The sequence below is a fragment of the Malus domestica genome, chromosome 06 (assembly GCF_042453785.1).
Source record: "Malus domestica chromosome 06, GDT2T_hap1".
Taxonomy (NCBI): domain Eukaryota; kingdom Viridiplantae; phylum Streptophyta; class Magnoliopsida; order Rosales; family Rosaceae; genus Malus; species Malus domestica.
In genome coordinates, this window is record NC_091666.1 from 20531251 (window position 1) to 20603339 (window position 72089).

Sequence of the window (72089 nt, forward strand, 5' to 3'; positions counted from 1 at the left end):
TAGGCCCAATAAAATAATAAAATAAATATTTGACACATCCATTAGAAAAGAAGAGAATTTAGCACTTGTATTCAATTTGCCACATCAACCATCAAATAAAAATTTACATATTATATTTGACACATCTCCTTTGGAGATACTCTAAGATTTTACTAAGGTCTAAAAAGCGTTAGACATTAGTCAAATGGTAAACAGAGACCTAGCCCCTAGATAGATGCATAGACGGACGCATAGGCGGGCTAGGCCTGTCTAGGCTCCTTTTTTTTAATTTTCAAACGATTAGAGTTAATCGAGGCAGTATCCAGCCTCCTAACGCTTAAGCGGCCATAGACGCAAATTTTTAGAATAGTGGTTTTTATATATAAATATAAATATGAATTTCGGAAATTTGGTGATATCAAATGGGAATCAATTTTTCTAAAACCCTAGTCAAAACCAATTTTTAACATTTTAATTATTGTGGAATTGTGGTACCTTGAACAATTAATTAACAATCATTAACCTAAGATTCATTCGGATTGTCGACAAAACTAAAAATTAAATTGGAGTTACACTACTACAATATTAGCTTTAGGTGGCGAATATTAGAAAATCCTGTCGGATAAATTATATCTGACACATCATTTAATTACTAGCGGATATTAGAACAATCTTGTCTGTTATATCCGACATAAATTCCTGGTGGATATTTACTGGTGGTATTTTTTAATCTTTTTTTAAAATATTTTTTTACATATTCTGGCGGTTTTTAAGTTAATGGTGGCGGTTATAACCGACAGAAATTGATTATTTTATTATTTTACTTTATGGCGGTTATTATTTTAGTATTCTGACGGTTATAACCGACATAAATGAAAATTTTATTATTTTAAAATGTTATATTGATTAAAAATAAATAAATAAACACATATTTTAAAAAAAAAATTTCACTCATGACCCTAAAGTCTAATGAATGAACCCAATTCCCACAAGCCATAAATTTTCTGAGAGAATAATAACAACAGACTACAATTTAAAGCTCTATCATTTTTGTAATAAGGATTATGCTCCCTTACTGGCAAGCAACAAGATACAAAGAAATTTAAACAAATTTTCCAATGCGTCACAATGCACATTGTCTGGCACATAAACACACATGAACATCTGGTGTACTTTATCATGTTTGATTTTATTATTTTAAAATGTTATATTGATTAAAAATAAATAAACACATGTTTTAAATATTATATTTTTTGCGATTTTTTACACATGCTATCTCATAGTATATACGAACATATTTGACGGTTGGATTGTTGAAACTAGTTTCGTAGAATGCATATCCTATCAAATTGATAGATTTAACAAACACTTAAGAGTTAATGTTATACTTCCATTAAGTATAAAATAAGATTTATCCACTAGTGTAAATATTTTAAATTGAAGATCGAATTCATTCCTTGCATTCTTATAGGATCGAGGAGTGTAGCTGCAAAAAAATCATCAAAATCGGAGCTAAAATAACCGTTAAATTGTGATTTTTTGTTTATAATCGTCGAAAACTTTTGTTTTGTTACCAAATCTCTGAATGTTTGTTTTTTGTGATTTTTTACGTATGTGATCTCGAAATGTGTACAAACAAGTTTAAAGGTTAGATCATTGAAAAAGGTTTCATAGAATGTGTATCGCGTCAAAATGGTAGATTAAATAAACACTTAAGAGTTAATGTTATACTTCCATTAAGTATAAAATAAGATTTTGTGGTATGCACTAGTGTAAATATTTTAAATTGAAGATCAAATTCATTCATTACATTCTTATAGGGTCAATGTGTGACATCCCACATTGCCCAGGGGAGTGATCCTTAAATGTATATTCTCATCCTTACTTAGCACGAAGCATTTTGGGAGCTCACTAGCTTCGGGTTCCGTAGGAACTCTGAAGTTAAGCGAGAAGGGGGCTAGAGCACCCCCATGATGGGTGACCCACTGGTAACTTGCTCGTGAGTTCCTAGAAACAAAACCGTGAGGGCGTGGTCAGGGCCCAAAGCGGACAATATCGTGCTACGGTGGTGGAGCGGGCCGGGGAAGTGATTCGCCCCGGGCGGGGATGTGATAAATGGTATCAGAGCCAATCCCTGGCGGGAAGTGTGCCAACGAGGACGTCGGGCCCCTAAGGGGGGTGGATTATGACATCCCACATCACCCAGGGGAGTGATCCTCAAATGTATATTCTTATCCCTACAGCACGAGGCCTTTTGGGAGCTCACTGGCTTCGGGTTCCGTAGGAACTCCGACGTTAAGCGAGAAGGAGGCTAGAGCACCCCCATGATGGGTGACCCACTAGGAAGTTGCTCGTGAGTTCCTAGAAACAAAACCGTGAGGGCGTGGTCTGGGCCCAAAGCGGACAATATCGTGCTACGATGGTGGAGCGGGCTCGGGAAGTGATCCGCCCCGGGTCAGGATGTGACACAAGGAGTGTAGCTGTAAAAAAATCATTAAAATCGGAGCTAAAATAACCGTTAAATTGTGATTTTTCGTTTATAACTGTCGAAAACTTTTGTTCTGTTACGTAATTTGTGAATGTTTGTTTTTTACGATTTTTTACTTATGCAATCTCGGAGCGTGTACAAATAAGTTTGACGATTCGATCGTTGAAAAATGTTTCGTATAATGCGTATCGCATCAAAACAGTAGATTAAACAAACATTTAGAGTTAATGTTATACTTCCATTAAGTACAAAATAAGATTTATCCACTAGTGTAAATATTTTAAATTGAAGATCGAATTCGTTCAATGCATTCTTATAGGGTCGAGGAGTGTAGCTGTAAAAAATCATCAAAATCGGAGCTAAAGTAACCGTTAAATTGTGATTTTTCATTTATAACCTTTGAAAACTTTTGTTTTGTTACCTAATCTCTTAATGTTTGTTTGTGATTTTTCATTTATAACCGTTGAAAACTTTTGTTTTGTTACCTAATCTCTTAATGTTTTTTTTTGTGATTTTTTACGTATGCGATCTCAGAGTGTGTACAAAAAAGTTTAACGGTTGGATCATTGAAAAACGCTTCGTAGAATGCGTATCGCATCAAAACGGTAGATTAAACAAACACTTAGAGTTAATGTTATACTTCCATTAAGTATAAGTGTAAATATTTTAAATTGAATATCAAATTTATTCATTAGACAATATTTATTTATGTTTTTCAAGTATTGATTAGACAATATTTAGTTTGTGTGACGACATTTTCATTGTACAATTATCTTTTTGTTTCTTTATTGCATATTTTACATGGGTTATTATCTATTAAACCAAACAATTATTTATTTTCGACAAAAAAAAGTATTTATTTAATTTTTAAAAATGTATCCTATTTAAATACATTTATTTATTTATTAAACCAAATAATTATTATTTTATTTTTTAAAATCGTAACAAAATTTTGGGGGAAATTAAAATTTTGGGAGGGAATTTTTCCGCCATTTTTTTTTCTGTCGGTTATAACTGACAAGAATGAAAATTGTATGTCGGTTTATATTTAAAAAAAATGTTTCTGTCGATTTTAATCGACAGTAATGAAAATTTTCCAACATAATACCACTTCATCTCTTCCTTGTGCCGGTGCCTTCTTCCTTCCCCCTTTTCTCCTCTCCGCATTTCCTTTTCTTCTCTTATCTTCTCTCCTCATTTTCTTCTTCCTTCCCCCTTCCTCCTTCCTTCCCCCTTTTCTCCCATCCCTTCCTTCTGACAGGTTCAACACTTGCAACCCGACATGAGTTCAAGCACAATTGTCATACCGGCAGATTCAATTGGGAGGCTAAAGTTCTTGCGCTACCTTTGTCTGATTTTGTTTTCTCGGCAACCAAACAGGCATGTGAATGTCTGATATACCAAAGTCAGGTTTGTGTGAAATTACAAGTATGGTACTTTGTATTATAGGTATGATACTTTGAAATTTCAGGTCAAATCTAAGTGATTCATTATTTGGAAAGCAAACCTGTGGAATAAAACACTGAAATCAAATTCTAATTTATTTCCTCAGCTGCTTTCTTACTGGTCTAATTCATGCTGTTTTGAAACAATTCTGGCAATCTGAACTTCTTCATCCCCTCATTGTTTTCATCGTTAATTGAAAAAAATGATCCTATATTTGGCAGACGAAGGCCTGGTTCCATACCAAAGCGCCCTGAAGAGATTGACAATGTATTCGGTGAAATTAAGGAAGAGGTTAAAATAGGTAACGGTGAGCATAAATCGTATTCTCCACCGTCTGCTGAAGTAAAATATGCTTCATTCAACAAGGATCAAGTTCCATCTTCTCTGTGAGTGCCACCATATGGAATTATCACAATGGTGTGCTCCTTCTCCACCCCCTCTTTCACACAATTTCTATACTAAGTCTGTTTTTTTTTTTTTTTTATCACTTTGACTCCTTTCTTATGCTATCTCTCCCTCTGACAGCCTGAAAATCCCCAACACCCTCGAGAGAATGGTGCTACTTACGTCGCTAGTAAACCACCCAGTAATGGGGAAGACAAGGAAAATATTAATTATTCACCTGGAGTTTATTCAAATCATACTGTTAACAATGTAGGAGAAGGCTCTACTGGATCAGCTTTTGACTCAAGATTTAGTTTCTCAGGTACTCTCCATGCTTTTGAAGATAGTGACGATGACGATACACAATCTATTATTTCATCAACGCTGCAGTTCTTTCCCTGGCTATCTCCTGGGATAGGATCTCCATACTCATGATGGCTCAGGGAGCTAAAATCTGAGGAGAGAGGTTAATGCATCGAGAATGCAAATCTGATGAGATAGGATATCGATACACGATCCAGCTTCTTTACACTTGTGCTAGCCATGTTGCATCGGGTAGCATCGAGAATGCAAATATTGAAAATGCAAAAAGTAAAGTGGTTGTTTATATATTTTTTTTATTAATATATTTTCTGTCGGTTTTAACCGACAAGAATGCCTTTATTTATTTTTATTAATACAATTTCTGTCGGTTTTAATGTATTTTCTGTCGGAAAATTCATTTCCTGACGCTGACAATTCTGTCACTTGTTATATCCGTCATTGCATTCATTTTCTGTCGGATTTTGCTTAAAATCCGACAGTAATACAAGTTTTTTATCGGTTTTTAAACCGCCAGTTATAGATAATTTTGTAGTAGTGTTAACGTTAGTTGAGTCGAACTTGCTGCTTCGATATCATTTTCTACCCTATTTTTCTTTAATTTGTAGTAGCTGCAGATTTGTAACGTACACACAATATTGTCCCTACAACAATAATTCCACACACCATACTCACCAATCTATTGCCCCTTAAGCTCCCATACAATAACTAAAAGGTTCTTCTCTTTTTACATTTTACGAAAATTTTACCATGTTCGGTGTATATAATATATCAAAATTCTTAATCGTTAATTCTTTATTATTAAATTTGTTTTTACCAAAAATCGAACCATGAAAATCGTGAATATGTAAAATATTCCTGAACATAATAGAAAAACTCGTTATTTCAATTATTTTTGTTGAGTACTTGGATCTTGCATGGTTTGATCACACCACAAACTCTAAACTCTGTTTAAAAAGTTGCAGAACAGTGGCATCTAGTACTCTTTAACCGTAGGGGAGCTAGGAGAGTTCATCGCAGAAAAACATTGTAATATTTACCAAGTACCTTCCCTTGCAGTGCATTGCATTGCACGGACCACACCATGCCTAACTCACACCCGAGAACCCCATGTAGTCACAAGTTTCAAAAATCCAGCTCAAATAAACTGTTCACGAAAAACTTTGCATGTGTTTATAACTAGTTGAGTTATTTTTCATGTTACTAATTTGTTTTATGGTAGAACCTTAATTTTCTTTATAGTATCAGAGCAAGTTGTCCCACGTGTGAAGCAAAATGGCCACACACGCTCTACGTCATCACGTTGTGTTGTTCAAGAGCTAAGCTTAAAAATTTATCACACATGAGAGCATGTTAAGAATCTATCCTACACTAATGGAAGAAAAGACATTGTATATATTTATAAGTAGTTAAATTACTCTTTTTATTACCAATTAATTTTATAATAAAACCCTAACACTATGTTTAGATGAAGAAATTTAAGATTACTAAGGAATTTTAGAATGACGAAAATTGAAATGACAAGATTTTATTTTCTAGAATTTGTAAATTTTCTTATTTGGTTAACCTAAAAGAACAATGAAATTGAATACAAAATTTTTTATTTTTAAACTTTCAATCATAGAAATTAGAAAATGACACATATTTACATGGAATTTGAACTTAGGAATTGAAGGTCTTAAATTCCAAGTTTTTTTTTTCCACATGAAAATTTTAAATTTCTATGTTTATAAATCTAAACAAGAGAATTAATGTATGTTAATTTATAAATTCTGATTTTTACTAAAATTCTAATTTTATTTTCCTTATCCAACCAGAGGTAACTTTCTTCGCAGTACTAGCTCTCCCGACACCAGGAGTTAACACACAGCAGCAACCGTCTTTTGTATGTGTCCACACCAAAAACAATTGACCAAGAAAATAATTATACGACCCTTAAAAGGTGGGGCTTGTACACGTTGGTCTTTTGGGAAGGGAGACCAGCAGAGGACAGATTGACAAGATGTTATGCAAGCAGAACCTTTAGGATCCCATTTTTCAAAATGGAAAGATCATTATAGATTGAGCTTTATTTTTAAAGTTTTCATTGAAATTATAAAGAAAATTAAGTAAAAGTCTAAAAAAATTTCATTTTTAATGGAAATTTCTTTTTAAAGGTATAATGAATAGTATCAAGAAAATGTATAAATATGATTTTTCGTTAAAAGTGAATAGTACCGGAAGTGTTTTGTTAAAACTCTTTAAATTATATTTGTATGTTTGTTAAAAAAATGAATTCAATTCAAAATTATTTACTTATTTAATTATTACGATAAAATTTTAAATTTTTTTAGAATACATTGTTCGTCAATTTCTTTGAACTCAATTAAATGCTTCAAACATTTTCAATTTAACTAATATATACAAAGATGATCTATAAAATGCAATTTAAAAATTAAACTATTAAAATTGTTTAAGTTCGATGTGGAGCAGCCCTACAACTAGCCTCGGTTTTTACAAAAAAGAAAAGGAACCTATTGAATAAATGGCCTGGTTATGGTTATGCAAGCATTTGAAACCATTAACATATAAAATCTGGGTGAAAGTTACGTAAGCCTGACTGTTAAGCACTTAAAAGTTTAAAACTGACACTACTTCCTCGAGCAGAGGAGATACCAGAAAAGGCCAGAGATTATCAGGGAAAGCTACAATTTTTTGGGGACCGCAGGTTGCTAGGGTGCGCAATGTGCACCTGTGGGGGAATGAATAAAGGACAAGGATTGTCTGCCCTCCTAGTTGTGGTGCCCTTCCATGCCCTCTTATTTTGTGCGGCCACGGTTAAGACACGTTAATATTTTATATTTTTATTGTTTTTTATCTTATTATCTCATTAAAAAATTAATATAAAATGTTGAAGTGGCTTAACCGTGACCGTACAAAATAGGAGAGTATGGAAGGGCACCATAACTCGGAGGGCAGACAATCCTTGTCCATGAATAAAAGCCAAGAAGACGGGTGAGGTCAGCGTGGTGTAGGCGGTAGCGTGAGTGTGGAAGGAGGAGGGAGAAGGAGGAGGAAGAAGGAGGAGGAGAGAGATGGATAATATGGCAAGTGGCCGTGGCTTCCTTTAGAGGACCACCTGCTTTAAACAGACTACCCTACAAAAGTTGTTTCTCACTCTCATTTCTCTCTGCGTGTGCCTCACGTTATATGTAATACTTAATTGCATAACAAAAGCATATATATATCCAACCAATAATTATTTTTCTTTTCTAAACCTCCGTTGAAAGGAATTAAATGTGGTTTTGAATGACTAATTGGCAAGCTCTTATTCTATTCGATTTCATTTTTTTTTATCAAGCTAGCTATACATGTGGAGGTAATGTTAAAGAAACTAAATTTGTAAATAAAATTTGCAAATTAAATGATGTGTCACCAATAAGAATGAGCACGGTTATCAACGTTTAAGTAATAATCAAATCATAAATTTCCGTGTCATTTAGTTTACAAAATTCAGTCTCCCTAGCATTACTCTTATAGGTGGATTGATTAAGTCTTATCTTTGTCAGCTTGATTCTTTAAGTTGCGGCACTATGAAAAACTCTGTTGCAAATCTTTGTATCTTGCGTGCTATTGGTGTTCGTGGGCGTCCTCCTCGAGCTCCTCACGTTATTGAGATTTGTGGCATCATCCTCTAATCAATTGGGTGAAAGTTAATATTGACGGTGCTGCTCGTGGTTGTCTTGGTTTAGCAATTTTTTGGGTATTTTTTGAAATTTTGTTGGCTTCACTTTGGGTTGTTTTAGTTGGTCTTTACCATTCGCTTTTGCTTTAGAAGCTGAACTCTTTGGTATGGTTACAGCGGTAACTCATGCTTGGTCTTGAGGTTGGTCTTATTTATGGATTGAATGTGACCCGTCATTGGTTGTTCACTTCCTTTCTTCTTCAAGTTCTTTGGTGCCATGACGTCTTAGGGTTCATTGGTCAGATTGTTTAACTCTCTTAGCTAAAATGCGTTCTCGGTTTTCTCTTATTTTTTGAGAGGACAATCAGGTTGTTGATTCCTTAGCTAATTATGGGGTTGGTCATGTTGGCTCTCATTGGTGGGATCATGTCCATTTCTTTGATTCTACAGCTTATTCTAGAGATTTTTTAGGATATCCTAACTATCGTTTTTTATGACTTTGTTGGAATAGTTTCTCTCCAGGGATTGGTTTTTTGTCCCTTGTCTTTGTGTGCTACCTTTTCTTTTCTTTAATAGTTTAATAAACTTAGGGGGTTGATCCCCCTTTTATTAAAAAAATAGTTGGAATAGTCTACTTCTCGCTCAAGAAACTTGATTTTCCTTTTTGTGGGATAGGTAGGGTTAAAGGCTTAAGAAGCAAGGAATGACATATATAGTATGCTTTCATTTTTTGAGTTAAAAGAATCATACAATGTTGAAACCCATTTAAATTGTTTCTAAGGTTCACAAATACATATAGATGTGAGAAATTCTCTTATCCGAACGTTACTGTCCAGATTTAATTCAAATGTGCCTTCCGTCACCCAACTTTCTTTTGGCTGGTTGACAACCGATAAACATAAAATCTCCCTAATAAGGTTCCCCATGCATGATATAACCTTGCAATTGCAATTTCAAGTCATTAACTTGGTTGAAAATACTTGTGGCTGAGAAAATGGGGTGATAGGGTTGTGGAAGAGCAATGACATCCCATTGGTTGCGCGTGGAGAAAAAGAAAAGATGCACTGCGGTCCCATGCAATGTGTCATTTATATGCGTCCTTCCTTGTAGAAAAGATGGATGGGTGGACTTGTTCAGAACACCAGTTAATGACAATTCATTAGTAGATATTTTTCAGTGTACCGTCTCACGTGATGATACATCATATGTATTATATAAATAGTGGGATATATGTGTCAAAAATTTAATACTTAAGAATATAATTTTTCACTACTTACATAAAAACACGTAATATACAATCCGTATTTCCGTTACAATTAAAAATTTCTCGACAATTAGATGGTGAAAACATTGGGATTGGACCAACTCATCATCTCATCCCACGCACGGTCCCTAATTTTGGGAACATTTTGCACAACTCTAGGCGCATCTATTCTTCCACCCCCCCCCCCCCCCCTCTTCTCTCTCTCTCCAAACTGTGAAAAAAAAACTCCCCGAATTTTTAGGTTCATGGAAAGGCGAAAAGGGGTCCCGCCATTTTCACCGTTGTCCAAATTACAATAGCTTTTTTTTTTTTTTTTTTTTTTTGGAAACACAATAGCTTTTTTTTAGCTCACTGAAATCCATCTGAAAAAACCTGGAACACAACTCCTTCTAGGAATCATTTCTTCGGATTCGATCCCTAAAACCAACAGACATTTTTCTTCATTGGGTTTTTGGTCTTGTGAGTTTTGATGTAAAAGATGATTATATTATGCATCGGTGTATAGTATATGTTAAATTTTTTTTGTCATTGATTTCTTGATTTTTTACCGTATATGTAACAAGTCAGTCGTTTTGTTTTATATTAAACAATGAACGGTGTGAAATTTTCATATTATGATTATGCGGAAGGAAAGAAAGTTTGGTTTTGGAAAAGAAATATACTTAAAGAAGAAAAATAACAGATCATGTGCGGCTTCTAATTTGTGTAATCATAGGCAAATTAAGGACGATCATTACCCTGTTGTTCTCGGTAGGAGTTGAGTAAATCCATAGAAACAGAAGAACTGGTACTTTGCAAGGCAGGTTGGTTTAATTTTAATTAATGTTTTGATTACTTTAGTTGGCTTAACAATAATTTAATATTTGTTGGGTATGAAATAATTGAGAGAGAGAGAGGGTGAGGGGTAGGGTTATTAGATGATAATTCTCATTCTAGGAAGTCTATTTTGGAGGTATTTATACCGGTAGGGTTATTAGATAATTCTCATTCTCGGAAGTCTATTTTGGAGGTATTTATACCATAGAAGGATTCTCTTTTTTCTTTTTTTTTTTCTTTCATTTCCTTCTCTCATGTTTGAACGGTTTATATTAATTTTTTTTATAAAAAAAAAAGATAAAATAAAGAATGTGAGAGGAGAAGATGAAAGAAAATGGAAAGAGAAAAGGAGAAAATCCTAATCCATTTATATCATGCTGCATTGACCCCACTTTATGAGAGAGAGAGAGAGAGAGAGAGAGAGATAAATGATGATGGAGATGAAATGAAATGCTGAACATGGTTAGGAGGTCATCATCAAGCCTATGTGATCATATCATCTTCTTCTTCTATTTCTGATCAATCGAGGAGGTATATATTTGATCTCTCTTTCTTTCTTCTTAGGTTGTTCTTTCATGGCTTACTTTGTTGGCTTATTAGGAGAAGTCTTCTCATAGAACAGCAAAAGGACCTCCACACTTCTCCCTCCCCCTCCTCCCTCCTCCTCCCACCTCCTCCACCAACCACCAAAAACGTCCACTGCTTTTCTTCAACCACTTCACCTGTAAGCCCCTCTCTCTCTCTCTCTCTCACTATTCTCTCCAATTCTATAGCTTCCATAATATTTCTTTTTTTCATCTGATCAAAAATATTTTGGGTTATTTTTTTCTTCCATAAATTTGGATGATTGATCTTGAAAGGAGACTAATATTCTTCATCAGCTTCTGTTCTAATGGGAATCTAATATTAATTTTTTTCTTTTCTTTTTGTGGCAGTGTATCTTGATGGAATAGTAATTGCAGAAAAAAGAGAGTATCTTTCAACAAACAAAAAAAAGAGTATAAGGAGGGAAAGAGCAAGAAAGAAGAAGAAAAGTTTGAAGCTTTTGTTTTCATGGCAGGAGAACTGCTGAGTAGTAAAGCTAACAAGTCAAGGAACAACATGGCTTCTTCCTCGGTTGGTGGGTTCTGCTACTCTGATGATGTCTCATCCAGCAATCCTACAACCACCCACTTCACCACCAATCAGATCCAAGACTTCGGGTCAAACCCTGCTGAGATCTTCAACCTCACCACTGGCATGGAGATGATAGGTTTTCCCAAGCAGCAAAGTGACACTTCTAGCCCTGCAGCTTCATCCATCTGGAATAAAGCTGGCTTCTTTGGCAAACAACAACAGCAACCTGATTTCACAACTGGGATTTCAGAAACCAGCACTAATCATCATCATCAGAACAATCTAATGGTTGGAGGATCTTCACATCATCATCACCACCATCAACAATCCAATGGTTGGCTAGAGAATAATAATAATAACAGGTTTATGGTGGATGATTCTTCTCTGAGGTGTGTGTTTCCATGCGAAGGAAATGAGAGGCCAAGTCAAGGCCTTTCACTCTCTCTCAGCTCAAATAATCCTTCCTCTATTGGGTTGCAGTCCTTTGAGCTCAGACAGACCAACCATCATCAGCCACATCAACAAAACCATCAGGATGATGGTGAGGATGATCACATGAGGTTTATGCAAGATGGGTTCTTGGGAAAAGCTGCTTCTCATGCTTCTGCTTCTGGGGCAAGCAGTCTTCATCATGAAGGGCTTTTCCAGTTGAGGAACTCGAAGTACCTGGGCCCTGCCCAGCAGCTTCTCAATGAGTTCTGCAGCCTTGGAACAAAGCTAACAACTGCTGATACACAAAAGCAAAAGCCCCACAAAAACAAACAGTGGGGAGAACAAGAGGACAATGGCAGTACTAGCTCTTCAAGAAACAAACAACAATCCAACATCTACTCCCTTGAATTTGTGGAGTTGCAGAAGCGAAAAAACAGACTGCTATCAATGCTTGAAGAAGTAAATAAAAAACCCATCTTTTCTTTTTCCTTTTTCTTTTTTTCTTTTATAATTCCTTGATAGTATTAGAATGCAAAGTTAAAACTTTTTACTTGGGTGATGCTTGATTAATCCTTCAATTAATACCCACAATTCAAAATTTTACCTTTTTATTGTTTGTCACGATTAAAACTTTGAGGTTTGAAAATTCTCTATCAAACCCCTCTCTGATGTTTTGTTGTCGTGATCATATGTGTGTTTGTTTAGGTGGAGAGGAGGTATAAGAACTACTGCGATCAAATGAAGGCGGTGGTGTCATCGTTCGAAGCAGTGGCAGGAGCCGGGGCTGCCACTGTGTACTCCGCCTTGGCGGCAAAGGCCATGTCAAGACATTTCAGGAGCTTGAAAGATGGGATTGTGAGTCAGATTCAGGTCACAAGAAAGGCCATGGGAGAGAAGGACCCGGTGTCTCCCGGAGCAACGAGAGGGGAGACTCCGAGGCTTCGGATTCTCGATCAAACACTTCGACAGCAGAGAGCGTTTCAGCAGATGAACATGATGGAAAGCCATCCCTGGAGACCCCAACGTGGCCTCCCTGAGAGATCAGTATCCGTTCTCCGAGCTTGGCTCTTTGAACACTTTCTTCATCCGTACGTCTCTCTCTCTCTCTCTCTTAGAAGTAAACAACAAATTAGATTTTTGGGGAGAATCAATGTAATAATAGAAGAAAGGAAAAGAGGACAAAAACAAACAGTTTGCTGATGTTGTTAGTGATGATTTTCTAGTAGCTAACTAATCATAAAAAAGGCAAGAGTTTTATGATCATCGAAGGATATCCTGTGTGGCCTCAATCATTTTTGCTAGACATTGCAAATACAATACAAACTCCTTGGTTGTTTCTATCCACCTGCATTCAGATTCCAAAAAAAAAAAAAAAGAATGTTTTTTTTTCAGTCATTTAATCAGTTTTCTTTTGCTAGCTTGATATTTTTACTTTTCCCCCGGCCCCAAGCTCTGTATGTTGTATATTTCTCTGTGGGTCACTTGGTCTCTCTCGGAATTTTCTAATATGCTCCAAAGTATCTTATACTTCAAGATTTTTTACCATTCGATCTTTAGTCAAAGAAACACCGACAAAAATTTAACGGCCAATAACTCGGAGCATCCACAATAGAATTTTCACTCCTACTTCGTAGGAAAAAAAAACCATCTCTCTCTGAAGAAATAACAGTAACCTATTTATTTGTTTATTTAATTAGGAAATACTGGAAATAAAGAAAGTAACAGAATGTTTGCGTGAAACTTGTTTGCAGGTACCCGAGCGATGTCGATAAGCATATCTTAGCCCGCCAAACGGGTCTCTCAAGAAGCCAGGCACGTCCACATCCTTCTCTTTCTCTATCCCTTCCATAATATAAATCAAATTTCCCCACCGATTAATTAATATTATTATTGGTCATATCTTCTTTGGATTCATAGTTTAGTTGGATAATATATTTGTACATAATAATATATCACATATTCTAATGTAATAATGTAGATTGTAATCCAAAATATGTGTCACCATTAATCATATTATATATGTGACGCCTTTTGTTGCTACATGGATGTTTCAACAGGTCTCCAATTGGTTCATTAACGCTAGAGTTAGGCTTTGGAAGCCAATGGTTGAAGAAATGTACATGGAAGAAACAAAGGAGCGTGAAAACAACAACAGCATTACCTCCTCAGATGGTATCGCGACCGACCCCAGCCCGCATCAGTCCCGGCCCGAAGATGAAAAACCGACACATGATCAACTTGTTCGAATAGACTCCGAGTGCCTCTCCTCCATCATCACCAACCCGGAGAAGAATCAATACTCTAGAAGCAGCAAAAGTACCATCTTAAGTCACCACATGCACCCGCAACAAAGTTTTGGGAGGGTAAATGAGTCATTCGGGACCATGGAGTTGGACTTTTCGTCTTATAATCATCACCAGCAACACTCTGGAGGGACGGTTTCTTATGCTAATGATCAGCATCACAACCCAAATCAGGGTTTCAATGGTGGTGGCGGTGTGTCGTTGACATTAGGGTTGCAGCAGCACGATGGAAATGGGGTGAGCTTAGCATTCTCTCCTGCCTCACAGAGCTCTCTATTTTACCCTAGAGATCATGCTGAAGAATGTCAACCGGTTCAGTACTCGCTATTAGATGGGGAAGGTCAGAATAATTTGCCTTACAGAAATTTGATGGGGGCACAGTTGCTACATGACTTGGCAGGGTAGAAGGCAACAACAACATTTACCAATCAGGCAATGCAGAAGTGAGGTTACCTAGTGGGGTTTTAATTTGATTTTGTGCAACAAGATGGTGATGACTTGGTGATTATTCGTAATAGATGATCAAGTAGTTTAATTAGGTGATAATAGATGAATATATATATATAGCTAAATACTTCATACATACATAAAAGGCTATACTGCGTTAGACAACAATTATATGTTGATCATCGTTTTCATGGCTGGTATAGTTTTACTAGGTCCTTTTTTTTTCAAGAAAAATTGTAAGGACATGTTTATTATCGGTAGGCAAATTTGGAATCGCTACTGATTTGGCCCAAAGGTTATACGATATTTTCTTCTTGTTCTTGTTCTTTTTGTTTTGTTTTTATTACAAGTGATACTACGTACAATTTTAAGTTAAGAAAAAAAGAAAGGTTTAGATTCGAAATACAATAGGACAAAGAGTAAGACTATATTCATTTGGACAATTCATCACCTGCAAGATTATACAATATTTGTTTCATCTTATAGGTAGAACATGCTTTTCGAAAGATTTTACCCCAAGTAGATAGAAATCTCTCTTTAATTGCGTATTTCCATTTGTGGTTGGGCTAATTAAGCTAGGTGATGATTGAACCATCTGTGGCTCTTGTTTAAGTGAATATTTTTGCTTTTATCAGTTTATGTGGTTCTCTATGGAGGCAATTAAGTTTCGCATGCGCAGCACAATTTGGTGTTGGGTCCTTGCATAGCTTTTCTGCGGGAGATTAAGACAATTCCCCAAGGAAATTACAAAGAATATCGTGATCGTTTTTTTGTGTGTGAAGTTGTGGTCCCTAATCCATGAGGCTCGTGAAAAGATGATTTTATTTCATGCCAATAAGAATTGGTCACCTTTTTTTTATTTGCCAACTTGAATTGGGGGCTGGTTTATATATATGCTTCTGCTTTTGTAAATGAAAAAGGTGCTTTTATTAGCTGCCTTTTTAGATAGTGTGAAGGGCATTAGGGTTTTGGGATGCACCTACCCATTGTCATTGGTTGAGGACCTACGGACACAACAACGAAATTCATTAGTTCTGAATTAAACCACTCTTCTCTCTATTGCATGCACACCCAATGGATGATTCAGTTTATGTAAAAATAGATGCTGATGAATTCCATGCATAACATGTTAAAGATTTTCTCACCCGGTTATTAAGCTGTAACAAATAAGATATTTCAAAAAGATGTAACCAATAAGATCATATGCATCAATTAATGTTGAGATTTTGGAGAGACAGGTGATCAATGCGTCAACTAACTATACACTGATATTGTTGTTCAACTTGCATCTTATCACATGCAGAGCACGTACGATAAGTGTGAGGGTTTTGATTAAAAAAAAACATCAGTGTAATTAAAAATGAAACCACACAATTTATATTATACACATTTGACAAATTTTCGATGTAAAACTCTTATATTCTTCAACAATTAAATCATACAAAACAAAACATTTGGAGGAAAAAGGTTAATCGTACAAAACAAAGCTTGTGAAGTTCCCTGGCTATTAGCAGAAAGATCATGGTATTTTATATGTAGTGCTGTCAAAGGATGCATATAAATGCATGCATGATACGTACGTTCATGGGGTTTACGAAGATTACTCTACCCAGAAAATATATAAAATTACTTTGAACTCAAGATTTACGTCAACAAAGTAGAGACTGGATACCAAATAATTATGAATTAAGTAGTTTTCGTTTTGAGAACTTAACATGCTACAAAACTAGGTCACATATGAGCTTGCACCTTGAGCTGTTAGATGCCTTTTTCCTCCGACGGCTGCAAGGTTGATAAAATATTGGTTTTCTCTGTTCTAATTGCAAGATATGGCTGTAAATTGATAAACATTGAAGACAGTATATATATTTTTGTTTTTCTTTCAAAATATGTCGATTGATTGGCAACTAAATTGTTCGCGAGGGCTTGTTTGTATATCTTTTGGTTTTCCAAACACCTGTATATTTAATTGTAACATGTGATTCAAATTGGTTATGACCTGGGAGAACATATCTCCTCAAGGACATAGATATCAATTATAATTAAGAGAAAGTAGAATGACATTTATGTTCAAAGTCTCATGTACGAAATTTGACGGATTAACATATTGCTTATATTGAATGATTTCATGATCAAATACATTGGGTTATTTTGTAATAAAACCGTACACGTGCTGAACTAACAGTTGTTAACTTGAGAACAATATCAGTGCATGCCTGTCTCCATTAGACGTGGCCGGCTGAAAACAAAGTTAGGCCATGCATAGCTTGTTCCAAAGGTTCCACTTCGCTTTGAAGGATAGGGGGGAGATAAGCACACTAGAAAGCCCCTTCTCCTATAACAAGTTGCGGAATTCTGCCAATTGTTTATTCGCAACGGCTTGAACGTATCCGACGAAGAATCCCTTGCTTGATAGGGCTTGAGTTTAGTAATTTCAGACCAAATCGGAGCTCTTTAATTTGGAGTGAAAAATGCAAAGCCATTTTAGAGTCCCAGAAAGCTTAGGGCCAGTCATGTACAAGCCCATACAATTTCATGCCGAACTTTGAATTCAAGACAGCCCAATCATCTGATATATGAAAGGACATGATATAGGTTAGGATTCACACAAATTCAAATCTCATCTGCTCGAAATAGAACAAATTACATCAATTCCTTTGCAACTTGGTGCATAAATTAACATGGTTTTTGTTCTGTTTATGATAGATTTACTTTGTTTTGTTTTGTTTATGATAGATGACTGTGTCTGACTTGAACAACCTCCTCACTTTAGTTAAGACCCACTATTTAACGACTCGTATCTGGATTAGTTTTTTTTAATTGCTTTGAGCAGAAAAGAAGTAACCTACTTAATATTTCTTTTTAAATTATCGATGGGTTAGTTGTGGAGTCGGAATCAGTTAGTACAAAAAGGGCCATAGGGCCTAAAAAGCTAGCTAGCATTCGAAATTGATAGGTCAAGAATGATTTCACGTAAAGTCTGGTAATTTTTACCGAGTAAAAGTAAAACTCAGCTGCAAAGAATTGTCCAGAGCTTTGAACCAAAAAGTAAAAACATAACAAAAGTAGTGATAATTGATGCGTGTGGACTGTGGAGCCATATGGGCCACGGATCTGGCCACCAACCGGGGACCCCACCTCATTGCACCTCGTGAAACCCTAAAAACCTTCTCCGACACCAGCTGCTGAGCGCTGAGACAATTAGGCGGTGGATTTGCCCCATGAACGGATGGGGCCACTTAAGTGTTAAGTCTAGCTCTCACACCCATAAGGTTTTTTTTTTAAGTCTCCAATATTCAAGCAAGTACTTATACGTCATAGTATAATTAAATGAAGTGATATATTTTTTTTGTTCCTTCACTGATTATAAGAAGCGTGAACTATCCGTTTGAATCACTAACAGTTTGAAAAAATTTCTCCCGTTCAACCACTCTCACACTGGTGTGACTCAAAAACACATTTTGTCTTACAAAATAACCAATTTCACGTTGGTAAATCACATAATGATGGTCAGAAAGAGGCTGTCGTGACAAAGTCATCAATTGATCATTTTTTACTTAAATATATGCATATAATACTAATAATAATAATAATAATAATAATAATAATAATATTAATATTAATATTTTCTGTATAATTAGGGTTTAGTGATGTTAGACGCCATGATAAGAATATACGCATTCAATAAGCTACAAAACCAAATGAAAATTTCTGCGATTTTTTAAAGCTTTATACAAAAACTCATAGTATTATTTTACTGGCGTTACTGCATTGGATTTTATATACCCACTACATTCAAGCAGTAAAACAATAATTAACTTTCAGGCTTTCCAAGAACCGACACTTTGGTACTGTTTGGTACGCAGATGGGACGGAACGGGACGGGACGGGACGGAACAGGACAGGACGGGATGGGACGGAACAGGACGGAATGGATGATGTAAATATTGAAAAAGATAAAGAGAAATTTTGTCATAAAATGTTATAAATTTGTGTTCCACGGATGTGGAACGGGTTGTTCCAGGGGGAAGAGGTGGAATAAAAAATCAGCCAAATTTCGTCCCATGGGACAACCCGTTCCACAGTTTTTAGGCGCACCAAACGTAGGAAGGAACTGCTCGTCCCGTTCCGTCCCGTTCCGTCCCGTCCCGTCCCACGTACCAAACGGTACCTTTGGTACACCAATATCTTGACAATACATTTTTGTACGCTCATTTTTTTTTCTTTTGAACATTACTACACTCTCTTACTTTTATGATTGTTGCGTCATACGTCATACGTTTGAATTTTGAAATTCTCTCGTAATTAAAATTATTGTAATAATTTCGAATTATTTAACCTATAGCTTAGTAATAATAAATAAATAAAATTTCTATGATTATTGCGAACAAACATTTATGTATAGGTTTTATTGCCAAATGACATTAATGAAAATCACGATACAAAAGTAAAGAAAAATGAAATTGCATGAGGAAATTCATACTCTTATGAGTTATGATATCTCTGAGCCACACCTAATTTCCTGGGAAAAAAAACTTTATGTATGTATATGTGTGTGTGTGTATATATATATTTTTTTTTAACAGACGATATTATTTGTATTACAAGAAAGAGGATGAGGTTTAGCCTCACAATGAACTATCTATAATGTAGTTCAAATTTATTTTTAATGAGAATCAAATTTAAGACCTCTCATCTTCAAGTGAAGAGGAACAAAGAAATTTGACATCTAAATAGTTAAAAGCCTTTGTCTATTGTATTTTATGTCCTACAATCAATTTTCCTTATGTCCTACGATCAATTTACCTTTCTCCAAATGTTTTTGGTAATAAAAATGCTTATTTTTAATTACGCCACCTAAAATTCTATTTTGATTTTACTTTATTTCCTATAATTTAAAAGTCACTATTTTATTCTCCAAAACTCAAAATAAGTTCAACTTTAACTTGTAGACTCTCTTTTCTCTTAAACTTATAAGTCGCCTCCTAAAACATACGTGGGACTCAATACCCAATAAGATTATGCCACATGTGTAATAAATTTGATTATAAATCTTCATTATGCGTTAACATTCAATAAACATATAGTATTAAGTTTAAAAGAAATCGAAGAGATGAAAAAAAAAATAAGAAATTGATTAGCATGTCGCACCCAAATCAAACCAACATAAGAAATTAACAAATTTAAGGTAATGTGCAGTGAATTTTGAGTTTTATATAGACAACTATCAAGTTTCGGGGGGAAAATAGGATCAAAATCGAGTTCCACATGGCAAAGTGAAGAGAATTTTGAGTTTCAGAAAGTAAAGTAGCAACTTTTAAGTTAGAATGAGCAAAATGAAATTAAAATTAAGTTCTAAATAACGTAACTAAAAATAAGCCTAAATAAAAACTCATTCTAAAAGGGTATGATGGACTTCTACACAAAGAAAGGTTATTTTTCTAAATTTTAAATAGTAATATTCAATGTTAGATCATTTAATTAGGCAATGTCCTTCCTTAAAGTGGATTAGGATCCTCTTGGGATCCCTTTTCTGGGGATCCTCGGGATCAACCAATCCTGAACATTCAACACAAAATGAACGGCCAAGAATCAAGTTTCAGAAAATGGGCGAGGGTTCGAGAAGCTGCACCGGATTGCCGATCGGAGAGGATTTGGTGTTGCGGCTGGGGCAACAAGCCTGGTCGGGCTGGATTGCAGTCGGTGGATACAGCGGGTCAGATCAGCAAGTTATGATGGCGAAGTCGATGTTCCATGATGGCGGTCCAGGGATTTGACGGACTGCGCGCGGCGTGGCTCAGATGGACGTGGAAGAAAGGGGAGTAGGTCGCGTGGATTGCAGCAAGTTAGGATTGAGACGGACCGCGAAGTCGAGGTTCAAGCGTAATGCGATCGTGGGATTGGACGGGCTGCGCGCGCCTTGGTTGACAGATACAGATCTTGAATCTTGACCGTTCATTTTGTGTTGAACACCGAGGCTTAGTCCATCTCTAGGATCCCAAGAGAAAGGATCCAGGGAGGATCCTAATCCCCTTAAAGAGGATGTAGAGTGAATTGTTAAGGTTTGGTTGCCTCTTCAATCATTGAATCATGCACCGCATGCGGTGTCCTTCTGCCGACAGATCAAACTCTACAACTATCAGTTTCCACGATGGATACTTATAATTAGGCAAACAAAAAATAAGACAGAGAGAGTTGATGTGATATCCTCCAATGATTCTTCCAAGGCGGTTTCTATTCGTGGTTGAATATGAGACATGATTTTCCAATCATATCCGTTCATTGTACATTGTGCGGTCAGTTTTTGTCATGTATTGTTTATATTCAATTTTAAATAAAAAAAATTACAATAATTTCTGACCGTATGATATACGATGAACATATGTGATTTGAGAATCCTGGGAATACTCACAAAGAGGATCCAACGAGGATCCTCACTTGTTAAATATATAGCCTTTAACTATGTTTTTGTCTCTAAAAATTAATATTTTAAAGATATTTTTAGGGTTGAGTTTTTTATTCCTCTTTATATTCTATTAATTTTGTATGCCCAAACTTAGCCTGTCATGGGATTGTATGTTGCTTGCACTGGAGCTAAATTTACCTGATTCTTTTTAGCTCAATTTCTTTTAGGCCATCTCTAACCGAAGGGTCTAAAGTAGGCCTGGCAATTCCTGACACGACCCGATAACCCGACACAACACGACACGAAATTAACAGGTGTTCGGGTCGACACGATAACGAATCGGGTCGTTATCGGGTAACCCAATAAGCATCTGTTAAAATAACGGGTTGGTTCGGGTATACACATGGGTAACACGATACACGATAAGCAGAATATTAATTTAATAATTTTATAACCCTAAACAAATACTATAATTATTATATATATATATTAATTTAACAATTTTATACCCCTAAAAACTATAATAATTATATATACTATAATAATTATACTCCCAAAATATTAACTATAATTATATATATATATATATATATTAAATTTTAAATTAAATTTTATACCCCTAAAAACAATAACAATTAATATGCATCTGCCATCCACCCTTTGAAAGAAAAAGGGAGGGAAAAAAATAAAATGATAGGAAAACGAAACAAAAAATAGAGGGAAAGATGGGTGTACCAGTACCACTGTACCGTGTAGTGTAGGTGAGGTGAGGTGTCCACCCTTTGAAGAAAAAGGGAGGGAAAAAGATTTCAAAAAAAAAAAGGAGGGAAAAAAGAAAATGATAAGAAAAGGAAACAAAAAAGAAAGGGAAAGATGAGATACGCATCCTACGAAACTAATTTCAACGATCCAACCGTCAAACATGTTTGTATATGTTTTGAGATCGTATACGTCAAAAATTGCAAAAAACAAACATTAAGAGATCAAGTAACGGGACAAAACTTTTCGACGGTTATAAACCAAAAATCACGATTTAACGGTTATTTTAACTCCGATTTTGATGATTTTTTACAGCTACACTCCTTAACCCTATATGAATACAATGAATGAACTCGATCTTCAATTTAAAATACTTACAATAGTGGATACCACAAAATCTTATGTTATACTTAATGAAAGTATGAATAAACTCTTAAGTATTAGTGAATCTATTGTTTTTATGGGATACGCATTCTGTGAAACTAGTTTCAACGATCCAACCGTCAAACATGTTTGTATATACTTCGAGATCACATACACTAAAAATTGCAAAAAAAAAACATTAAGAGATTAATTAACGGGACAAAACTTTTCGATGGTTATAAACCAAAAATCACGATTTAACGGTTATTTTAACTCCGATTTTGATGATTTTTTACAGCTACACTCCTTGACCCTATATGAATACAATGAATGAACTTGATCTTCAATTTAAAATATTTAAAATAGTGGATACCATAAAATCTTATGTTATACTTAATGAAAGTATGAATAAATTCTAAAGTATTAGTGAATCTATTGTTTTTATGGGATATGCGTTCTACGAAACTAGTTTCAACGATCCAATCGTCAAACATGTTTGTATATACTTCGAGATCACATACGCCAAAAATTGAAAAAAAACAAACATTAAGAGATCAAGTAACGGGACAAAAATTTTCGACAGTTATAAAACGAAAAATCACGATTTAACGGTTATTTTAACTTCGATTTTGATGATTTTTTACAGCTACACTCCTTGACCCTATATGAATACAATGAATGAACTCAATCTTCAATTTAAATATTTACAATCGTAGATACTACAAAATCTTATGTTATACTTAATGAAAGTAAGAATAAACTCTTAAATATTAGTAAATCTATTGTTTTTATGGGATACGCATTCTACGAAACTAGTTTCAACGATCCAACCGTCAAACATGTTTGTATATACTTCGAGATCACATACGCCAAAAATTGCAAAAAACAAACATTAAGAGATCCAGTAACGAGATAAAACTTTTCGATGGTTATAAAATGAAAAATCACGATTTAACAGTTATTTTAACTCCGATTTTGATGATTTTTTACAGCTACACTCCTTGACCCTATATGAATACAATGAATGAACTCGATCTTCAATTTAAAATATTTATAATAGTGGATACCACAAAGTCTTATGTTATACTTAATGAAAGTATGAATAAGCTCTTAAGTGTTAGTGAATCTATATATTAAATTAAATTTAAAAATTTGACTATTAGTGTATGAATGTTTTTTAAACTCTTATTTTCGAATGTAGATGTAGTACTTAAACGATAAATGTGTTTTAATGTTTTGAAGTAATATTTATGTGGCAATGTGTGGTATGTGCAAATTTAAGAAAAAAATATATTTTTCTTAATGGGTCGTAACTATGGATGCAAATTTTCTCCTCCTCGATCTTGGACGATTTTGCACCTACAAAACAACTAACACCTTAGGTTAAGGCCAAAAGCCTCACGCGCCCACGATGAATAGGGGGCTTTGGCAGAAGAACCTCCGATGCCAAAGTTAGAATTTTAGAGAGAAATAGTGTTTAGAGTATTTGGGATTTTTTGTAAGAGAATTTGAATGATCTTTTGGTGAAAATGAGAATCTATTTATAGGGATAGGGGTGGCCGGCCTAGCTAGGGTTTTTGTGTTTGATTTAGGTTTAATTAGCCAATTTATTTGGCTATTAAACATAAAATGAATGTTTTGGTGGTTTTTGGAATTAATTGGCTAGTTAATTAGGGTAATTAAAAAGGGAAAATAGTGGAAAAGGTGGAGAATAAGATGGTTTACCTTTCTTGATGGGATTGGCCGGCCACTTTAGTAGTTTTAGATTTGGATGGGTGTTTCAATTGATAATTAAGGGATTGATTAGGTAATTAATCCCTTAATTAGTCAATTATTATGATTTTAGGAAATATGAAAGGAATAAGTATATTATTTAGCTAATTGATTAGCTAAATAATGAAATGGGAAATATATGAATAAATTAGGTTTTAAGTTGATACCTATTTTGGGCACTTTTGACTTGGTTGAAGGATAATTGCCTGCTGCTTGTGCGTAGGAATCCCGGTATGCCTCAATGGTAGTTTTGTCTTCTTTTGTCAAAAATCCACGTATCGTCTTGTGATTATTTTTGGCTCCACAAATGCCCCCACACTTGTTGGGCTGCTTGTAGGAAAGGGCAACAGTGTAGATATTTTCTTGCTTTAACTATTTTGATGTTGATTCTCTATTTAATAGGAAATTAGATCCTTCTAGGAAATGGAAATAAATTTCTCCCAAAGCCTATTTAAGTCCACCTTAAGTGGGTTATTAAATCAACTTTGAAAAACGGTTTATTCTACCCTACAAGAGAGAGAAAGCTTAGAGGATATTTGTTCCCCCTCCTCTAGCAATCTTCTACATCTTGCCCGTGCAAAGAACCGTCTTTCGTTGATTTCTTCGTCTTTTCCGTGCCACACCGATGTAAGACAATTTTAAGTTTTCTTGCCTTCTTTTTGGATAGTGCTGTCGTGGGGCAGCCATCGGGGTGGTGCAACACGTCGGCTGGCAAGGGCCAGGAGTCGGCTCGGCATGGGCCGATGAGGTGTTGTGGCAGGGACCATTGGTTGGGTTGTTCAATTTGGCTAAAGCCATAGGCATTTTGTGTGGCTGGGGCCACATATTATGGCGCTGGGGTGCATTGCTAGGCGAGTCGCAAGTCTCGTTTCCTTTGGGCTCTTGGATCTAACACGGGCTAGGCTGGTGATTGAGAGAAATGAGGATGTCGCGGGCCTCATGGGCTACTGGAATGTTGGGCATGCAGACCTCCTGCCTGCTGGAATGCTGGGTTGAGTTTCTCTGCTGAGTACTATGAATGTCGTTGGTTGCTTAGTCCTCTTTGCTGAGAGAAAGGTGGGCTGCTCCCGAAAAAGGAGGTGAATAGGATCAAGGCGGATGCATTGGCTCATCCAATCACTGTTGTGGATCTTGCTGCAAGTGTAGGTGGGAAAATGGATCTTCCCTGCCTGCTCAAGAGATGCCGGTTGAGAAAAAACCAAAGACTTTTTTAGCTCGCGCGGGTTCGCCGACTGCCTCCCGGCTTGTGATTGACTTGACTTTTTCCAAGGGGATGAAAAATGAGGCTGCTAGATCTGAGCATGTGACGCCTACCATGTTAAGAATGGCTAGTACGATTGCTGATAGGATTGTTCAGCATAAAGGTTCTGTCATGCCCCTAGTGCTAAATTTTGTACCAAGACGTCTGTTGGGAGCAAAGTCCAATTCACCTTTGGAGAGGCTTGCTATTATGAAGAGCGATAAGGTGGACTCTGCTGCTAAAGTGGCGCCAAGGCCCATTCCTTATGCTGTTGAGACTGATTTGCCTGCTAGGAATTAGGAGACTGCTCGTGTAGGCAGCTGTGAGAAATCCACTAAGCCTGCTTCTGGAGGGGCTGCTGAGATCTGTGTGCTTTTGAAACCAGATCTCTTGAAAACATGGACGCTTGTGCCAAGTTTTTTTATGGCGTCAGAAAGGTGTTTGCCCAAGCTCGTTTGCGAAGTATACGACCCAATTATAGAATGACTGCTCTGCTTGCTATGATGTAGATATAGCAAGGCTGCTAAGGAGATGGCAAATACTATGGCAGATTCTGAGCTTGTTGCTTTGAAGGGGTCTCATACGTCTGCCCCCACTCCTTTGCAGCTTGAGACCGCTTGCCAAAAGATCGTTGACTTGAAGACTAGGCTTGACGAGATCCAAGTTAAGCATGAAAGTGCAGAGAAGGAGATTGGATGTTACATACCTCAGATTCAAGATCTTGAGTTTGCAGTTTCTGAGCTTTGTTTCGCTGCTTATGCAAAGGATGGAAAGTTAATTGCTGTTTATAATCAAGTGATCCACTTCAAGAGAATCGTCGATAGGCTTGAACCCCAAGTGTTGGAACTTTAAGGTGTACTGAAGATCAACGAAAGTTTGAAGAAGGAAGTGGATGAGCTGCAGAGCATCCATGTTGGTCTGCTCGAGAAAGATGAGCAGCTGAAAGGTGAAAAAGCTGGGCTCGGGGTTTCGAGACCTTCTCTATTTCTCTGGAAGACTTGCTTGATTTTACTTTTGAGGCTTCCATTGGTGAAGTAGTTGGAGAAATTAGTGCCCAGGCTGGGGAAGCCGATGGTGAAGCGCCGGATGATACCGCTGTTAAGAGCGTTGCGGCTGCTGAAGGTGTGGCGGTCGAGTAGTCGTGGGATGTCCAAGCTGTTATAGTCTTCTAGGTAGCCTTTAGGATTTTATTTGTTTTTCCTTGTAACTCTTGTTTTGCTTGAACTCCTTCGGCCTTTGCTAGTTGTTTATAAACATGTTTTCCTTCGCTTTTCTTCATCTTCGCTTCTTTTGTTCATGCTCTAACCTTTAGACTTGATAGACCAGTGGCAGACATGCTACTTTTTTATAAGCAGACAAGCCCGCGTAGCCTATGCAACCGTAGGTGTTGGTGTAGATCTTTGCAAAGTTGTTAGCCATAGGGTTGGCAGCCGGATGCCTTACTTACAGAAGCAGACAAGTCCGCGTAACCACTAGGCTGTTAACCTTGACTTTTTCCAATTCCGTAGGTTGCGTAGCAAGTATCACAACACTTTAGGACTTGGTGTAGGTTGTTCCGCGCTTGTCAGAGGTGAAGCTTATCGACTACGTAGCATGTTGGCAGTGGATAAAACTTCGTATATGCGTGCTAGCCTGTTTAACCTTTTACAAGAATATGTGGTTATATAAGTCTAGTGCGGCTTTACTGCTCAAAGGGCAAGCCGTAGGCAGTCTTCCGAAATCCGTAGGCTACCTTAGTGCACTCGGTAGCAACTTTAGGATTCCAGGGCAGCCGTCCATCGGATGTACTGCGTAATGTGCCCTCTCCGTCTCTAAGGCCCGATTCCCCACGGATTAGGCCAAGAGACCCAAAATCCTTCAGTTAGCTAAGTCTTGAAAAAGACCATTGCGGCTACTTCTAGGAATCCCGGCGCAAGTCATTGTGCATCTAGTTATACTAAGGCAGCCCGGCTCATCCATGTCTGGATATTCGGAGTGTAGAGTTTATCATCTCAATCTTGGAGAGTTGACCTATGTGGGTGTCGGGGAATTGGTTTACCCTACGCGTTGGAGAGCAATTAGTTTACCCTCTCGCACTGGAGAGCATGGTTGGTCCATCGGGGGGCACAATTTCTGCGGTAAGTCCCTAAGAAGGGCTCGGTCTTCTTTTGAAGTGCAGGAGTGATAAGTTGTTGTAAGCATGCAGCCAAGCCAAGTTGTGATTACTTCTGAATTCCTCATTGAAAAACAAGTTAAACGAACGAGAACTTAGATGTAAGGTAAGAACTGCATAACAACTGGATAATCCTCGGCTGGTGAGGTAGTGCCCGTCGAGCTGCTTGAGTCTTCGGGCTTTGATATAGCGAGAGGTCACACATGGTACTTCCTCAGATTGTAGGCGTTCCACTGTTTTTCGATCTTTTTGTCGTTTTATGGTGGCGAGGGTGTAATTGTTCTTGCCACCTACTCTGTTGATCTTGTACGGACTTTCCCAGATGGGATCCATATTTTTGGAACCTTTTCTGCTGGCAGTGATGAAGGTTTTTCTTATGACCAGATCTCCGGGCTGGAACTGTCGGATCTTGGCCCTTTTGTTGTAGCTGGAGATGAGCTGATGCTGGTAGGCTGCAATGCGAGTGATAGTTTGTTTGCGCCTCTCTTCTGCCAGATCTAAGCTTGTGGCCATCTCCTTTCGGTTGCTCGTCTTTTGGTTGTGCGATATGCCCATAGACATCTTTGGAGTTCGTCTGGCCATTTTCTTTTCTTATTGGTGGGGGATTTCTTGTGGCAGTCGATGATCATCTTAGTGGATGCTTTGGCCCGCCTATTACCTTGAGGATATCTTGGCGTAGACATGTGCTACTTGATGCCATATGTTTGGAAGAACTTCGCCAAATCTTTACCCACGAATTACGGGCCGTTGTCGGTGACGATGGATTAAGGGATGCCAAATCGACAAATGATACTCCTTCATATGAAGCGCTCTATGTCCGTCTGAACCATGATCGTCATGGGCTCTACTTCTACTTATTTGGTGAAGTAGTCGGTTGCTACGATCATCATGCCTTTGCCTCTGGTAGTCTGGCTGGTGATTAGCTAGGACTTGGAATGAATGGAAAGCTTTTTCACCACCAAGTCTTTTGTCATTCGAAGGCCTGCTAGTGGGGCTTCGTACTCTGCTTCGTTGTTAGATGTTTTGAAGTTTAGAGTGATCGCCTGCTTGAGCATTGAAACGTCTGGGGTGGCAAGAACCACGGCTGCTCACGAGCCTTCGTAGTTGGATACGTCGTCGACATGCAAATGCCAAAAATCTCCATTGAGGGAGCAGGTGTGGCTAAAGTGTGCTCGGCTGCCTTCAGAAAACTTTGCATCTGCCAAGGTCTACGCCTTTATCGTCATCGGTTTGGATTCGGCAGAATAGTGCGTCATGATGATGATTGCTTGCGTTTGAAGGTAAAACTTAAGCTTTTGGGTTACAAAAATTTTCGCCAAAGTTAGCTTTTGAATTTTTAATAGCATCAAGGAGAGCTTTTAAACTGTAGAATATAGGTAGTCGAGACCCCAGCTTTTCTCACATGATGGTAGAGCTTATTGCTACTTTAGATACCGTCAAACATGCGAATAAGTCATCCGCTGCTTCTAGGGAGGTGATGTCGGGTACTTCTTCAAGTCTTTGAATGTACATTGGCGAGCCTCATCCCAAAGTGCATGCTTCTCTGCCAAAACAAAAGAGTATGCCAGAGTTAGATCTTCTTTCATGATCAATTTTCCGAATAGCGGGTGGTCTGCTAGAAGTCATTTTTGGAAGGCTGCTCTAGCTATCGAGTCGTTACATCCGACTATTTTTGCCTTCTCTACTTTGAACCTCCTCACATAGTCGTGAAACGACTCATTTAGGTTCTTCTTGACGTTGAACAAATGGTCAGACTTCTTTTTAATCGAGCGATAAGATGAATATTCTTTGGTGAAAACCAAAGAAAGTTCGTAGAAATTCCGGATGAATTGTGGCGGCAGGGTGTAGAACCAATCTTGCGCCTTGCCTTGTAGAATGGTGGCGAATATCTTGCACATGAGATCATTATTGTTTCGATAAAGGATCATTGCGCTTCGGTAGCGCTTTAAGTGCCTATCCGAGTCTTCATCCCCTTTGAAAGATGTGAAATGTGGCATGCTGAACTCACGTGGAGGCTCTGCCTGCTCGATCTTGTCCGTGAATGGTGACCTACTTATGTTGGTCATGTTCTGTCGTAGTGCCTCGTCGGTGACTTCATTTGTTGGAAATCATGCAATCGCTTGGTCAATAGTCTCTTTACTTCTTCCTGAATTTACCTTTGTTGGGGTATCGGAGCTCTCGGCTGCCCCCAGCCATGACTTGCTGGTCTAGGCTGCTCTTCCATGTGTTTGGCTCGTCTATGCCGCGGATGCAGTGCATGTGGTGCGTTCCTAGCAGGCGAACGAGTTCTTCGCAGGCTGCTGGTTGAACTTGAGCTGGATTGAGTAACTGCTTCTCTCCGTCCGTCGTGCTGCCTACTCTGATGTGAGGTGGATGATGCTCTTTGTGGGCTTAACTGTGAATGGACAATTTGTCCGGAAGGTTGCTCATGTTGACTATCGGAGTATGACCCCAACCGTGAATGTATGCTCATCCGTGGGCCTAGTCGAGAGTGCATGCTCCTATGCGCGCTAAGACGGGAATGTACACTGCCCAAACGTTCGGCTCGTGGCTAGTCGAGTGGCTGCTTGCCGGGATGCTACTGGAAAGGTTCGTCTGCCATTGTCCTACTTCGGGATACCTCGTCCGGGGCACGTTGGATCCCGATGCGTTGCAAAAGTTGATTCACCACGGTTGTCTGTTGTGCAAGGGCGCTCGTCAACTCTATGACTTGTCGAGACAAGTGTTGTTCGCCATTTGGATTGGAAGAGCTTGGAAGGAATGCGCCTCCTTGGGCAGTGGAATGGTGGTAGACTCTGGGCACGAGGTTTGAGTTGGGAAATGTCAAATCCGTGAAAAAATATGGTGAGAATGCCCCCGGCTCGATGGTAGGTCCGGATGGTTGAGATAGTCTTGGGCTGACTTGGGCTGCTTGGAAAGCCACTGGAGCAGGATGGGCTGTGTGAGTGGGTTGCTCGACTGAAGCTGGCTGGGCCGTAGCCTTGGTACCGTGAGCCTTGGATGGCACGGCTCGAGCCGTGGTGAAGGCACCATGGACCTCGCCACGGGTGGCTACCGAGGTAGCCACTGTGGTGGTTCCCATGGTGGAAACTCGTGGTGGTGGTGCTGCTCCACTTATTGTCGCATTTAGCCTCACGGATCTCCACAATCCCATTTTTTGAACATTAGAATTTTCTAAATTTCTAGCCATTATATTTTGCTTATACGTTTTATCAAAGAACCTTTGCAAGTAAAAAATTCTAATAATAAGAACGTATGAAAAATATTCAAATGGACTAGAAAATAAAGAAAAAACATTTTTCTGTGAGAGTCTTCTACGAGTATGGATTTCAACTCTCAATGAAAGCACCAATTTGTGAATGCAAATTTTCTCCTCCTCGATCTTGGACGATTTTGCACCTACAAAACAACTAACACCTTAGGTTAAGGCTAAAAGCCTCACACGCCCACGATGAATGGGGGGGGGCTTTGGCCAAAGAACCTCCGATGCCAAAGTTAGAATTTTAGAGAGAAATAGTGTTTAGAGTATTTGAGATTTTTTGTAAGAGAATTTGAATGATCTTTTGGTGAAAATGGGAATCTATTTATAGGGATAGGGGTGGCCGGCCTAGCTAGGGTTTTTGTGTTTGATTTAGGTTTAATTAGCCAATTTATTTGGCTATTAAACATAAAATGAATGTTTTGGTGGTTTTTGGAATTAATTGGCTAGTTAATTAGGGTAATTAAAAAGGGAAAATAGTGGAAAAGGTGGAGAATAAGATGGTTTACTTTTCTTGATGGGATTGGCCGGCCACTTTAGTAGTTTTAGGTTTGGATGGGTGTTTCAAGGTAATTAATCCCTTAATTAGTCAATTATTATGATTTTAGGAAATATGAAAGGAATAAGTATATTATTTAGCTAATTGATTAGCTAAATAATGAAATGGGAAATATATGAATAAATTAGGTTTTAAGTTGATACCTATTTTGGGCACTTTTGACTTGGTTGAGGGATAATTGTCTGCCGCTTGCGCGTAGGAATCCTGGTATGCTTCAAGGGTAGTTTTGTCTTCTTTTGTCAAAAATCCACGTGTCGCCTTGTGATTATTTTTGGCTCCACAGTAACGGGTCATAATGGGTCGGGTCACTTTAACCGTTGGGTAAAGTGACCGACCTGTTAAGATAACAGGTGTGACACGACACGACCCGTTAAGATAACAGGTGTTACACGAAAACGACACGAACACGACAGATATGACCCGTTTGCCAGGCCTAGTCTAGAGGGCCAGAGGGCCGAAAATAGCCCGAAAGCCGTCTCCAACAGAGGGCTAGGCTAGAGGGCTCTAGAATCTGGGAGGACCCCACGAAATCAGAGAGGGCTGGAGAGCTGGAGGGCTAGCTGCATGCAGCCAGCCAGCCAGCCTGGGGCTGACTATTTTTTTTTTAATGTTTTGTTATTTTTGTCGGTTATAACCGACATGATTTCTTAAGAAAAAAATCAAATGCAACGGCTAGTAGCTGTTGCATTTTTTTTTTAGAGTTTTATTATTATTTTTATTTACAAAATTTTTCATATAACTTCTATTTTTTTCCAATAAATTCTATTTCATAAAATTTATTTCATATTTTTTTAAATTCCATTTTTTTTCCTATAACTTCTATTTCACAAAATTTGTTTCATATATTTTTTTTAAATTCCATTTTTTTCCTATAACTTCTATTTCACAAAATTTGTTTCATATATGTTTTTTAAATTCTATTTTTTTTCCTATAACTTCCTAAGCCATTATACGACATTAAATTAAATTGTAGTTTTAGTTTTGAATTTAAGTTGTATTTTTTTCCTATAACTTCTATTTCACTTAGCCGTTGAATTTGAATTTAAGTTATAATTTTTAAATAATAAATTATGTTTGGCCTTATGGCCCTTTGGTCCTCGGTTGGAGACGGTTTTTATTGAAAGGGCTAAAACGAGCCCTCTGGCCATCTGGCCCTCGGTTGGAGACGGAGGCAAATATGGCCATGTATTGTTCATTAAAATATTAATATCTTGGAGAATCTTGGAGGGCCAGAGGGCCAGCCATTGGTTGGAGATGGCCTTAGCTCTTTGTTCGGAGACTGATTTTGTCAATTTTAAAACTAAATGTGGTCTACAACCCTTGACTGCAAATGGCCTAAGATCGACCGAAAGATGCTAAAATAGATCGTGCATATATATATATATATATATTTAGGATGCCTTCAAATCAAGATTCTAAAAGACGTTAGGGTCTAGTCGGGCGACGGGCTAGGGCATAGCACCTAGGCAGACTAAGCGGATTTAATTAAATTTATTATTTAAAATATAAATAAGTGGCTACTTACACTCTAAAAAATAAAAACTATACTTGTATTGAGAATTTAGGAAAGTTAAAACTTAAAACTTATGCCATATTTCCATCATTACAGACAAATGCAACAAAAAAAAGAAAAACAAATAACCAAATTTGAAAATTCACTAATTTAGTAGGTTATTCAGAAAAAACCTTGTAATTTAATTAAAAATAAATATAAACAATGGAACTGCCTAGCCTCCACCCAGCCATCCTAGCCTGCCTAGCCCCTACTCGATTTTTCTCCACATTTCAACCTAAATTGCATCGGTCCTCCACCGCCTAGCGTCTAGACAGCCGCTTAGGTTGATTTTAAGAACACTGGTCCAAATATGCACATAAAAGACAAATTTCGAGTTAGAAATTGTCCAATCTGATAGGCGATGAAGTGTAACTTGATAGGGATACTTGTGACATATAATATGGAGAGATTTTTCAATGTGACCGGCACACGGAGTGATACATCACGTGTCATTATATAAATGGTGGGATACGTGTGTTAAAATATTAATAACTTAAAAAATAAAATTTATTATCACTTACATAAAAACACGTGATGTATCATCTGTATTCTCGTCATATTGAAAAATTTCTCGATCGTATGCACCAGATCAAAGCTCCGGAGGTTTTCTTTTCCTTTTGAATTTTGAAATACCTAGTGGAGGTCTTACCTCCGGAGTCCACTAAACAGTCCAATAATACTAATTTATTAATTAAGTATAATTAAATATGATTTGAATAGACCCTAATAAAATATTTCTGAAACTTCGGTGGCCTCTCTGCAAAGGACACGAATAAGGTTTATTATGTAATTAAATAATAAAGAGACAATGAAGCACTGCTTTCTCTGTTTCGTATTCTGAAATGCTAGAGATCTCAAATACTATGTTTAGTAATTAATTAATTTAAGCATCGACCCCAGTAACATTTGAAAGTTTCCTTTTGGCACCTAAAAAAAGCATTATTAAATATTAATTCATTAAACCAAATGAGCTATGAGGTATGACTTAATCACGTTGGAGACTTATTTTTAGTCATGCCCCATGAACTCAATTTTAATTTAATTTTGTTCTTTGTAATTCAAAAATCGTCAATTTATTCTTTGAAACTTAAAGTTAACTTCACTTTACCCTTTATAACTCAATTTTGATTTCATTTTGTCTTAGAAACTTGAAAATTGTCTTTATAAAACTCTAAATTCATTTCACATTACCTTAGATCTATTAATTTCTTATGTGAGTTTGATTTAGATGCGCCAGGATAATTAATTTCTTTTTTACTTTTTTCTATCTCTTCAATTTCTTTTTAACTTAATATTCTCTTATTGTTTGATGTTCATGCATAATGGAGATTTATAATCAAAATTATTGCATATGTGACATAGTCTTAATAGGTATTAGGTCACACATATGTTTCAGGAGGTGACCTATAAGTTGCAGAGAGAAGAGAGAGTTCACAAGTCAAAGTGGAATAAAATTTTGAGTTTCAGAGAGTAAAATAGTGATTTTTGAGTTATAATGAACAAAGTAAAATAAAAATAAAAATTTAGATGACGTAGCTAAAAATAAGCTTATTTTTAAAGCATGAGGCGACATTTGATGTGTTCATAGTCTAAAATATCCATAATATCCCAATATTTCCATCGAAATTTCCGTGTTTTTAGACTACCGATATTTTTTTGGACTACCGATATTTCCGATATCATCGATATTTTAGACCTTGCTAAGTCACATATGTATCTTACCATGCAATGTATGAAGTGTAAAATATTGTACTAATTCATTATATATAAATGATTATGGTGTGTTTAAACTTCTTTCATTAATTACTACATATTTTATACACTCACAATGTTTGTCAGCTCGCTATATAATCAACTTAAATTAGTTATATCTATCATGCAATGCATTTTCTTCCAATTTTTTGTGATAAACTAATATATAATTGACTAAATAAACATCATGCAAAGTTTCAATAAAAATTTCCAAGTTTTTCTTACAATTTCCCTGATTTTTATTCAATTTTTTTATATCGATAATATCCCGATATTTCTATAGAAATTTCCGTGTTTTTGAACTATCGATATTTCCGATATCATCAATATTTTATACATTGGATGTGTTTTTGTATTAATGAAGGAATACTAAAAATTATATTTGTTCTCCAATTATATTAAGATACATAATGTATTGATTTGTATTTCGAATGCATGGATACATCTCCCTTCACGGTCGGTCTCATTTTGTAGTTGGCAACATGACCGACTTTATATTAATGTTTAGAGTGGCACGAGACACCAGCGTCATGTTCCAAAATGTCAATCTCACCTAGAAGGCTAGAACAAGAACATGCACGATACAACAAAATAAAGCGAAGAATAAAGATGGTGAAAAACCAAAATGAAATTTGTGGTTGAGGGACCCACTCAATTTCTCTAACAAAATCAAGCTACTAGCAACTAGGAATCCAGTAAGTATAAGATTGAGGAAGAGTTGCTCTCAAGATACTTTGACACTGATTTACGAATTTGTGTGTTTACGATCACAACTCTTTATATCATAGATAACTTTGTACAGATTATGTCTGCCAAAAATCAATTTAAAATAAGGCTATCTAGCAAATCAATTTTAGCAAATAGACAGATGGTTGTAATATTTTTACCCTATCTGACAATTTGATTTTATCCAGTTCAATTATTAAACGATCTCATATTTCATTGATTTTTTTACAGTGATGATCTTTACAAAGTAAATTATGATATGAACGGTTATAAGTACAAACTTATGTGAATCGATAACTTCGGTAAAATTTTGGTGAAGAAACCTTAGGATCCAAATTGCTCCCAAAATTACTAAAGTTTGCACTGAAATATCTATAAAATCTCCTAATTTTGTCAATTATTGAACCAGAATACCAAAGTTCTATCAAAATTATTAATGTTGCCAAATTTTAAAAAACGTATAGAAAATTAAAAAAAAACATACAAAAAATACATAACTGATACTTCTTGCAAAAAGCCTTTTAAATGCTTTTGAAACAAACCCTACAATCCCTAGAATATGTCACCCATGGAAATCTAGTTCCTCCCAAATTGGTCACAACACTCACCACCGTGTCTAAAGGAGCAAGTTCCACAAATGGTAAACGGAAGCAAACATAACAAGCACATGGATCCAATCCAGGGATCTACCATCATAAAATTCACTCCAAAATCCAAATAAATTGAATAATAATATAACTGCTCAGAGACAAATGTGGAATGTTGTAGCCTACAAATTCTGTACATGAAATATTCTCTCTGTCTTTCTAATGCTTGTTTTGGCAATGGACTCCCCCAAAAGACACAAAATTTGGAACTGAAAACATAACAAATTAAGAAATAATGAACCCTAAACAATCAATTGGATAAAAGGGAAAAGAAGCTGCTTCAAATTCCTAACTTCGATCAAATGGTGGGTGCTTATATTTCACTGATCTCACCCTCTTTACATAAACCAACATTTATCACCATGGTCCCCTTCTTCTTCGACTCCATGATCCTGCAACAATTTCGCCTCGGAGACTGCCCAAAAACACAGCAATTGAAAATGCGTTAGTGAGAGTTTTTGTTTTGGTCGTATCACAAGACAACAGAGGAAGGGTACAAGGTCTTGAAAATACTTACTCTATCCCATAGGTGCGGGTCAGGCTTCTTATGAACCTCGACTTTGTCAAGATTGGAAGGATTAGCCATCTTCCACTTGCAGTGGGGATGAGGGGTACGATGCTGGACATACTCGCTGATTGTTGAATTCGTTGTCGCATTAAACCTTACCTTTGACAAGTAATAGACAAAAGGCTTCTGGCATGGGTTTCGGCTGACTGGACGAGTGTTGAATGCATATGCTGTGTAATCTGCCCTTCTGTACCAATTCAAAAACGTCCGGGAAGGCATTTCCATCTCGCGGGGTGAAAAGACTCCCCGAAAAATTTGAACAGCAAAGCCCCATGAAACTGAAATGGTCCAGCTCTTTGATTTGTCGTAGCAGATGGATTGTTGTATGATTCCTGCTGAGTCCAGCTTCACTGGTATAAAAAGCCGCTGAAGGGCTTGAATACGGGTCACATTGGGGAAGATGGGCTCAACCACATCCAGGTGATGCATTGTCACTAAGGGTGCCACTGGGTGTGCTGCAAGGAGCCCGAACAGGTTTCCGTACACATCATACTGAGAGCCATCAATACGAAAGAAATGTACAGTAAGTTCACACCAAATCTATCTAAATAAATCTACAATTTAACCATAAAGAAAAACAAAGAATGTTACAAAGAATCTAATATAGAAGTGAGACTGCTATTTATTCACTCAACCCCTCAAACGAGAACAACATTGGAAACGGCAGCGGAGGATCTTGCTCTATTAGTACACATACTGGAAGAACCCTTAGTGAAAATTGGAAATTTATACTCAATTTCTTTTTAACCAAGGCATACCCAACTACTGGTTTACCCAACTAAATGCCAATGAGACTACATGTTTCACAATTTGTGATGTGTGGGCAACAGAAGTAGGACGGCTTGAGAAAGTAACTCATGAGGAAGAAGAGATTAGTGGCTTGAAAATGAGGGGTCCCAATTTACCATTTTAGAACAAGGTGTTCAACCTAAACCTAGATTCTCCTTAAAAATTAAGGAAACAAATTAAGAAATACTATCCCACATTAAATAATGAACTGCATTACAACAACAATGCCACTGCACTCTGTATTATGCCAAGCCTTCTGTTGGATCCAAGTACTCCAAGCCCTTTTTTAGAGTCTTTTACCCCTTTGGTCCTAAGACTCTATCTTGTAATCGCATATTTTAACCGGAGCATCTGTATGCCTTCATTTCACATGTGCAAACCACCTAAATTGATTTTCTCGATGCAAAACTAAATCTACATTCGTTCGATGCAAAAGCTAAATCTACATTTGTTGGATGCAAAAACTAAATCTACATTCTTTCGATGCAAAACATATATCGGTTTAACCTAAAGCTTGCAACAAATCCACCATCGTCTGCCATAATTCAATGTGTTATAGGAGAAATTTAAAAAAACAAAGGACCACAAAGTTTTAACCTTTTTCACCTCAACAGACTGCCCACATAAATGGGGTTGGGTAAAACTTAAGCTTCACTCGTTCAATTGGACTTGGATTGTCTGCCCTCCCCCATCCCATACCCTTCCCATCCCCTTCTATTTCTGCGGTCACGGTTAAGCTACATCAATATTTTAAATTCTAATTGTTTTTTGTCTTATTATTTCTATAAAAAAAATTAATATAAAATATTAACGTGACTTAACCGTGACCACAGAAATAATAGGAAGAGATGAAGGGTATGGGATGGGAAAGCAGACAATCCAGGTCCCATTTAATTGTCTAGTCAGGACACTGCTCACTCACTCACTGACTCAAGGAGCGTGGCGTGCACGGCCAGCTACTGTGTCGTTGCGTAGTGAGCTGCTAGACAAAAACCCGGTCTAACCTCTTAGTTCACGTGGGGCCCAGCGTGTCGTCTTCGTAACCGAGCATTAACAGCATTGAGCAAATCACCCGCCTAGTGAACCGACAGAACGAACCGGCCCAACCAACTAAATTACTATCAGCCTCAGATTTCCCGAAACCGGAAAGTAACGTAATCGGGAATTATCGAACTAAGAAAACGATTAAACATTAATTAGCTCGACAATACTTATCGAACTAAGAAGATTATTAAACATTAATTAACTCGATAATACTTAATTAATCAAGGAACGCTAATTAATTGTAGTTCCAGAACTCAATGCAAACACTAAGAGCCAAACCGACACTGACCCAAGTCGTGTTTCGGTCAATATCTCGGCCGAAACTCTTTAGTTTCGGGAGTTGCCGGGTGTAATTCGTAGTTGCCATTGCAGGAAATCGAGCAGGGTTTTCAAATTTGGAAAAAAACCCAGATAAATTAAAGCCAAATTACGACTAATTAAGGCAAAAACAAATCAAATTAAGCACCCACCGACAGATTAGAGTACGGACCTGGTGAAATCCGAGTTCTTTAGTGAGTGGGACGCCGAGTTCCGCCATGCACGCCTGCATTCGGTCGTCGGAGCCGTAGAGTCCTGGGTACCTCTGAATGCACCGGTCCTGCATTTTGCTCAGCGCCAGCGCCAGCGGGTAGCTGATGGCGAAGCCGCCGCCGCCGTACGCCATGCCATACGAGAAGAAAATGTTCTGCAGGTGGCTTTCTGATAAGCTCCCGATATAATAGTACTGCGTGTGGTCGTACTTCCTCAGGACCCGGACGAGGTTGTCGGTGATGAAAACGGTGTCGTCGTCGCCCATCACGAACCACCGCACGTCCTTGAGGCCAAGACGCAGCGTTTCGCTCACGATCCGGGATATCCGAATCGCGGACCGGTGGCCCTGTTTGTTGGTGTAGGTGAACCCGGAGGTGTCGCCGGAGATTTTAATCGGCGGGAGACCGCCGCCTTCCGGGTTTTTATCCTCAACTTCGCGGTCCAGCCAGACTATCCCGCGCATCGACTTGGGCTTGTACCAGAGCTTGATGTAGTTCTTCCTCTGTTCCCAGAGCTTGGCGGAGGCGGCAATGCCGAAAACGATGTCGTTTATCTCCGTCGGCTGGTTTGCTTTATCGGGTTTTTGGGTTTTGAGCTGGAGAATTTGGGAAGTCCGATCTTGGGCGGTGGTGGTGTTGGCGGAAGAGGAGGAGGAGGAGGAGATGCGGAGAGGGTTGAAGGGGTCGCTGTCGTCTGAGCAGGCGGCGCGTGAGGTGGAGACGAGCTTGAGAGTGTAGACGATGTAAGTGAGAGAGACGAAGAGGATGAGCCAGACGAGGAGTTTAGGGGTGGCTCTAGATTGGGAGCCGGGTCCAGGAATCGGGGTCCCTGTGGAGCTCCGCATCTGATCCCAAATCACTTTCTCTTGATCTTTCTGGCTCGCTTTCATTTTTCTCAACTCCCTCTCTCCCGCAAAGCTCAACCCTTTTCACTGCACTCTCTGTTGATTAAAAAAAAACTCACAGGTTTTGCAGCATTGGGTTTCCAAAAGGGTGTTCGATTTGGGGAATTATTTGGGTCCTTTGGAAACCCAAATGGGTGGTTCAGATCTCTCTGGAATTTTCAGCGGCGGTGAAAGATTGGGGATTCAATGGGAGGGAAGAGGAGGAAGAAGATGACGATGGTGATGGTGTTGGTGTTGGGGTTGCAGAGGAGGTGTAAAGCTCAGAGCTTGCATTGCTTTGCTGCCAGGTTGCACAAGACTCCACATCCCCGAATAGAGCCGCATCCCCAAATATTAATCTGTTTTTTTTTTCTCCATTTTTTTCTCCATTTTTTATTATACTTTTTATTTTTTTTTGTTCTTGGTTTTGTGTGTGTTAATATCAGAATTTGCCCCTCAAAGTTTTTAAGGTTTTTTCACTTTGGTCTTTCACTCTGTTTTGATTAAAAATTGACCGTCTTTTAATATATGCTTATAATGACTAAAAGTGATTTTCTTTATAAAAGTTGACTAAATAACATATGATTATTGTTATTTTTAGGGTTCTTGGGTAACCCATATACTTTGACAAGTCTTTTACTATTGGCATGTGACCTGTTTAAAAGTGAGCATGACTTAGAGATAAAACCAACAACATAGAATCAACTGATGTGATTAAGCTCACTTTTAATAGTAGCACAATTTAGTTAATCTAACTACTCATTTCGTTAATAAATTGATTTCGAGTCGTTCCAAACAATTTTCTGGTTTACATAATTGCCACAACAATCCACTCCAACCAAGGAATTAGCTGAAGTGAGTTATACTCGCCATTTACATCTTGTCGAATTTTGTAATTTGACTCGTCACAATTTCATCATTTAACATACTTTCAAATTTTTAGCGATCAACTTGGGACGACAAAATTGAGGATCAAAGTGAAACCACCACTAAAATTCAGGGGCCAAACTTTAATTACATCTTCTTATTTTTATTTCTCCTTTGGGTCCCAAACATGGTGGTTCAGTCTTTGGTTGGGTTGGGTTAGGTCACTTGCTTTCTGGCTTGGATCATAGAGATCAGAAGCTATTCTAATCATTTAAGATTCCACGTATCCAATGGCCTGAAATTTGTTTTATTTGTTTTATTTTTTAATTTTGCCTAAAATTTGTTTTGTACACTAATCTAATTTATTTTTTTCCTTCTGCCAACCACTAATCTAATTAATTAAGTACGCTAATCATGCGGCTTGTCCTGACCCTAGTGGCTTGATCGCAATTACTAATGATAAGTGGCACTAGGCTTTAAAAGTTTACTATTTTATTATTATCTTTGATTTTTCAGGGAGAGGTTGCTACTCATGCAGTAATTGCTCGCAAGTCTTAAACTTCTGTATTGTATATGATTTTGTACCTACGAAAATTTGGATACAAAAAGACTTAGTTTACAATTGACACATTCCTTATGCACATCACATTGTTACAAACGGATAGTGTTATTAACATACTTATTTTTGTCTTCTATATAGTTTTGTTGATTTTTAATCCTTGATCTTCTTCAATTTATTCGACCTGACGATTAGAAATTGAAAAAAAAAAGTGTGAATAACATTACTCATTACAAATTTACAAATTAACTCATCAAAAGTACAAAAAGGAGATAAAATATATATAACTCAAAATTCGAGTTGAATTGAGAAATGACTTGTAGAAACAAGTGGCTTATAACTCAGTTAGTTAAGAATATTTACTCTTACACTTGAGGTCTCATGTTCAAATCTCTCTCTTTATAGTTTCATAGATATATTCTATCGTTTGTAAAAAATAAAAGACTTATACATAGAAAGAAGCCAAGTACTTTTCCTCTGAAAATAAGTAAAAAGTGGATGCATAGAATTCAATAATTAATTGTACTAAGTTTAATTAATTTGAGTCCATAATTGTATCTAATCAAATACATTGCAATTAATACTTTTACCCAGTAAAAAAAACCTAATACTTTTATGATTTATGCTATAACATTGTATTTTACCATTTTCTTAAATTCATCAATACAAATGAAAACTTACCATTTTCTTAAAAATAATCTTAACCGATTTTTTCTCATCTTATCTTCAATTGCAGTCACTCTAACTTTACCTTGGATATCCTCATCTTAATCCCATCATTTTTCGTGTGCCAACGCATTCATGAAAGCATTCTCATCTCTGTTACACTTATTTTTTGTACATGTTTCTTTTTTATCATCCAATATTCTATGTCATAAAGCATCGCTTGACACACCCTGACCTAGATCGAGGCATGTTGGCCGTCACGTGAGGGTGACGTAGCCATGTGCACAGTGTGGAAGCAATATTAATATGAGAAATGCAAATAAACAAAAACCAAACCAACTAGAGCATTGGATAAGATAAGGTGCAAGTGCGATATTAAGTGTGATTGCACAATCAGAGCATAAGTAGCCTAAGTGCAGTCCAGCAGGACGAATACTAATTATACAACACTCAAAGGTGATCCTAAATTGGTGATACTTTGTTAGAACCTCCGTCAAATCCTCGTAAGCCACCAACAAGCACTCCTACCTAAAACCTGGAGGGGCGCAAAACAGAAAGTGTGAGTGGGAAAAAACAAAGATTTCCAAAACCATTTCAACATCAAAGATAGTAACCTCTCGCCGTAAAACTTGTATAATTTCCTAGAAAATAGAATATATACATATTTCAAAATCATGTTTAGTATAGTAATATTCAAAAGTATGCCATGCCAAATATCTCAAATAACTGAATAAGTAACGCATGTGAATTAACTCATGAGAAATAACATATCAGCCGGATCCACCTAAAGTGGCATGTACAACTGAATCTATAGCTCAACAAGTATGCCTGCACATGAGTTGGAATCACCTATAGTGGTCTATACGATAGTTTAGGGTGTAAATAAATACACTCTAGTGCTACGATCACGTAAAGACTGTGCGAATAATCGCGGGTCACCTACTCGTCGGAACCACCTACAGTGGTCTGTACGACATGACTATGCACCTAACCTGAATCCAAGGTGAGCATATGGTGCGGGAGGTGAACATCACGTGAATGACTGTGTCCTAACCACGGGCCGGAGCACTAACATCGGGGTGCAGGTTTATGAGCTCTTAACACATTCACATAATCATCAATTCACATAAAGAATCTACAACTCACTTGGTACTTACCTGAGCGTCCACAGCGTCAAATCACATTTATGCATACCATATAAATTCATAGTCTAAGCATAAATCAATAGGCATGATATTTCAAAACATAATTTCATTTAAACACATTTTTTGGGAAAAATACCAAGTATATAAGTATATACTGAAAACCAAAAGCCCACTCACTGATATGTGGAAGGGTCGTAGCCCCTGAGTCTCGCTTGATTACGCTCGTCTTTTGGATACGTCTTACCTATATACGAAACAACTATATAAACGTTATTTTAAAGCACATAACCAAAATTAGGTAATAACTTCTCATACATTGCTCAATTGGGGTGTTTGAATATACCAACGTGATCTACTCAACCTCACAAACATCCCCATAATTTTAGAAAAAATTTCTGAGCACCCACGCGCCCTCACGCGTTGGGCAAGGCATGGCCAGACGCGCCGCCCACGCGCAGGCACGTGCCTGGCACACTAACGGATTCCCTAACGGCGTTAGGGAATATTCCGTAAAAAATCAGCATATACCGTTAAATATACCTGACGCCGTTAGTTGCTGTTAAGAATATTCCGTCAAAGTTGACGGAATATTTGTCTTCTTCTCTAGTGTGTCACCGGATTCCTTTGCCATCGTCGTCTGTGTTACCGGAAACTGTGAAACCTTCAAACCATCATTTCTCACTCATTTTAGCACCAAAATCTATGAAATTTATATCAAAATGACGCTTAGGACTAGAGGAACACTTCCTTACCACTTTTAGGTCCTAAAATTCATGGAATCTCGCCAGAAAAATCACGATAATTCGGCCACCTCTGTAACTTGTCAACCCCGAGCTTCCTAACGTCCAAAACCTGCCAAAATTCTTGCTTAAGCTTCGTGAAGAAGTTCTAAGGCTCTCTAACACCTCCAAACTAAAAGAAAAGTCCGCGATCACGATAGATGAACAATGCACCAAATCAGAGGTTTTCTGGTTCTCAAGTTCTACGAGTTCTCACATCGAACTAATGACATGGATGAGCTCCTGGACTTGCAAAGAACACAAAGACAAATTTCACAATCTCGATCTGTGCATGAAATGGTTGCTAGAGGAGTTACCCGTATAGTTGTACGGACTATGAAGGAAATTTGAGAGAAAATGAGAGAGAGAGAGAGAGAAAGAGAAAGAGTCAACGGGAGTTTGGTATGGGTGTGTCCAGCTTGGGTCACCAACCAAAAAAAAAAAAGAAAATCTAAGTCCTAATTGAATCCAAATAATTAGGACTTAAAATGATTGGTCCAATTCTTTTAACTCACTTCATTTTCCTTAGACCAAATATCCAATTACAACCCAACGCTAAGGGTAAAGTCGTCATTCCACACTAACGAGGACAAAATAATTAATGTTTCAGGATGGGCTGTCACAACCTACCCCCTTAAGAAAATTTCCTCCTAGAAATTTCACACATTAACATAGAAACCACTAATAACCATAAAATAAACGTGGATACATCTCTTTTATACGCTTTTCCGTCTCCCAGGTGGCTTCCTCCACTGAGTGATTCTTCCACAAAACTTTCACCAAGCGCACAGTCTTATTCCTCAAAACCTTATCTTTCCAATCCAAAATCATCACTGGCTCCTTATCATAAGTCAAATATGGATTAATTTCCAATGGTTGATGAGGTATCACATGTGAAGGATTTGAAACGTAATGATGAAGCATGGAAACATGGATCACATTGTGCACTTTAGACAACTCGGGAGGCAACTTAAGCCTATAAACAACTTCATCGACTCGCTCGGTGATTTGATACGGTCTGATGTACCTAGAACTTAACTTACTCTTTTTCCTGAACCGTACTATACTTCTCCACTGTGACAACTTCAGAAATAGCCAATCACCAATTTTATACACCCGGTCAGTGGCATGCTTGTCTGCTAAACTTTTCTGTCGATCCTAGGCCGCTTTCAGGTTAGACTTAATTATCTGAACATTTTGAGTAGTCTCATCCACAATCTCAGGGCCCACCAAAAGTCTTTCACCAACCTCTGACCAATATAAAGGTGTACGACAAGATTTACCATAAAGTGCCTCAAAAGGTGACATACAATGCTCGAATGGTAGCTATTATTATACGCAAACTCCATCAAATCTAACCGCTGATGCTAGGCATCGCCAAACTGCAATACCAAAGATTTTAGCATATCCTATAGTGTCTGAATAGTTCTCTCAGATTGTCTGTCTGAGGATGATATGTTGTACTATAGAGTAACCTCGAACCAAAAGCCTCTTGAAAAGCTACCCATAACTTAGAAGTGAATCTAGGATCCCGATCCGAGATAATACTAACCGGAACTCCATGATACTTAGCGATTTTCGATATGAACAATTCAGCTAATCGGCTTAAAGAATATTTCTCCCTTACTGGAATAAAATGCACTGACTAAGTAAGCCGATCAACTATCACCCAAATTCCATCATAACCATTTCGTGTACGAGGAAACTTGTACACAAAGTCTATGGTAATGTTTTCCCATTTCTATTGTGGAATGGGAAGTGGCTGCATCAATCCAAATGGCTTTTTCCTTTCAGCTTTGACTTGCTGACAAATAGCACACCTACTTACATACTTAAAAATTTCTTTTTTCATATCCGACCAACAATATAATGGTCGAATGGTATGATACATTTTAGTACCTCCAGGATGCATTGCATAAGCTGAACAGTGTGCTTCATCCAAAATTTCTTACTTTAATTCCACATTATTTGGCACGTACATTTTGTTCTCCTGCATAAGCATGTCATTAATCTCCCGAACCTCGAGTACTCGATCAATTAATATTGGCCTGACCTGAAAATTAGCAAGGTTTCCTCTCGTTTTTCCACCCCTAACTTCACTCCAGTGGACCTCAAATTCGTCAGAAGAGGAACATGACAAGCGTACAAAGCATTAATTCTCCCTTGAGACTTCCTACTAAGTGCATTGCACGACCAGGGTGATACTCAATCGTGCAAGCATAATCACTGAGTAAATCAATCCATCTTCGTTGTCGAAGATTAAGATCATTCTGAGTAAAAAGATATTGAAGACTTTTATAATCCGTAAAGATCTTACATTTTTCGTCATAAAGATAATGTCTCCAAATCTTCAAAGCAAAGACGATAACTGCTAACTCAAGATCATGAGTAGGATAATTCATCTCATGAGGCTTCAACTGTCGTGATGCATAAGTAATCACCCTACCATGTTGCATCAACACACATCCCAGAGCATTTAAGGAAGCATCACTGTAGATCTTAAAATTACCACTATCATCAGGAAACGCCAAAACAGGTACATGAGCTAGACAATAATTCAACTGCTGAAAACTTTGCTCACAATTATCATCCCACTCAAACTTAACATCCTTCCTGGTTAACCTCGTCAACGGTAATGCAATAATTGAAAAATCATTAACAAATCGTCTATAAAGTTAACCAGCTAAGCCAAGAAAACTCTGTACCTCAGTGACGATTCGTGGTTGCTCCCAATTCTCAACAGCTGCCACTTTTTTAGAATCCACCTGAATACGTTGAGCAGATATGACATGTCTCAGAAATGCCACTTGATTCAGCCAAAATTGGCATTTGCTAAATTTAGCGTACAACTGATGTTCCCTTAATCTCTTTAGCACCTAAGTAAGATGTCAAACATGCTCTAATTTAGACTTAAGAGTATACCAGAATATCGTCAATAAAGATAATAACAAACCTGTCCAAATATGGTTGGAATACTCGATTCATCAAATCCATAAAAGCTGCAGGTGCATTAGTTAACCCGAATGACATCACAAGAAACTCACAATGACCATAACGAGTCCTAAAAGCTGTCTTAGGAACATCTTCTCTTTTAATCTTTAATTGATAATAACCAAACCTTAAATCAATCTTAGAAAACACACAGGCGCTTCGAAGTTGATCAAATAAATTATCTATAGGCGGCAATGGATAACGGTTTTTAATTGTTACCTGATTCAATTGCCTATAATCAATGCATAGCCTCAAAGTTCCGTCTTTCTTGCTCATAAATAAAACTGGAGCTCCCTAGGGGTGAAGTACTAGGCTAAATAAAACCCTTATCAACTAATTCCTGCAACTGAATATTCAATTCCCTCAATTCAGTAGGAGCCATTCTATAAGGAGTTAAAGATATAGGATATGTACCTAGAAGTAAATCAATAATGAACTCCACATCTCGGTCTGGCGGCAATCCAGGTAAATCATCAGGGAATATATCAGGAAAATGCCCGACTACTCGCACATCCTTCACACTGCTAGGAACATTATCATTCAACACTACATGAGCCAAATATCCCTGACAACCTTTTTCTAACAACTTTTTAGCTCTTATGGCAGTAATAACACCATGCCTCACCCCACTACGCTCGCCCACAAAAGTAATCTCAGATAATCCAGGACGATGAAAAGTAACTATTTTCCCATAGCAATCTATATTGGCATGATTGTAATGCAACCAATTTGTGCCCAAAATCACATCAAAATCCACAATATCTAACGGGATAAGATTAGTTGGCATAACTACATCCTCCACTAACACGGGACATCCTGGATATACACAACTAACATAACATTTCTCCCCTTTAGGCATTGCAAACTCTAAATCATATCCAAGAGGTGTAGGATGAGGTTGTGTCAACTGAGCAAACGTATAATACATAACAGAATGCGTAACACCATAATCAATTCATACTCTAGCAAAATGACCAAGAATATTCAACGTACCCATGATCAAATCAGGATTATTCTGAGCATCCTACAATATCATATGGTGTATACGTCCGTGGGTCTGTTGTTGTCCTCCAGGACCTCTGCTAGCTTAATTACTTCGCCCCTGCACACCTCGCATTTGACTTGGCTGACCAGGCTACCTCGAAGATCTCTGCATTACTAAAAGCACCCTCTACGTGTTGGGCTATCCTCCAGGATACCATTGAGATCCACCAGCTGAATATGGTGAATATGGCATATAACCTCCAGGATACTGAGGATAACCATTTTGCTGATACGGGTCATATGGGTACTGATACTGCCCTGCGAAATAAGGAGTTACATCGCCCTAGTAATGATAAACACTTCCGCGACTCGTCTGACCATAACTATTAGATCCTTGAACTTGCTGGATCGACACTGGTGGTGTTAAGGAAGGTTATTGGGGTCTCTGCTGATTCTGAGGACAATGCATAGCCCTATACCCCATTTGACCACAAGTATAGCATCCGTTACTACCTCGCATACACTCCCCAAAATGCTGATTATTACAACTGCAACATAAAGGTGTACATGTGCCACTAGAATCCATCTGCCTCTGAAAACGAGGTTCTCTAGAAAATTTAGCACCTCTCATCTGACCAGTGGAACCCCAACTTCCACTGGAAGAACTGGAACTAGCTCCACCTCTCTTAAAGCTTTGAGTATTGTGAGGTCCCAAAAATGATTGACATTTACCTTTATCATCTTTCTTCTAATTTCCATCCCTTTCTTCCTCCTCACTCTCACTAGGCATATTCTCTGAATCTTCAATTCGTAGCAACATCTCATAAAACTCTTGGTAAGTAGCACAGGAAACTGTGGTCGCCATAGAACACCATTTCTTTCGAGTACCCAACCTAAAACGACAGAGCATCTCAACCGGATTAGCAGCAACCTCCGGGTGATAGCGAGATAAATCAGTAAACCTCCTGTAATACTTATTAGCTGTCATCTTTCCCTACTTTAGGTGCGTGAATTTTTTCTTCTTGCGATCTATATATTTTGAAGGAATGAATCTATTTTGAAATGACTGCTTAAAAACTTCCCAATCAGCAGCTTCCTCTGGTGATCATTGATAAGACTCATGTTTCTACCAGGATGCAGGCTGCTCACCTAAAAACCAGGTAGTCATCTTAACCCACCTATCCTCCGGAAGATTCCCCTGTCTATGCATCAAACAGAATGCCTTCTCAAGATGATTTATCCATTTTTCTGCTCCTTCAGACCCTTCATTTACCCATGAAATTACTCAACTTCAAATTATACACAGCCTCTAGATGAGTCATTTGGGGAGGGCGAAATGAAGAATGAATAACATTAGCTATAACTTCCCCTAACTAAGCTATATTTGGGAAACTAGACTCAGCTGAAGGACGTGGTTCTCTACGAGGCAGTATAGTTCTGACAGAAGACACCAAGATAATTAGAACATTCACAAGATATGCAGGACTGCCAAACCTAGGTTCTGATACCAAACTGACACACCCCGACCTAGATCGAGGCATGTTAGCCGTCACGTGAGAGTGGCGTAGCCATGTGCACAGTGCGGAAGCAATATTAATATAAGAAATGCGAATAAACAAAAACCAAACTAACTAGAGCACCAGATAAGATAAGGTGCAAGTGCGATATTAAGTGTGATTGCACAACCAGAGCATAAGTAGCCTAAGTACAGTCCAGCATGACGAATACTAATTGAACAACACCCAAAGGTGATCTTACATTGGTGATAATCTGTTAGAACCTCCATCAAATCCTCTTAAGGCACCAACAAGCACTCCTACCTAAAACCTAGAGGGGCGCAAAACAGAAAGTATGAGTGGGCAAAAACAAAGTTTTCCAAAACCATTTCAACATCAAAGATAGTAACCCTTCGCCGTAAAGCCTGTATAATTTCCCTCAAAATAGAATATATACATATCTCAAAACCATGCTCAGAATAGTAATATTCAAAAGTATGCCATGTCAAATATCTCAAATAACTGAATAAGTAACTTAGGTGAATTAACTCATGAGAAATAACATATTAGCCAGATCCACCTAAAGTTGCCTGTACGACTGAATCTATAGCTCAACAAGTATGCCTGCACACGAGTTGGAACCACCTATAGTGGTCTGTACGACATGACATGGTGTAAATAAATACACTCTAGTGCTACGATCACGTGAAGATTGTGTGAATAATCGCGGGTCAGCTACTAGTCGGAACCACCTATAGTGGTCGGTACGACAGGACTGTGCACCTAACTTGGATCCAAGGTGAGCGTATGGTGCGGGAGGTGAACATCACGTGAAGGACTGTGCCCTAACCACGGGCGGGAGCACTAACATCGGGGTGCAGGTTTATGAGCTCTCAACATATTTCACAAAATCATCAATTCACATAAACAATCTACAACTCACCTGGTACTTACCTGAGCGTCCACATCATCAAATCACATTTATACATACCATACAAATTCATAGTCTAAGCATAAATCAATAGGCATGGCATTTCAAAACATAATTTCATTTAAACACATTTTCTGGGAAAAATACCAAGTATATAAGTATATACTGAAAACCAAAAGCCCACTCACTGATATGTGGAAGGGTCGTAGCCGCCGAGTCTCGCTTGATTACGCTCGTTCTCTGGATAGGTCTCACCTATATGCGAAACAACTATATAAACGTTATTTTAAAGCACATAACCAAAATTTGGGAATAACTTCTCATACATTGCTCATTTGGGGTGTTTGAATATACCAACATGATATACTCAACCTCACAAACATCCGCATAATTTTAGAAAAATTTTCCAAGCACCCACACGCCCTCATGCGCCGGCCAAGGCACGGCCAGACGCGTCGTCCACACGCAGGCACGTGCCTGGCACACTAACGGATTCCCTAATAGTGTTAGGGAATATTTCGTCAAAAATCACCATATACCGTTAAATATACCTGACGTTGTTAGTCCCCATTAGGAATATTCCATCCAAGTTGATGGAATATTCGTCTTCTTCCCCAGTAAGTCACTGGATTCCTTTGCCGTTGCCGTCTGTGTCGTCGAAAACTGGGAAACCTTCAAACCATCATTTCTCACTCGTTTTAGCACCAAAATCCATGAAATTTATATCAAAATGAAACTTAAGACTAAAGGAACACTTCCTTACCACTTTTAGGTTCGAAAATTCACGGAATCTCGCTAGAACAATCATGATAATCCGGCCACCTTTGCAACTTGTCAAACCCGAGCTTCCTAACATCCAAAACCTTCCAAAATTCTTCCCTAAGCTTCGTGAAGAAGTTCTAAGGCTCTCTAACACCTTCAAACTTGAAGAAAAGTCCTCGATCACGATAGATGAACATTGCACCAAATGGGGGGTTTTCTGGTTCTCGAGTTCTACGAGTTCTCACGTCAAACTAATGGCATGGATGAGCTCCTGGACTTGCAAAGAACACAAAGATCACCTTCATAGCCTCGATCCGTTCATGAAATGGTTACTAGAGAAGTTGTCCGTGTAGTTGTATGGACAATGGTGGAAATCCGAGAGAAAATGAGAGAGAGAGGGAGTTAACTGAAGTTTGGTATGGGTGTGTCCAGCTTAGGTCACAAACCAAAAACAAAGAAAATCTAAGTCCTAATTGAATCCAAATAATTAGGACTTAAAATGATTGGTCCAATTCTTTTAACACACTTCATTTTCCTTAGACCAAATATCCAATTACGACCCAACACTAAGGGTAAAGATGTGATTCCACACTAACGAGGATAAAATAATTAATGTTTCGGGACGGCTGTCACATCGTTGGCCTTATTGATGTGCTATAAATTTTTTCCTTTAACTTTAATATCATAATTTCATGGACAACGCAGATTATTATATATAATGAAACATTAATGGTTGACTTAATTATTTTTTAATACCAAATCCACCAATCCAGACGCTTAAAATTTGATCCAATGACTAAAACCAGGGGGCCCCTTTAAAAGTTATAATAACTTTAGCCGTTAGATCAAATTTCAATAGTCTAGATTTGTGGATTTGGTGGAAAGGATTCAGAGATGATCCATTTCCGGATCTGGATTACTGAAATAGGTAGATGATGTAAAATAAAAGCAATTGTTGGGGTTGCTTGTATTGAACATTAGAATATATGAACCATAGAGAGTTGCTAGGTTCATCTAAATTCTAATTTTAATACTTGAAGTAAGTGAACTTCAATTTAGGATTAACTTCTTAATTGTTTGATACTTCTTTTAAAAAGGTTTTAAAAAGCTAACTATATTAGTATAAAAAGTTAAAGAAAAAAGAATAAAAAAAGGTTTAAGATTTGCTGGCTATGGGTATGTGAGGAAGATCTTAGGTCATATCCAACCAACCCATCCAAAGGGTTATAGGGCTAAATATAGCTCACTGACACGAAAACCGTCTCCAACTGAAGGTGCCTAAAGGGCCCGTGGGCCCTGCTAGGCCAAAAATGGGAAATCAGGTTAACCGACTGGCCCAATCCAACCAGACAGCCAGCCCCGGGCCGGCCCAAAATTCAAATGCCAACGGCTACCTGGCGTTAGCATGATGCCAGCTAGCAACGGCTAGCTGACGCCAGGTTACCGTTGGCTTTGAATTGTTTGTTATTTTTTTGGACAAAATTAAAAAAAAAATCTATTTTTTCCTTATAACTACCTAAGCCATTAAACAACATTAAACAACATTAAACAACATTAAACAAAATTAAACAACATTAAACAACATTAAATAATATTAAATAACATTAAACTTAAATATCATTAAACAAGATAATCTCCACCCTAGTACTACTTGGGGGAGTTATTCAAATTTAAGCAACATGAAACTTAAACAACATTAAAAAAAAAAAAAACATTTAACAACCTAAAACTTGAACGCCTACTCCATGCTTTTTCTGGCCCAAAGATGTGCAACAAGATCCTGTTGTAGGTACTTGTTTGTGGCACGCGAACGTATCATCCTATAGTGCCTCATATACTCATTTAAAGAGATATTTCCGGTTCTTGGATCCAAAGGCAAATTAGGCCCATTATATATTTTTGCACGAGCCTTCATTGACCTATTTGGATCATCTTAGTCGTCATCAGACTCTCCATCTATATAGCCATCTCGTTCATCCTTCACAATCATGTTATGTAATATGATGCACGACATCATGATGAAGTTCAATTTATCTCGACTCCACCCTCTTGTTGGTTTCTTAATGATCTTCCACCGTGCTTGTAGAATACCAAAAGCTCTCTCAACATCTTTCCGATATGACTCTTGGTGTGAGGTACACCACCTTTGGGCGTTATCCACAGGGTTTCCAATTTCTTGGACAAGTGTCACCCACTTCGGGTAGATGTCATTTGCCAAATAATACCCTATATTGTAATGACGCCCGTTGATATAGTAGTCAAGTTGAGGTGATTTACCCTCTGTCAGATTATTAAAGAGGGGTGAACGCCCAAGTACTGTAATGTCATTTTGGGATCCTAGGACTCCAAAGAAAGTATGCCAGATCCATGTGTTAAACAAGGCAACCGCCTCTAACACAATAGTTGGCTTTCTCGATCTTCCGCTAAAGCTTCATTGCCATCAAGTGGGACAGTTCTTCCATGTCCAATGCATTCAATCTAATGACCCTATCATGCCCAGAAAGCCACAACAATTAGCTTTGTGAAGGAGCCGATCCAGATCTACTTGATTTGGTTTATGGAGGTACTCCTCTTTGTAAATCTAAACAACTGTGTGACATAATTCAACAAGATTATCAAGGCTTGTAGACTCAGACATACCATATGTATCATCCATTGCATCAGTTGGGGAGGCATAGGCTAGCATTCAGAGTGCAATAGTAACCTTTTGATGAGGTGAGAAACCAGGGTGGCCCTGCTATATCCAGCTTCTGTCGAAAGTATAGATTGATATGTTGGACATCATGAAGTAAATGCTCGAAGACATAACGCATCATCCAGAAGCGACGTCTGAAATCCTCTTCGGTGTACATCGAGTTAGGGTTGAAGTAGTTGTTCATCAAAGTCTCATGCGCGATCTCTCTATTTCGTGGTTTGTAAGAATGACTAGCAACAGGGCCATCTCATTGAGGTTGTTCTTCAGTTGTCTCACACGCCATGACCCCAAACATTACTGCCATATATGTTGTGTTGTGCCATGATTTATCTTCTTCATCGGACTCCTCATCTTCTCGTCTCATCTGTGCCCATTTATCTTCCAATTTGGAATTGGATAAGGACTCCCAGTTGGAATGTGAAGAGGATTTAAAGTTGGAATTCATTGCAAACTTGACTTGAAAGAGATATTGGAAAGGGCAAAGATGAAGGTGTGTGAATTATACCCCAATATCCACCTTATTTAAGGACATTGGAAGCTAAATATAAGAAGTGCCACATGTCTCTCGAAATCCTATCTGAAAAATTATTGAGATTACATATCGACAGGAAATCTGGAGAGTTACTCACTTTAGCGACATATGTCTCTCGAAATCCTATCCGAAAAATTATTGAGGTGGTTTAATTTAAGTAACAATATTAATTCAATTAAAATAATAAATTTTGTTTAGCTTATGACCCTTTGGCCCCCCTCACTACTACAAAATTATCTATAACTGGCGGTTCAAAAACAGACAAAAAACGTATATTACTGTCGAATTTTAAGCAACATCCGACAGAAAATGGATGCAGTGGTATATATAATAAGCGACAGAATTGCTAGAGTCAGGAAATGAATTTTCCGATAGAAAATACTCTAAAACCGATGGAAATTGTGTCAGATATAACCAATAGAGAATTTATTAATAATGAATAAATAAGAGCATTTTTGTGGGCTAAAACCGACAGGAAATACTAAAACTGATAGAACTTCTTTCAGATATAACAGACATATAATTTATTAATAAGAATAAATAAAAGCATTCTTGTCGGATAAAACCGACAAAAAATATATTAATAATTAAAAAAAATATAAATCACTTTCTGAATCATTTCTCAAAGAATCCAAAAGCACTGCCATAGTACCCTCCCTTTCTTGGGTTCTTGTTCTTCTTAGCCATGACCAATATCTCAAAGAATCTCCTAGCACTATTCTTTATACCATAACAGTGATTTTCCAGTTAAACAAAAAGGGGTCAGCTAGCTTGCTTAGGAATGAGCTCTTCCGCCTCTTCCAGCCACCCAACACTCCGTGTTCTCCTTTCTATAAAACTCTTTTCAAATTAAGCCCACTTCTCTACAAATATCAAATAACCAAACATCGTTAATTGCTAGAAGAGAAACAAAACTTCAAATCTTGCTCAAAAGAAACAACCAAGAACTAAAAACCCTATAAACCCAAAAAGTTCACAAACATAATCAACCAATCAGATACCAAATAACCCAAGTGGTACAAATAATAAAACATGAAATTCAAAACTCTAAGCACCTGATGAAGCGAAATAAAGAAACAAACTTTCAGACGTATACATACATACATACATAGTTAGTATATTATTGTAATGCATAGATGCTGACCTGGTAGAGAAGAACCTGCAGAGAAGATGACTTTGTGTTGGTTTGGAAATTGGAGTCGATTATTGGGTGCTCTGCCTCCAGAGCTTTCAATAGCACATTAGGAATAAAAAACAACAATTTCACAGATAAATTCAACTAAATTTCTCTGAGGCATTGAAAGAGCAGACCCAAATTTCCTTATTTTGCATCGGGTTTCCTCCATTTCCCACCATCTTTATATCTTGATTCTGACCCAAGTGATGGAATTTGTTAATTTTGAAGAGATAGAGGATGCACCCCCCCCAACCACAAAAAAAAAAAAAAAAAAAAACGAAAGCTATGAAAATATCTTGCAGTGGGTTGAGAAAAGGGTGATGTGGGGATGATTTGCTTGGGATTAATACACATCTATACCTTGAATACCTGATGGTGAGGTCTTGAGGGATAAGTCAATGGCGAAGGCCGACGTACAACAATTCGAAAAAACTTGCGGAGGAGCGGCCTGGAGGTTCTCAGTTGCGAGTGTTGAATCGGAAGTAAACGAGGAGAGAAGAGAAGGAGAAGGAAATGAGGAGAGGAGAAAAGGGGGAAGGGAGAAGGCATCGACGCAAGCAAGAGATGGATGGGTTTTATTTTGAAAAAAAATTCATTACTGTCAGTTAAAACCGACATAATTTTTTTTTAAAAATATAAACCGACATAAAATTTTCATTTCTGTCGGTTATAACTGACAGAAACAAAATGGTGGCAAAATTCCCACCAAAATTCCCTCCCAAAATTTTAAATTCCCCCCAAAATTTTGTTACGATTTAAAAAAATAAAATAATAATTGTTTGATTTAATAAATAAATAAATAATATGTATTTAAATAGAATATGTTTTTAAAAATTAAATATATAATTGTTTGGTTTAATAGATAATAACCCATGTAAAATATGCAATGAAGAAACAAAAAGATAATTGTACAATAAAAATGTCATCACACAAACTAAATATTGTCTAATCAATACTTGAAAAACATAAATAAACATTTAGCACAAATTATTTTTCCCACTTCAAAATTTAGGCAAATTTAACGGAGATATGCATTCTACGAAACTAGTTTTAATGATCTAACCGTCAAACTTATTTGTAGATACTATAAGATCGCATACGTAAAAAATCGTTAAAAAATGATTCAGAGATTAGGTAACAGAACAAAAGTTTTCGACGGTTATAAACGAAAAATCACAATTTAACAGTTATATTAGCTCCGATTTTGATGATTTTTTTACAACTACACTTCTCGACCCTATAAGAATGCAATGAGCGAATTCGATCTTCAATTTAAAATATTTACACTAGTGGATACCACAAAATCTTATTTTATACTTAATGGAAGTATAATATTAACTCTAAGTGTTTGTTTTATCTACCATTTTGACACGATATGCATTCTACGAAACTTTTTCAACTATCCAACCATCAAAATTATTTGGACACACTCCGAGATTACATACGTAAAAAATCGTAAAAGACAAACATTTAGAGATTAGGTAACGGAACAAAAGTTTTCGACAGTTATAAATGAAAAATCACAATTTAATGGTTATTTTAACTCTGATTTTAATGATTTTTTACAGCTACACTCCTCGACCCTATAAGAATGCAATGAATAAATTTAATCTTCAATTTAAAGTATTTACACTAGTAGATACCACAAAGTCTTATTTTATACTTAATGGAAGTATAACATTAACTCTTAAGTATTTATTTAATCTACCGTTTTGAATCGATACACATTCTACGAAACTTTTTTCAATGATCTAACCGTCAAACTTGTTTGTACACACTCCGAGATCACATATGTAAAAAATCATAAAAAACAAACATTCCGAGATTAGGTAACAAAACAAAAGTTTTCGACGGTTATACCGTCAAACTTGTTTGCAGTTACACTCCTCGATCCTATAAGAATGCAATGAATGAATTCGATCTTCAATTTAAAATATTTACACTAGTGGATAATTCTTATTTTATACTTAATGGAAGTATAACATTAACTCTTAAGTGTTTGTTAAATCTATCAATTTGATAGGATATGCATTCTACGAAATTAGTTTCAACGATCCAACCATCAAATATGTTTGTATATTCTCCGAGATAGCATGAGTAAAAAATCGCAAAAAAAAAAACATTTAGAGCTTATTTTGGCGGCGATCCAAAATTTTGCTTTGTTCGTGTCGGTTATATCCGACCGGGCCATGAGTGAAAAAAAAATATATTTAAAACATGTGTTTATTTATTTATTTATTTTTAATCAATATAACATTTTAAAATAATAAAATCAGACATGATAGAGTACAACAGATGTTCATGTGTGTTTACGTGCCAGACAATGTGCTTTGTGACGCATTGAAAAAAATTGTTTGAATTTCTTTGTATCTTGTTGCTTGCCCATGAGGGAGCATAATCCTTATTACAAATATGATAGAGCTTTAGATTGTAGTCTGTTGTTATTATTCTCTCAGAAAATTTATGGCTCGTGGGAGTTTGGTTCATTAGACTTTAGGGTCATGAGTGAAAAAACAATATTCAAAATATGTGTTCATTTATTTATTTTTAATCAATATAACATTTTAAAATAATAAAATTTTCATTTTTGTCGGTTATAACTGTTAGAATACTAAAATAATAACCGCCAGAAAGTAAAACAATAAAATAGTCAATTTCTGTCAGTTATAACCGCCACCATTAACTTAAAAACAGCCATAATCTGTCAAAAATATTTTTAAAAACGATACAAAAATATTGTCGGTTATAACCAAGGTATAAAATATCGATGATATAGGAAATATCGGTAGTCCAAAAACATGGAAATTTAGATGGAAATATCGGGATATTATCGATATCGAAGAAAAACTTGGAAATTTTTATTAAAACTTTACAGGATGTTTATTTAGTCAATTATCTATTAGTTTATCACAAAAAAATTGGAAGGAAATGCATTGCATGATGGATTTAACTAATTTAAGTTGATTATATAACGAGCTGGCAAACATTGTGAGTGTAGAAAATATGTAGTAATTAATGAAACAAGTTTAGACACACCATAATCATTTATATATAATGAATTAGAACAATATTTTACACTTCATACATTGCATGGTAAGATACATGAGTGACATAGTACCACATAGAGTTCCTATCAAAGTCTAAAATATCGATGACATCGAAAATATCAGTACTCCAAAAACACGGAAATTTCGATGGAAATATCGGAATAATATCGATATTTTAGACCTTGGTTATAACCGACATGATTTTTTTGATATCCGCTAGGACTTTATGTCGGATATAACTGACATGATTTTTCTAATATTCACCACTAATTAAATGATGTGTCAAATATAATTTATCTGACAAGATTTTTCTAATATCCGCTACCATCATCCGCCACCTAAAGCTAATATTGTAGTAGTGCCTCAGTTGGGGATGGATTTTTGTCACAGAGCTATGTTTGGCTTATGGCCCTTGGGCCCCCTCGGTTGGAGATGGTAAGAATATGGGCTGACATTGTTCATTAAAATCTTGGAGGGCTATAGGGCTAAAGAGAGCCCTCTGGCCCTTATTCGGTTGGAGATGGCCTTAAGTCTTCCCCCTTAACCTCTTGGGTAAACCAGCTATCACCCTTCATTGAGTTTAGCTCACAAACTGTTTGTATTAGTATAGGTTATTAGAAGTAACATTTGAAATAAAACTAGTAGAACAATAGTGTTGATTAGTTAAATAGTTAGTTGTTAGAATGAGATAAAATGGACGGAGATTGAATCCGCACCAAAATACAAACATAATTAATTTTCATTATCGCGGTAAAACGCTACTTACAATATAAAACTAGTTACTTAAAGCTTACCGTGTATGTCATTGAGATTATTTACCATTTTTTAATTATAAAATAGACTAGCTACTCGGGAAAGACCAGAAGGGAAAGGGATCCTCTCTGAATCCCTTCCACCAAATCAACCAATCCGGACTCTTGAAATTTGATCAAACGGCTAAAGTTATTATAACTTTTAAAGGATCCCCCTGCTTTTAGCCATTGGATCAAATTTTAAAGGCCCAGATTGGTGGATTTGGTGGAAGAGGAGGATCCCTTTCCGACCAAAAAGGGCAAGCACTACTTAACTCAGTCAAATCAAATGGCTGTCGTAAATCAAATGGTTGTCGTTTTCCTAAACCTAAACCAACTCAGTGATTCAGTCCATAACATTGTGCACATTTTGTTGATTTCAGGTGGCAATAATGTAGAACGAATAGAATAACAACATCCACCATTTGTGGATTTGAACTCTCAACTTTGATTTAGCTTCATAATTAATACGTTGTTTAAAAAGAACGGCCGAAACCCTAAACTCTAAACCCTAAATACTAAAGGCCAAATTCCATTGTTTGCTAGGGCAAATCGACAGTATACCTTTCTAGAGTCTTACATATATTTGTTGCTTTTTCTATTTTGATTCCTTCAGTTAATATATAGCTCCCACCAACCGCTTGAATTCCATCTGCATTCAAATATATCTGTTTCCTGCATTTTCTTGTAGTAGCACTACTAGTTGCATTTGACTTTTACCCTAAAAGGGCCACATTCTATTCCACAACTTGAATCCAAAACAAAAGATAAATGAGAATTAACAAATAGGATCTTTGGATATTTGGATATTTGCACATAAGAACTATTGCAGGCATACGGACGCTGGCCGGCCCCGGATTCTGAACTCCGAAAGACAATGCCCGTGAAGAAACCATGGCAGCTTCTCAGTTTCTCATCAAACGATAGGGATACATATGGAATCCAAAGCAAAAGAGAGATGAGAATTAACAAATAGGATCTTTGGATCTTGCCCCTTGAGTGTGATATTTGCTAGGACTATTGTCAGTCGGGCTAATTATATATTCCGATACGGTTAATTGAAGGCTACTGTGTTGTATCAGTTGGGACAAAGGAAAGCTATGAATCTTTTACATATCTCTATTGCTAGCCATGAGTTCTGTCTCGAGTCTGGACCATATATGGTCAGAAACCAAAACCCAAAACCAAAAAATAATAACAACAAAATTTGTGCAGGCTAACATCTGGTTCACATAAAAACTATTGCAGGCATACGGACGCTGGCCGGCCCCGGATTCTGAACTCCGAAGACAATGCCAGTGAAGAAACCATGGCAGCTTCTTAGTTTCTCATCAAACGATAGGGATACATATGGTTGGTGTGGTTAGTGGGGAAAGTAGTTGATATCTGGACATTAAGCATCAACCATACTAATCAGCACTAAAAAAATGTGTCAAGTTATCATTAATCTGATAAAGTGGACGGTGTGACATAATTATTTAGTATAATAGCATGTGTGCTATTTTAGAAAAGAGTATTAATGTTAGAGAGATTATTTTTATAAACTGTATTTTGTAGATCACATGATGTGTCATTTGATGGTTAGAGTCATTCTTTAAATCATTAAAAATAGAATCCAACCATTACAAATTTACACATTAACTCATTAAAAGTACAAAAAGGAGATAAAATATATAAAAGCAAGTGGTTTGTAACTCAGTTGATTAAGATCATTCATCATTATATCTGAGGTCTCATGTTCAAAACTCCCTTCTTACAATTTATTGCAGATGTTCTATCGTTTGTTAAAAAAAAGACACATATATCGAAAGGTGCCAAGTTTTTTTTAAATTTTTTTTATTTATAAAATAAGTAAAAAGAGGGATGCATAGAGTTCAAATGATTTGTACTTAGTTTAATTAATTTGAGTCCATAATGTTATATTGTATCTTATCATCAAATACATTGCAACTAATACTTTTACCCTGTCAAGAATAACTAATACTTTTACGATTTATGCTAACATTGTATTTGACCATTTTCTTAAATTCATCAAATACAAATGAAAACTCACAATTTTTTTAACCAAATGAAAACTAATAGTTTATTGCATCTCTATAGTTTAGTGACATCTTTTTATGTGGTTTAAATTTATATTTTTTCATAATGTATAACAACAACGATTAAGCCTTATTCTGCTAAGTGGGGTAGACTTTAAGAATCTTGGAACGTCATTGTGTTCGGATTTGCGCCAAGTCTTCGTTAGCTCCAAGTACCCCATATCTTTTCTTATAGTCTCTTTCAAAGTCTTCCCTAGGTATTCATCTACTTCTTTTGACCAGAGTCTCCGTATCATAGTCGTATCTTCTAACCAGAGCATTGATAAGTCTTTGGTTCACGTGTTCAAACCATCTTAACCGAGTTTCTCTATCTTATCTTCAATTGCAGTCACTCTCACTTTACCTCGGATATTCTTGTTCTTAATCCTATCATTTTCGTGTGCTCACGCATCCAAAAAAACATTCTCAACTCTACTACACTCATTTTTTGTACGTGTTGCTTTTTAATCGCCCAATATTCTATGCCATAGAGCATCGCTGACTATATTGCTATCATATAAAATTTTCCCTTAAACTTTAATGTCATAATTTCATGGACAATGTAGATTTTTATATATAATGAAACATTAATGGTTGACTCAATTATTTTTGAATACCTAATCCAGTAGGATCTTGATTACTGAAACAGGTAGATGATGTAAAATAAAAGCAATTGTTGGGGTTGCTTGTATCGGACATTAGAATCTATGAACTGTAGAGAGTTGCTAGGTTCATCTAAATTCTAATTTTAATACTTGAAGTAAGTGAACTTCAATTTAGGATTAACTTCTTAATTGTTTGATACTTCTTTTAAAGGGGTTTTAACAAGCTAACTATATTTCTATAAAAAGTTATAAAATAAAAAAAAAAAGAATAAAAAAGGGTTAAGATTTGCTGGTTGTGGGTATGTGCGGAAGATCTTAAGTCTTCTCCCTTAACCTCTTGGGTAAATCAGCTATCACCCTTTATTGAGTTTAGCTCACAAACTGTTTGTATTAGTATAGGTTATTAGAAGTAACATTTGAAAAATAAAACTAATAAAACGATAGCGTTAGTTATTAAAAAGTTAGTTATTAAAAAATAGAAAAATCGATGGAGATTGAATCTACACGAAGATATAAGTATGATTGATTTTCATTACTGCAGTAAAATGTAATTTACAATATAAAACTAGTTAACTAAAGCTTACCGTTTATGTCATTGAGATTATTGATCACTTTTTAATTATAAAATAGACTAGCTAGTAGGGAAAGACGGACCAGAAGGGGTAAGTACTACTTAACTCAGTCAAATCAAATGGCTGTTGTAACTCAAATGGTTGTCGTTTTCCTAACCTAAACCAACTCAGTGACTCCGTCCATGACATGGTGCTCATTTTGTTGATTTCAGGTGGAAATGATGTAGAACGAATGGTACAGGAACAACATGATAGATAACAAAATCCAACATTTGTGGATTTGAACCCCCAACTTTTACTTAGCTTCAAAATTAATACCTTGTTTAAAAAGTACAGCAAAACCGAGATTCAAAACTCGAAACCCTAAGTCTTACAAGACCGAATTCCATTGTTTGCTAGGGCAAATCGACAGTATACGTTTCTAGAGTGTTACATATTTATGTTGCTTTTTCTATTTTGATTTTTCAGTTAATATATAGCTCCCACCAACCGTTTGAATTCCATCTGCATTCAAATATATCTGTTTCCTGCATTTTCTTGTAGTAGCACTACTACTTGCATTTGACTTTTACCGTAAAAGGACCACATTCTATTCCACAACTTGAATCCAAAACAAAAGATAAATGAGAATTAACAAATGGGATCTTTGGATCTTTGGATATTTGCACATAAGAACTATTGCAGGCATACGGACGCTGGCCGGCCCCGGATTCTGAACTCCGAAAGATAATGCCCGTGAAGAAACCATGGCAGCTTCTCAGTTTCTCATCAAACGATAGGGATACATATGGTTGGTGTGGTTAGTGGGGAAAGTAGTTGATAACTGGACATTGAGCATCAACCATACTAATCAGCACCAAAAAATGTGTCAAGTTATCATTAATCTGATAAAGTGGACGGTGTGACATAATTATTTAGTATAATAGCATTGTGCTATTTTAGAAAAGAGTATTAATGTTAGAGAGATTATTTTTATAGAATATATTTTGTAGATCACATGATGTGCCCGTTGATGGTTAGAGTCATTCTTTAAATTATTAAAGATAGAATCCAATCATCGGTCACTACATCATGTAATTTACAAAATATGGTTTCCTAATATTTTCCTACATAAAATATAATATTGTAAAAGAAAACTTGCTTTTCCATCTTCAATTTATTTAGGACCAAATCTCCCCGATGAAAATGGGGCAATTACAGTGGAGGTTGGATAATCATAGTGAGTGTAATTGGACTCTTTTCCAGAAACCAAAACAATTGCAAAACATCGAATAAAGGCAACAACAAGAAAAATTAGTCACATGAAACATATTAACCACAAAATGTTAATGAACGTATGTTGGTATCGTTTGGTATGCAGACGGGACGGGACAAAACGGAATGGGACGGGACGTGATGGGATAGGACGGGACGGAACGGAGAGGTAGTAAAGATGCCCTCGGATGGAAACAAGGAGGAAGAAGAAGGAGACGGAGAGGTTATAATTTTGTGTTCCACGGATGTGGAACGAGTCGTTCCAGGAGGGTGAGGCAGAACAAGAATTCACCCAAAATTTGTCCCATGGAACAATGCGTTCCACCCGTTTTAGGCGCACCAAACGTGAGACGGAACGCCTCGTCCCACTTTGTTCCATCCCGTTCCACGTACCAAACGGTAGCCTACTACTAATTTAAACTTAATTTCGGTAAGTGTCGTAAAGGGGTGGCCATTTCATTGGTGCTGGCCGTGTCCTTAGAAATTCTACATGAGCAAAGATTGCGGGCATTTCTGTCAACTTTGGTCAAGGCGAATTTCTAAATGATGAAATTTGGGATTTAGTTATTGGTTGAAATTTGCGTAGAATAAGAAATTTGAGAAGATTATTCGCCCTTGTTGCGCACTTGATAATCATCCTTTCATTTGGTAGGTAAAGAAAAATGAATTGCGAGAAGAGTGAGGTATGTTATTAACACCCTCAAATGGGCAGACAAAAGGGTAATGCTTTACGTCTCACCAATGTCCGATAGGTAACATATATAATGACACACATGCTTAACATTTTTCCTTACATTTCTTCTTGGTTATCTATAATTGTTTGAAAGGGGACTTTACTTAGCCATTGATCAAGTTAACCAACTGGATTAAGAAATTTGATTACTTATTGGAAAGATATAGATCTTAATTAAGTGGAAATGTTTCCCTAGTGTTGAGAAGTCAATGATATCGTTCCTGATATCTTGACTTAGTTTTAGGAAACTATTTTTTAATTTATTTGTAATTGATTTGTGAATATTTGTAATCCTAGAATGTAGGCTAGGTTACTTCCCTGGTAAGGATTCCCATTGTATAAGGTCTCTTAGTATCAATTGAAGAAAATAACTTCTGCAAATATTCTTTGCACGATTCTTTATATGGTATAGAGGGCTAGGCTGAAAACCTAGTTCCTTCCGCTGCCTTTTGTTTTGCTATTTTCACATAGCCCTTTTTATGTCATCTGCCATGGCCACTGACGCGATTTCTGGAAGCAGCTCCTATGCTAAGGCTGATGTTTCCAACCCATTATTCATCCATCATTCTGATCATCCAGCCATGATGTTGGTTTCGAAGCCCCTGAATGGGGATAATTATTTGACCTGGTCTCGTGCTATGAAGATCTCGTTGAGTGCAAAAAAAAAACTTGGTTTTGTTGATGGCACTGTCACGCAACCTTCCGTCAAGATCAAGCCGAACGATCATGCTTTGTGGCAGAGATGCAACGACATGATCGTTGTATGGATTATTAATTCCATTGACTCAAATATTTCTGACAGCATCCTTTATATGACTGATGCTCATGCGATTTGGGAGGAATTACATGAGCGATATTGTCAAAGTAATGCTCCCCATATTTTCCATCTACAACGGGACATTCCTTCACTTACACAAGATCAACTCTCCATTGCTGCGTATTACATGAAGATGAAGAGTTTGTGGGATGAGTTGTTGTCCTACAGTGACTCTGTTTCTTGCACTTGTGGAGCACAGAATGAGAGGAACAAGTTGATGCAATTTCTTATGGGACTTAATGACTCCTATAGTGCCATTCGAGGGCAGGTCCTGTTGATGAATCCCTTACCTACGGTTCGTTAGGCCTATGCATCACTTTCCTAGGAAGAGAAGCAAAGAAGCCTTGCTTCTTCTCGATTTACTATAGATACAGCAGTCATGGCTATGCGTCAAAGTAGTTTGAAGTCTTCTAATCAGAAACCTTTGCATTGCACTCATTGTGATCAAGACAACCATACCGTTGATACATGTTATCAACTTCATGGATATCCACCAGGCCACTGTTTGCGTAAGGTTAAGCCACAAAAAGGGAACCACCGTCCTAAGAAGGAATGGAGTTCTTCCTTGGCTAATTAAATCTCGGAAAATACAGCTACCAAGGAGAAGATGTAGTCTGTCATGTTTGGGCTTTCTGACGTCCAATTTCATTAGATTCTTCAAATTATGAATGGCCAGGGTAGTGATGCACAGCCACAGGTCAACGCAGCTCATACAGGTTTGTCGAAATCACCTTTGTATCTCTATCGATGGATAATCAATAGTGGTGCAACGGATCATATCATTTCTTCACCAGAATTGTTAAAAATAAGAAAATGTATCCTATTTTGTTGCCTGCCCAGTGGAGAGCAAGCCCGCATACTCTCTATTGGTCACTTCCATTTGAGTTCTACTTTTAAATTACAAGATGTGCCTACCTTTAAAGTAGATTTGATGTCAATAAGTCGTATTACAAGTGGATTAAATTGTTTTGTAACCTTTTTTCCTTCTTGGTGTGTTATACAGGACCTAACGACGAAGACAGTGATTGGTTTGGGTAAGCAAAGATGAGGGTTGTACCACTTGGTGGCCTTGGCTCCTACGAAGTCTGAGCATCCTCGGCGGTTCTGTAACCTTGTGCTCTCACCTACGGAGTTATGGCATCAGCGTTTGGGTCACTTGTTAGCCCTTAGATTAGATTTCATGTCAAAACATTTTTTGCATTTCCCTTTCGTGTCCAATAATGCTTGCGATATTTATCCATTAGCTAAGCAAAGTAGATTACCATTTGGTGTCAGTTCCATTTCATCTATAAAATCGTTTTCTTTGATTCATTGTGACATTTGGGGACCCTTTAAAGTTGCCTCTACTTCTAGAGCCAAATATTTCTTAACCATTGTAGACAATTATTCTCGCTTTACATGGATTTTTCTTATGCAATACAAAAATGAAACACAACCTATCCTTAAGGATTTTTTCTTTTTTGTCAAAACTTAATTTAATACTTCTATTCACCAAATACGTGTCGACAATGGTAGGGAATTTTTTTTCCCTTCGTGATTTCTTTAAAGATCATGGAGTCATTTACCAACATTCTTGCGTTTATACGCCTCAACAAAATGGGGTCGTAGAACGCAAGCATCGACATATACTTGAAATAGCTCGTGCTTTGCGTTTTCAAGCTAATCTTCCCCTCCATTTTTGGGGTGAATGTGTGCTCACTGCCGTTCATCTCATTAACCGTCTTCCCACACCCATTCTTTCCAATAAAACACCTTTTGAACGTTTATATTCCAAACCACCCACTTTTTCACACCTTAGAGTTTTTGGTTGCGTCGATTTTGCCATTGATATACATGTTTCTCACAAATTTTCTCCATGTGCACACAAATGCATTTTTACAGGATATCCAATTGGTCAGAAGGCATACAAATCATACAATCTCACCACTCACCAAATCTTTTCAAGTCGTGATGTTGTCTTCCATGAAACTATATTTCCATATCAAACCTCACCCTCTCCAACTTCACCTCAACCTGTGTCTCACCCTACCCCACTTTTTCTCCCTCACCTTCCTGACCCTATGTCACCCTCTGTCATCCACCCACCTAACCCTCTTGCCCATACTCCACCTATGGATCCACTTGCATTTCCTCATTCAGACGATGCAGCGCCTACCACGCCCATTTTTCTTGTTTTTGCGGACGATACAACACTACCTACCCTTTTAGCTCCTGACCTTCCCCTGTCAACACCTGTCGTGCCTTCCCTTGCTTTCGCCCTGGTGCTCCGTCACTCCAGCTGTCATTTTTCTCCACCACCCAAGTTGTGCAACTATGTTTACTCCACTCTCAAGCTTACCCAACCAAGTTCTTCATCGTCTTCGTTGTTTGGTCACATAACAGGTACACGGTATCCACTTGCTAATTACCTCACTTACCATCGTTTCTCACTTGCATAACAATATTTCTTTGCAAATATTGCTCGTTAGGTTGAACCTCGAACTTATGAGGAAGTTACTTGTTCCCCTCATTGGCAAGCTACCATGGCTTCTGAATTAAAAGCTTCCACACTTGGTCTCTCACTCCTCTTCCCCGTGGTAAATCTCCCATTAGCTGCCATTGGGTTTACAAAATCAAGCATCGTTCTGATGGGTATATTGAACGTTATAAGGCACGTTTGGTTGCCAATGGATATACCCAGCTTGAGGGTATAGATTTCCATGATACGTTTTCTCCCACTGCCAAAATGGTCACTGTTCAATGTTTATTAGCTTTTCCTGCTTCACGGCAGTGGTTTCCCAATCAGTTAGATGTCAACAATGCATTTCTTCATGGTGACCTTCATGAAGAAATCTATATGACTCCTCTTCCATGTCTTCGGTGACAGGGGGAGAACTTAGTTTGTCGCCTTAACATGTCTTTATATGGGTTGAAACAAGCTTCTTGTCAATGGTTTGCAAAATTTTCCGAAGTTATTCAATACACAAGCTACGTACAATCCAAGGCCGACTACTCTTTATTTACCCGGAGATAAGGCAAGTATTTTACAGCCCTTTTAATTTATGTTGACGATATTTTGATTATGGACAATGATTTGAGTGTTATCGATGCCCTAAAACGGTTCCTCAATGGTCGTTTCAAAATCAAGGATCTTGGCAATTTGAAGTACTTTCTTGGGATTAAAGTATCATGTTCCAAGATTGGGATCTTTATTTCCAAACAGAAATATACTTTAGAAATATTAAAGGATGAAGGTCTCTTGGGAGCTCGCCCCGTACAATTTCCCATGGAACAAAATATTAAGCTATCAGACAATGGTGAAATCCTCAAAGATCTGGAAAAATATAGAAGATTGGTGGGGCGTGTGATATACCTAACGATCACTAGGCTGGATATAACCTATTCAATTCATGTGTTTAGTAGGTTTATGCATGAACCTTGCACACCACACATGGAAGCAACTCTTCAGATTTTGAAATATATAAAAAATACACCTGGACAAGGTTTGTTCTTCTCTTCACATAATGAATTGGTCTTAAATGCATGTTGTGATTTGGACTGGGTAGGATGTCCAATAACACGAAGATCAACTACAGGGTATTGTATTTTTTTGGGCTCTTCATTGATTTCTTGGAGGTCAAAGAGACAAAAGACCGTGCTTTTGTCATCAGCAGAGGCCGAGTATCGAGCCATGGCTGGAACTTCTTATGAATTATCATGGCTGCAATGTTTATTGAAAGACCTAGGTGTACTACATCAAAGACCGGCCTTGCTTCATTGTGACAATAAAGCAGCTCTCCATATCGCTGCTAACCCGGTTTTTCATGAGTGAACCAGGCATATAGAAATGGACTGTCACTTCATCTGGGACAAGATACAAGATGGTTCAGATGTCATAAGATTTGTTCCTTCTTCACATCAACATTTAGACGTACTCACGAAGCCATTGGGGAAGGAAGTTTTCTCAAGGATTATTCACAAGTTGGAAGTTCTAAATATCCACTCTCCAACTTGAGGGGGAGTGTTGAGAAGTCAACGATATCGTTCCTAATAGCTTGGCTTAGTTTTAGGAAACTATTTTGTAATTTATTTGTAATCCTAGAATGTAGGCTAGGTTACTTCCCTGGTAAGGATTCTCATTTCATAAAGTCTCTTAGTATCAATTGAAGAAAATAACTTCTGTAAATATTCTTTGCACGATTCTTTACACCTAGCATATCCAAAAATATGAATCACTAATAGTTTGAAACGAGACATATTTCCCTAGCATATCCAAAAATCTAAATCACTAATAATTTGAAACGAGACTCCAAGATCTCAATTGAAATTCTACATAAAAAAAAACTCTTCAAGTTCCCTGGAGAATACTCTATTAGACAAATTATTTGACACTTATCTAAACAAATTCCCAACATACAACTTCAACAAGCTTATAGGGAAGCAAACATGATAGCAAAAAATCGCCCAAACTTAGAACATAGATGGGATCGCATTTGTAGTTATTAGTTATGAAATTTCAAGGAAATTATACCAAGATAAACTTTGATTTTTTATTTTTATTTTTAGTTCAACGATATATTTTACACTAAGGAGAGGGGGGAGTTTGGCTAAGCCACACAATGGGCAACCTAATTTGGTATCAAATTCGCCATCTACGAGATTCGAACCTAAGACCTCTCACTAACAAGTGAAGAAGAATACCACCAGACCGTAATACTGAGTGGCTGGATAAACTTTGATTTGTATAGTTTAAGGATCCTTCTTTTCTTGTATTTTTCCCTTTATTATTTCTTCTTGTGTTATGACGAGTAATGTTTATGTCTTCCCAAGACCAGGTGTAGGTTTTTTATATTCAATACATTTTCTTACGTACCGTCGAAGTTTAAAAAAAAAATCCGCAGAGGACAACCTTCAACGTAATTTCTTTTTCATTTGTTTAATAGTTACCAAGCAATATGATAAAGCCATGGCCCAAATAAAAGGGCTTGGTAGAAAAAGGAGGCCCATAGAGTTGGGCCATTGTACCCAAGCTTTTGAATAAGTGAGTGACTAGCAACCACGAGGGCTTCTATGGTGCACATTTTCAACCATGTAATTATCAGTTTACTACTTTGAAGTTTCTTAGTTTTCAATATTTTAAGTTTTTTGCATCCTAGTTTGGTACCTAGAGTGATAGTTCTGGGACACTTTCATACATATGTTAAGCTTCTATTAAAATAGTTGTTAACCTGTGATGTGGCGCCTATGTGGACAATGATTGAGCACCACGTGTTAATCTGGCTCCACTTAGACAATAAAATAATAATAATAAATAAAACTCTTGCCTTTTTCTTTCTACTTGATACTCTTCTTCCAAGACGAACAATGAAATCAACGTCTCTCATTTCTCATTTCTTCACCATTGTCTTCGTCATTTCCTTCATTGCTACTCCTGCTCTAAACCCTCATCCTCCTCATCCCAAAATCCAACCTCATCATCCTCACCCCAAAACCCAACCTTAAAGCCCACAGTGATAGGAATTTGAAGAGGGACTAAGTGATGGGATCCTTGGATCTAACCTATATGATCAATTTGGAGAGAGTGATCAAGAGGCTTTTGGAGCTCAAGTGCTTGACTTTGAAGGGAAAGCATCATTTCGCCAACTTTAATTTGGTCCCTTATGAGTGGGATGACTTCCTGCAGTCGTGGATTAAAGCTTTCATTGACAATCGGGTCGGCTAGAGGAGCCTTAAAATGATGGTCGTCTCCAACGAATGCCTTGAGCTTATTCCGAGGTCATTTCCCAATTGAAAATCTCTGCCTCTCTCCTTATATTTTTCACCCTTTCTTTCTTCTCCGTGTAGAAGAACTTTTTGTGATGAACTTGTGTTTGGTGGGGGACGTCGCCGTTGGTGGAACTGAGTGCGAAAAACGATGACATATAAATCACTTTCTGTACGGTCTTTGTCTCCAGGACCGCTTGCAGTACGTTCTTCAGTCCCTCAAAGTTGACCTAACAGAATTGGAATAAAAAATTGAACTAATTTTATGGTCAAGAATTTCGGATTTTGATTTAGGGTTTTGGAGAATTAGAGCTTACAAATCTATTGAGAAAATGTTTGTGTTAGAGTAGATGAATAGGGGAGAAGAGGGAAGGGTAGGGAGAAGAGTCGATGAGGAAATGTGTGTCCGGCTGATTGGACATTCTCAAGTGGTGATTTGACGAGAGAGAAGGGGTGGGTTGGCAATTCGATGGGAATGATAGGCTTACGAATAGACAGGGACAGAGGAGTCGTTGGATCAATAAAGAATGGTGACTAGATGAAGAGATGGTTTTGACAGCTCTAATATGAAAGAAGAGATGGCTGACGATAGTCAGTGTCTGGGTTCGAAACATCGAAGTATGATGAGGATGTGCAAAAGAAGGATATGATATTTTTTTTTTAAATTTTAATTTCTTTTAATGTTTAAGTAGGGCCAGATTGACACATGACACCCAATCAATATCCACGGAGATGCCACGTCACAGGTTAAGAGAAAGCTTACGGATGTATGAAAGTATCCAAGATTATTACTTTAGCTATACAAAAAAGCTTAGATGTATGAAATATTGCAAACCAAGAAACTATAAACTGAGAATTATCCTTTTTAACTATACATATTATTTGCACGTTTTTTCATAGCCATAGATTTTTTTTTTAAAAGGGGACAACAGGTGGTAAGCCACTGTTATCCACCCCTTCTAGGGGTCGGGAAGATTCATAGCCACATATTAATATGAATGGTTGTAATTAAATTTGAATAACAACAATAAAGCCTTATCCCACTAAGTGGGGTCGGTTATATGAATCTTAGAATACCACTGCTTTTTTTTTTGCCATACCTTTCATTATATCTAAGTAGTCCAAGTCATTTCTTAGAGTCTCTTTCAAAGTCTTCCTAGGTCTTCCTCTACCCCTTTCGCCCTGAGCCTCTATCTCGTA

General features: G+C 37.3%; 3 protein-coding genes across 4 annotated transcripts; 2 read left to right on the plus strand and 1 right to left on the minus strand.

Moving 5' to 3' along the window:
• Positions 1 to 10633: 10633 nt before the first annotated feature.
• On the plus strand, positions 10634 to 14981 carry LOC114825664 (homeobox protein BEL1 homolog). Of its 2 annotated transcripts, XM_070823528.1 has the most exons (6): positions 10739 to 10893; positions 10963 to 11086; positions 11298 to 12369; positions 12616 to 12998; positions 13662 to 13722; positions 13968 to 14981. In XM_070823528.1, exons 3-6 carry the CDS (start codon positions 11416 to 11418, stop codon positions 14616 to 14618), a joined length of 2049 nt encoding a protein of 682 aa, XP_070679629.1. In that variant the 5' UTR covers positions 10739 to 10893; positions 10963 to 11086; positions 11298 to 11415; the 3' UTR covers positions 14619 to 14981. The 2 variants fall into 2 exon arrangements, with proteins under 2 accessions (XP_028960531.1, XP_070679629.1); XM_029104698.2 differs by lacking the exon at positions 10963 to 11086 and having other exon boundaries at positions 10634 to 10893.
• A 20923-nt stretch (positions 14982 to 35904) lies between these two features.
• LOC103441118 (uncharacterized) lies at positions 35905 to 40136 on the minus strand. The gene is made up of 3 exons (XM_029104699.2): positions 38743 to 40136; positions 36369 to 36911; positions 35905 to 36266 (listed from the first exon to the last, which is right to left on the minus strand). The coding sequence occupies exons 1-3, from the start codon at positions 39670 to 39672 to the stop codon at positions 36165 to 36167; spliced, it is 1575 nt and encodes a 524-aa protein (XP_028960532.1). The 5' UTR covers positions 39673 to 40136; the 3' UTR covers positions 35905 to 36164.
• A 24685-nt stretch (positions 40137 to 64821) lies between these two features.
• On the plus strand, positions 64822 to 66185 carry LOC139196859 (uncharacterized). The gene is made up of 3 exons (XM_070823206.1): positions 64822 to 65415; positions 65800 to 65863; positions 66151 to 66185. Exons 1-3 carry the CDS (start codon positions 64822 to 64824, stop codon positions 66183 to 66185), a joined length of 693 nt encoding a protein of 230 aa, XP_070679307.1.
• The last annotated feature ends 5904 nt before the right edge of the window (positions 66186 to 72089 follow it).

Excerpts from the sequence above, each read along its gene's own strand:
- LOC114825664 (XM_029104698.2), top strand. The coding sequence starts at position 11,416 with ATGGCAGGAGAACTGCTGAGTAGTAAAGCTAACAAGTCAAGGAACAAC. Across the intron at positions 12,370-12,615 it reads TGCTATCAATGCTTGAAGAA|GTGGAGAGGAGGTATAAGAA; the intron begins GTAAATAAAAAA and ends GTGTTTGTTTAG. Across the intron at positions 13,723-13,967 it reads CGGGTCTCTCAAGAAGCCAG|GTCTCCAATTGGTTCATTAA; the intron begins GCACGTCCACAT and ends ATGTTTCAACAG.
- LOC103441118 (XM_029104699.2), bottom strand. The coding sequence starts at position 39,672 with ATGAAAGCGAGCCAGAAAGATCAAGAGAAAGTGATTTGGGATCAGATG. Across the intron at positions 36,912-38,742 it reads AAGAACTCGGATTTCACCAG|TATGATGTGTACGGAAACCT; the intron begins GTCCGTACTCTA and ends GATGGCTCTCAG. Across the intron at positions 36,267-36,368 it reads ACCCGCACCTATGGGATAGA|TCTCCGAGGCGAAATTGTTG; the intron begins GTAAGTATTTTC and ends GTTTTTGGGCAG.
- LOC139196859 (XM_070823206.1), top strand. The coding sequence starts at position 64,822 with ATGGCCACTGACGCGATTTCTGGAAGCAGCTCCTATGCTAAGGCTGAT. Across the intron at positions 65,416-65,799 it reads ATAGTGCCATTCGAGGGCAG|ATTCTTCAAATTATGAATGG; the intron begins GTCCTGTTGATG and ends CAATTTCATTAG. Across the intron at positions 65,864-66,150 it reads GGTCAACGCAGCTCATACAG|GACCTAACGACGAAGACAGT; the intron begins GTTTGTCGAAAT and ends TGTGTTATACAG.